We start from the raw sequence: 72089 nt of genomic DNA, 5'->3' as shown, positions 1-72089 counted from the left end.
AAAGTTCTACATGTCTTATTTGTGTTAGTTTGTTATAAATAACATTAACAATTCCAGTGGCAATAAATTATGTTATGTTATTTAGATTCAAAAAAACCAAAAAATTAGTTAAATGTAATAATAACAAACATAAGTTTCTACTATTTTATTCTCCAACCTAAATTTTTCCATCTTAAGCACATTCTTAGATTTGGTTTAGAGATCATTACATAATAGCACTACATAATAATAAAAGATGATTTTTAGTGACAAAAACACCGTGCATAATGAGAATATGGGGTAAAATTGCTTTCATGTGCTTGAGGATTCAGATAACTTTATCAAAAAGATATGTAATTTGTATCTCCAAAATCACAGCAAATGCTAAAATTAAGTGATAGAAAAAAAACATGGTTCAAAGGTGCCTGATTTATATAATCATACATCCTGTAACATTGTTATGAATCAGGTCACTAGAAGGCGAATACAGACGCTCATGAAATCAATGTTACAAAATTAAAAAAGAAAGAGTTAATTTCTAAGTATTAACCATAAAACAAGCCAGAGGCATGCTCAAAAATATATGATAAAAAACAAATATAAAGTATTGATAATCTTCTTCAATTACTGAAAAATAATAAACTTATATTTCAAGTACTATAAAATAGATATAAATATTTAAGTAGCATTGTACCTTATGTTTGGGCTTCATTTTTATTTTATGATGTTATACAGAATATAAAACAATATGATCAAATGCTAGACCCCAAATTATTTAGCCATCATAAAGTTTAATTAAAGTTTCCATTTTTTTCAAACATCACTTCTTGTAAAATCAAGAAGAGCATTGGGTAAATTATTTGATTTATTTAGGGGAAGGTTAAAGCTGATGCTATCTTTCTTTCAAGTGACTTCTCAAATTTTTCTTTTAAGTGGTGCTTTTAAGCAACCAAACTTTCTCCATGGATCATTCATTTAGTTTTCATTTGACAAAAATTATCAAGTGCATCCTTGTACCCTAAGTACAAAGGATTCTGTCTTCATGGAAGTTATACTCTAGAAAGGGAGATAAAAACTATAAACATAAATATATACTATATAACTACATCATTACATATAGTAAGTTACAATATGGTTATTGCTATGGCAAAAAGAAAATATAGAGCAGGGTAACGGGGATTGGAGGTGTCAGACATAGAGGTGGCATGCAGTATGCTGATTCAGGTAGATTTCATTGGAGGAAGTAAAGGAGAGGGCCTTGAGGATACACAGGCTAAGCTTTTCTGGGGCAAAGAACTGTCAATCAGAGGCTCTAAGTAAGGAGCCTGTTAGGAGCAAGCAAGAGCAAGCAGGCTAGTATTGCTGAAGTAGGTTGGGAAAGGGGAAAGGAATGTGTGAGAAAGACAGGAACAAGAGCATGGTAAAGACTGACTTTCACTATGAGTAAAATGAGGAGCAATTGCAGGCTTTTCAGCAGAAAGTTACATTTAAAAATATTACTCTGAATGTTTTATTGAAAATAAAATTTAGAGATCAAAGGGCCTACATAGGGGGCTGTTGCAATTAGTCCCCAAAATGCTATTGATGATTCAGATTGAACTATCTCTGTTTCTCACTATATCTCTGTTTCTGACCCTCTGAAAGAGAAATATGCATACACTTCTATATATATATACATTATGAAAAATGTCAGATAGTAAAAAGTTAAGTGGAAGTACTCCCATGTAGCTGTCACTCAGCTCAATTATCAAGTCATACATAATCTTGTTTATTTATACCCCATCAACTTTCAACCTCCTTCCCAATTCTTGAGTTACTTTGAAGCAACTTTATATATTTTAAAGGTACACCCTCCAGAGCTTACAACAGACTGAATGTAAGGTATGGGAGAAAAGAGAATAGTTCCAGGAATACCAAAGGATTTTGTCCAGAACAACTGGGAGGATGGAGTAGTCATCAATTAAAACGGAGCAAGGTCAAAGATGGAAGTTTGGGGTGGGGAGAGGGAGTGTCATCAGAAATTTCTGGATATATTTATTTCGAGCTACCTATTTGGCATCTAGGTATATATACTCAGACCCTTCCCTTACATGAACTAAATACCTAAAGTCATTATTAGAAAGTCTGGCTGTGGATTTTTGACAAAGAGATGTTTGTGAAACTGTTGCCCTTATTCCTCACCTTTTGTTCACTCTTTTCCTTAATACTTGACCAAAAAAAGGGGGCTGAGACGTGGTCATATTGCCTAGTATAAAGGATTATTCAAGAAGTACTACTAGGTTGGTTGGTAGGGTGGAAGCTATTTATGAAATGATTAGACTTTATACAACACGTGGTAGGGTCACTTTTAACTTCTATGTGGTTCGAAAAACTATAGGAGGTTCTGCTGTAGGGATCCCCAGGAATACACTGATGATTTACAGAGTCTGTAACACAAAAATGAGGAGCTGCTTATTTTTTATTACCTTTATGATTTCCGTAATGTCTGATAAATTCAGCACTCTTAAAATGAGCTAGAAAATTCTAAAGAAAGACCCGTAGATTTGGCACCAACTGAGAAACTCCAGATAGCAGATGTTTATTATATTATTGAAACTAAATCAATTTAATAGACTGTTACATGGGCTGTGAAAACAATGAGGCTGGGTCTGAATTTCAGTTCTGCCACTTTCTAGTGGTATAATCTTAAATAAATAATTTAACTTTTCAACTTCTTTTTTTCTTAGTTCTAAAATGGTAAGAGAAACACCAAACTTTTAGGTTTTTTGTGAGGATTAAATATGTTATCAGTATTAACAACTACACTGAGCGTGGTGGCTCACAGCTGTAATCCCAGCACTTTGGGAGGCTGAGTTGTGCGGATCACGAGGTCAGGAGTTCAAGGCCAGCCTGGCCAACATGGTGAAACCCCATCTCTATTAGAAATACAAAAACTATCCAGGTATGGTGGCATGTGCCTGTAATCCCAGCTACTCAGGAGGCTGAGGCAGGAGAATTGCTTGACCCTGGGAGGCAGAGGTTGCAGTGAGCCGAGATTGAGCCACTGCACTCCAGCCTGGCAATAGAGCAAGACTCTTTATTGGAAAAACAACAACAACAACAACAACAATTACAAAATATTCTGCATAGATAAATGTTAACTGGTTTTACAACATAAGTAAAATGGATTTCTAATAATGAAGCCATTTTCTCCTCCTTTTGTAGTATAGAGAATGGTAACTTTAACTAGGTATAATAATAAAACACCAGATATCTTTGTTCTAATACATATAATCTAATAACTTTAGACAGCACAGATATATTAAATCACAAACCAAGGAGACTCAAATGAGAATCATTTCCTTTGGGCATGCTTAAGCATTTCTTTCATCTTTCCAAAGCTTAAGAATGAGAAACAACTTGAGAGATTTGCAGAAAAATGGCAAGAATTAGGCCCAATCACTTATTCATCACAAAATTCTAGAAAACACAGTGTAGGGAAGAGCCTTCTCTTGCTCAGGGAACCGATTAAATGACCTAGTAATTGTGTGGTTCTTTCCTTCTATAACTTCTGTGAATACAAATGAACTATTCAGGTGGAATTTCCAAAATAGGTAACTGCAGCAAACTTATCAGTAACTAAACATTTTTGCATAGCTCCCATCCACAAATTTCATCAGTGTATAATGTATATCAGCTGGTAGATTTTGTAATTTAGATTTTGAAAGAGCTTTTGCCTAATTTCATCTAAAAACTGTCCTGAAACTCTAAAGGTGACTTTGTTCCATTTTTCTCTGTTTGATGGTACAGAAAAGGCAAATGTTTTTTTAAAATAAGAAGGAGGCCCTCTGCTTTTAAATTTTATATGTAGGAAATTTTGTGTCCAAAGGTAATAATTCTATGAGGACAGAAGTCACTTAAGTATTTTTAGCAGAGAAGTATGGACAATTAGCTTTATTTTTTGCTTATTCCACCTCTAATAATATAATAGGCATTAAAAGAAAATTTGCTATGCTAACTTCACTATTTCCAGAGGAAAGTTCAGAGGCAAAGCAATATACTGTATATATATTACATATGTATGTATATTAGTTATTTGCCTTTTAGGAATGTTGTTTTACATTGTATATTGCTTATAATATCCCCTCTTGAGACTTGATCATTTTTTGGCTTCTCAGCATCTAAATACCCTTGTTATTTTGTGGGAGAAGTACTTTATTGTACAGCTTGTTATTGAGATATAGTACTCTGCTATCAACTACTGAAAACGAAGAAGGGATACCCAGTGAGAATTTTCTCATGGCAGGCAAGGTGAAGGCCCATGATCTAGAGGCAAGATAATCTGAAATCCCATACAGGAATTTGGGTCTGGAGTGACCGATCTGGGTATGAAGGAGTGGTTGGGTTTCACGCATGGAAACACGTGGTGGTGACGTGATGATGCCACTTGTGCTACAGCAGAGACTTTGGAGTACTTTAGCACTGGTGGTAACATTGGAACCTTGTCTGTATTGTTTCTGCTGCCTTACATCCAAACTAATTTTATGTAAGAATAAGTGCTACAAACAGCATTATATCCTAAAAATCAACTGCGAGTACGTGATGTGAGTGTAACTTAAATAGTCAGCGATTGATCTCTAAAAATGTATTTTTGAGGTGAGATTTAGATGGCAAGATGATGTAAGACATGAAAATGATTTAGGGTTGACTGATCAAATGGAAGACATGGTAACTACAAAGACTCTAAGAAGCAAATCAGGTTGCTGTCATTTAGGGACAAAAAAAAAAAAAAAGGCCAATCCATAATAAGAGTGAAGCAGAATGGTATGAGAGCTTATTTGTTGTGTGATATGAGGAAAATTTTTGTATTAACAATAGTCTGACCTTGCATGATGGCTGCCACCTGTAACCCCAGAACTCTGGGAGGCCTGGGGTGGGCAGGTCACTGGAACTCAGGAGTTCGAGACTAGCCTGGTCAACATGGCAGAACCTTATCTCTCCAAAAAATACAAAAATTAACTGGGTGTGGTGGCACCGCCTGTGTTCCCAGCTACTTGGGAGGCTGAGGTGGGAGGATTGCTTGAGTCCTTGAGGCAGGGGTTGCAGTGAACCGAGATTACATCACTTCACTCCAGCCTGGGTAATGGAGTGAGACTTTGTCTCAAAAAAAAAAAAAAAAAAAAAAGAAAAGAAACAGAAACCAAAAAAAACCAAACAAACAAAAAGAAACCAACCAAACAAAAAAAAAACCACCAGGACAATATCTATTCGCCATCTTGGAAAGATAAGGTGAGAACTTCAGAGTGTTTTGGAGAAAGGCAAAGAACAAACAGCCGAACACTTCTGCATAAGGAATAAACAAGAATTTGGAAGAAAGGTGAAGAAGAGCAGAGAAGAGAGGAGAAAGTGAGGACCGAGAGACATTATAGAATGCTGGAACCAAGTTGATGGAAAAACCTGGGGTGTTTTGAAAAATCGAAAGATTTAATGTTTAATTTTCAACTTCCTGTTCTAATTGGTGCCATATACCTATTACACCTTAGTTTCCATTAAAACTGTGTTACATACAGTTGCCTGTGTTGAATGCTATTTTGATGTGATGTGGGCCTGGAGATAACAAAAAACCAGCTGTAGGATATAAAACAGAGGCTAGATATAAAACAGAAATAGAAGTGAGGTAAGATACAGAAAACGTAGTTCCAGACAATGTTGCCTATACCTTAAGAAGCAGGTGAAAATACCTTCTGCTACTGCCATCTCACCCTCCACCCCACAAAATACCTCTGTTTGTCCTAGAAATAGTGAGAATTAAAATTTGTCAAATCAGAGGATCCCTACTCATTTGCTAGTAAAGGCTGTCATTGGCATAGTAGACATGCAGAAATCTAAAAAGAAAAATATTCCAAATAAATTTGAAGATCAGAAAAGTGCATTTAAACAAAAAATCTTGGAGAGATACTAAAACCTTATGAAATTACATGAGAATCAAAATCTCTTTGTTTACATATCTTTGCATTCAGTTGACTGCAAAAGATAAAATCAACTCTATGGTTATAGAAAATAATACTGTTGCTGTGCATCAGCCTCAGGATAAGCAACAAAAATACAGAGTCCAGACCTGGCTGGTATTTTTCATGAAAATGAACATACTGGTTCCTCATTTTAAAATCAATTTGCTTGTTCTTAGGTGCTAGGAGCAGATAAAAACAATGCTGTCAACTCCACACTATTTTGAAGGTGACATCTGCAAATGCAGGTTTCATTCTTCCATTGTCTGAGCCACTTTAATCATTCACATTTGCAGCTGTCTGAAAGGACCATTCATTCGCATCCTTTTCCTGGGGGCAGAGAAATGGAACTGGCTATTCATTCAGACCACTTAGAAAAATCCAAACCGTGTATTCTGAGATACTCAGCCTATCTTTTTGGAGTTGCAGCTGTCTTCTAGCACTGATCCTTTTATCATTCAGAGAAAGAAAAAGAAATGGCTCTATTTATTGCTCAGTAAAATATGTATTTTCTTGAATTTGCTGCAATTATATTTCTAAAATTGAATGCATTGAACTTGTATCACTCTGGGGCTAAGAAATAATAAGGCATGTGCTTGATTACTGGAAAGGCTTGTTCTTGTCCATATCTCATAATTTTTAAATTTATTCAAGAGCCATCACTGCTATTTTCATCAAAATCTCTCCCCCTTTGGTATTCCTGACACTGTAAGGTCAGCACAGTGGTTGTGAAGAGACTTTATTGCGCCTTTTGAGAGCTAACTACATTGCTGGATTCCTTTCTTTTTACTATGGAGCAAATATCTGGTAAATGTAACGGCAATTTCAAAATGAACAAAAAACAAATAAAAATATATGGATATTTTAGACAGATTTTTGACTTAGCAGAGCAAACAGCTATATCACTGATTATAAAACTATTATCAGGTCAGAGGCACTAGACATATCATAATCTTATCCTGAGCACCAATGACAAACTGTCTTTCAGACTCAATGGCTTCGAGAACTCTATGTGACATAGTATGATATTTTATTTTCTTGGGTGCTTGAAGTCTTTAGGACAGAAGATTGAAAGCGTACCAACAGGGACAGCATGAGAGGCTTTTAAAGCAGTCTCATTGGGTTGCGGGTTACTCGAGAGCACACTTTTATTGGCTCCTGAAGGAAGGTAGCTCACAATTTACTAAACAGCCATATATATGCATGTCATTGTAATCTTAAATTACATGACTATTTGTTTATTTATTTACTTATTTTTAGTCAGCTAGATGTTTACTACTGGCAGAACACCTGAGACAACAGACATTACCAAAAACAACTGTCATGAGGGATCATTATAAGAAAAAGCATCATGCCAGTTGTCATCAAGAACCTGAAATAGATTATTATTTTTCAGAGGTAACATTATAGGTTGCTTACTCTTCAACTATGTTAGAGAATTAAATATTTAAAATGGTTAATAATTTTGTTCAATAATTACTGAATGCTATTCTAACCACTTCATTGAATAGCCTGAATTCAGTGGATGCATAAATATGAAATAATTTTTCTCCTATTACTATTTTCAGCCATGATGTCTCAGGCAAATCTCATAATTTTCCATTGACTTTCAGTCCTGTCTACTTCACTCTGTTTGGAAACTCCAATATTATTTCCAAGATACTGATTATTTCTTCCCATTTCTCAGCCCTCCCCAAACTTCAGCTTGAACATCATGACGTAGTAAGTTACTAAGCACGTCTTCAGTAAGGAACATTTGCTCCTCAGCAAGGGGGAACTCGCCCTGCTCTACAATCTCCTGAGACTGGCTCCTCTTGTGGACCACTGAACCACAGTAATTAGTAGGAACTTCTATGCCTTTCTTCAGTTATGATAAGAAGTGGGCTATGATTTTTTTTTTTCATTTCCTTTTTCTAAGTTTTTCTCCTCTCTGGTGCTTTGGGATTTACTTAATTGGAGCTGTTTTTGCCCTTGATTCATTCTGCTACTGCTCCAGCGTCACCCAGCCCCTTGATAGCAGGCATCAAACCCTGTAAAGTGCATACCTTTGCTCTTTATGATGCATTTCATGATCTCTTCATTGTACAGGTTCATGTAGAATGTCTCAATTCTTTCACACACTTTGAGATCCCACCCTTGCCAATTTACCCCAAACTGTCTTCCTGCTAGGATCCCTTTTCATGGATGAAGTATTAACAAGATAGCTAAAGTCTGACTATGCTGCATGGTATCTGCTTGGCTCATATGAAACGTATACATCCATTTCATGCCAAACTGTGGGAATGCAGGCTGTTCTACTGTGTGCTCCCTCTACTTCCGGATTTTCTCCAATTCTCTTCTATTACTATTAATATGAGTATCAAAGGAGATAAGAGAGACTGCTACATAATTACACCATTTTTTAGGGACAGATATAAACAGCCTTTTTGTATCTAAACAGCATTTTTTAGGGACTGATAATCTAGACTGCTTGTAATCAACATGTTCCTGTAAAGAATTATCTTTGAGCTCTCTTGATTTGGCTTGGTATTCCCAAAAGACAACAACAACAAAAAGTTGTTGAAAGTTTCCCCTGTTGTTCTTCTCTATGCACTTATATAGCCTAAGAATTAGTCAGGACTTGGGGTGACTATTGGGGTAACACAGCCTCACAAGACTTAAAACAATTTTCTCCCCAGCTTTGAATTCAAATAGTCATAAAGCAAAACAAAATGTCATATCACGTGCATCCAATGTTTAAAATAATAATTTGCATTATTTCTTTAGTTAAGTAACCAGATAAAATAAGTAAAACAGAGTTGGCTTCATGGAGAGGTAAAGTGTTAAATATATGTATTCTATGTACAAAATTTCTGCTGAAAAAATTTCTTTACACGTACAAACCTTTCTTACTAAACTTTTATCCAATATATGTCCATGATCCCAGAAGTTTGCCTAAAGTTAGATTACAGGAAGGCACAGAGAATCTGATATGAGATTAGAGAGAAGAAAGGATAAGAAGACTAGAAAGCACAAGTACAGGCAAACAACAATGGTTTTTCTTTGGTGGACACCAAAGTTAGACATGAGCAAATTCACCAGTGCAAAGCATTTATTAAGGACGCTCACAGAGGTGCTGCACTCACATCCTTGCCATGGACAACAAGTGAAAAGGGGTGTTCTGCCTAAGTGTGTTTGCAGTGGACAGGTCAGGGTATGGAGTTTATATGAGTTTAAGAAATTTGGCTCAGAGCCAGGGCCAGTTTATTTCAGTGTTTCGGGCAACAACCTAGTGCCTGGGAATGTTCAAGGCCTTTGTTTGGATTCAGGCCTGCTGGGAAAAACCTGTAGTTGACTGGGTTACAGAGCAGCTAAGGCAATCAGTGATTTTACAGGCAGGACACAGAAAGAAAGCAGGGAAACTGGGGAGCCCTACAGAAGCTATGGATACCAGCAGTTCTGGTGTTTTTTCTACCAATTTTTATTCACTCAGGAAAGAATTGCATTTTTCTATCTGCTATGTGTACAGAAACAGTGTAAGGTAATATAATATAATAAATTATAATTAGAATTCAATATAGTGTCCAAAATAAATTAATATAAATTAAAACCCTCTAATTTGGGACTTAAATATTGCCTCGCTCTATTACCCTAAGCGAGCAAACCTCTTAACCTTAACCTTGGTTTCCTCAAACTGGGGGCTAACAATTATTTACCTACCTCATAAGAGTATGAGGATTAATTAGTTAATGTTTACAAAGTGCTTTAAAGAGGAAAGGAGCTGAATAAGTATTGCTTTTAATAGTACAGACTCTTAATTTGATTTTAGTGTTTGAGAACAATGTGGTTCTAATTCTGCAGCTGCCACACAGCCATAGTTGCTATGTCTTTAGAAGGAATTTATAACGCATTCTTAATTTCTAGAAGAATAGCACCTTATAAGGAAACTATTACAATACTAAAATAATATAAATGAACTACTATATTCATAAGAACACTGGCAACACAGACCTACAGCCAGGTAACCTAAGCCCAGAGAGCCTTCTCCACACAAACGTTGGATAGAAGGTGGAGGCATTGGTACACAATTTCTATATAAAATGATGGCATTTATTGAGCTCTTACTGCCTCCCAGGCCCGGTTCTAACTGCTTTATGGGGATTATCTCATTTGCTCCTGACAACAACCGTACGAAGTAGGTACTCTATTTGTCCCATTCTATATTTGGGATATTAAGGTAGAGAAAAGTTAAGTAACTTGACCTAGAATCCATAGCTTCTGATGGATAGAGACAGGAATTGTTCAAAGTCTAAAGTCTTTGTGATTAAATATTGAGATTTATTGCCTCCTATGAATTAACATAGAAATTTAAAGAACATTTGTCCTTAGTCACATTTCCCAAGACCCCTTGACAGGAATACTGAGAGGCCCTTTCATGTCCACATTTACTAGGCAAGCCCCCATCTGTATGACTGTTCCTTCCATCTTCAACCACTTTTCTATCTCAAGATAACTGTAAGCATGCTATAGGACTAAAGTTCCTTGGCTATGTCGGGATTAACCTAGGAGTCAGGGTCAGAGGAAAGAAACTCTACCTAGTACAGCCAGACTTTTACTGTCTCTGTGCCATCTCCCAAGATGCTCATCATACTCTATCTTGGGTTACAGTGTGGATTTAAGACGTTACCACTAAGTCCAAGGCTCTTCCAGTATCTATTTCTCCGAGCGCTTTAATTCAGTATTCTTACTATCTAACAGTCCTGCACTGCTTACCACTTCTTCATTCAAACTCTTGATCTCCTAATTTCTGAACCCTAAAATTTCTGGTGTATTGCAAGTTTCAGAACTGAACAAAACCAGTTTGGGAGACTTGGCCACAATTCACAGTTGTTCTCTTTGAGAAGTCATCTTCATGATCTAAACTAACAATTTCAAAGTCTATTTTCGCTAAGCTATCCAAAAGGATTTATCAATAAAGGCCCAGGAAGCCTTACTAATCCAGGCTTATGTGATCATGGCCTCTACTAGGTAAGAGTAACTTATTCGTTACACAGTACTTTCATGGCAGTAGTTGGGACTCTCAGGAAAGAAATGGGATCCATGAAATTGGCACATGGCCACGGCCAACTGCAAAAACTAAGAGAATATGTCCTAAACAACACCAGAATTTTTTTTAATTATAGACTGGGGTGATTATTCATTAGAAATACACAGAGAATATTTATTTAACATGTGTAATTAAATTAGATGATATCTATTCCCTTCTAGTTTTAAAACTCTATGAGTCCAATGTTTATCTATGCTTATAGGAATTTAAGACCATATAAATTTCTGAATTACTTAATGGTATAAGTCTACTGTGTCATGTGTCATACCACCGTGTAGATATGCTGTAAAATATTGATGTGATGATTACTCATTAACAACTTGTGGTGAAAAAATGGTATGTGAAGTGGGTTCTGATTTTTACTCTGCTGTCAACCTACCAATGTTACCTTAGGTAAAAATTTGACATATTTAGACAATGGTTTTTACATCTATATACACGGTGGGTGGAAAAACATACCAATTAGTATTTAAGAGTGTCAGGCCTCTGAGCCCAAGCCAAGCCATCGCATTCCCTGTGACTTGCACGTATATGCCCAGATGGCCTGAAGTAACTGAAGAATCACAAAAGAAGTGACTATGCCCTGCCACGCCTTAACTGATGACATTCCACCACAAAAGAAGTGTAAATGGCTGGTCCTTGCCTTAAGTGATGACATTACCTTGTGAAAGTCCTTTTCCTGGCTCAAAAAGCACCCCCACCGAGCACCTTGCGACCCCCACTCCTGCCCGCCAGAGAACAAACCCCCTTTGACTGTAATTTTTCTTTACCTACCTAAATCCTATAAAACGGCCCCACCCTTATCTCCCTTCTCTGACTCTTTTCAGACTCAGCCTGCCTGCACCCAGGTGAAATAAACATTCATGTTGCTCACACAAAGCGTGTTTGGTGGTCTCTTCACACAGACGCACATGAAATTTGGTGTCATGACTCGGATTGGAGGACCTCCCTTGGAAGATCAATCCCCTGTCCTCCTGCTGTTTGCTCCCTGAGAAAGATCCACCTATGACCTCAGGTCCTCAGACAGACCAGCCCAAGAAACATCTCACCAATTTCAAATTGGGTAAGCGGCCTCTTCTTACTCTCTTCTCCAACCTCTCTCGCTATCCCTCAACCTCTTTCTCCTTTCCGCTCTTCAATCTCTCCCTTCTCTTAATTTCCATTCCTTTCATTTTCTGGTAGAGACAAAGGAGACACGTTTTATCCGTGGACCCAAAACTCCGGCGCCGGTCACGGACTGGGAAGGCAGCCTTCCCTTGGTGTTTAATCATTGCAGGGACGCCGCTCTGATTATTCACCCATGTTTCAGAGGTGTCAGACCATGCAGGGACGCCTGCCTTTGTCCTTCACCCTTAGCAGCAAGTCCCACTTTTCTGGGGAAGGGGCAAGTACCCCTCAACCCCTTCTCTCCTTGTCTCTACCCCTTCTCTGCTTTCCTGGGGCAGGGATAAGTACCCCTCAACCCCTTCTCCTTCACCCTGAGCTGCAAGTCCCGCTTTTCTAGAGGAGGGGCAAGTAACCAAACCTCGTATCTCTGTGCCCCAATCCCTTCTTTCCGTGCCCCAACCTCTTATATCTCTGCACCCCAATCCCTTATTTCCACACCCCAACCTTTTATCTCTGCACCCCAATCCCTTAATTCCACGTCCCGACCTCTTATCTCTGCGCACAAACCCCTTTCCCGCTTTTCTGGAGGGTAAGAACCTCCGAACTCCTTCCCTCCATGTCTCTACTCTCTTTTCTCTAGGTTTGCCTCCTTCACTATGGGCAACCTTCCACCCTCCATTCCTCCTTCTCCCTTAGCCTGTGTTCTCAAGAACTTAAAACCTCTTCAATTCACGCCTGACCTAAAACCTAAACGCCTTATTTTCTTCTGCAACACGGCTTGGCCCCAATACAAACTTGACAATGGCTCTAAATGGCCAGAAAATGGCACTTTCGATTTCTCCATCCTACAAGACCTAAATAATTTTTGTTGAAAAATCGGCAAATGGTCTGAGGTGCCTGCCGTCCAGGCATTCTTTTACACATCAGTCCCTTTTTAGTCTCTGTGCCCAATGCAACTCATCCCAAATCTTCCTTCTTTCCCTCCTGCCTGTCCCCTCAGTCCCAACCCCAACCATTGCTGAGTCTTTCTAATCTTCCTTTTTCTACAGACCCATCTGACCTCTCCCCTCCTCACCAGGCCGAGCTAGGTCCCAATTCTTCCTCAGCCTCCGCTCCTCCACCCTATAATCCTTTTATCACCTCCCCTCCTCACACCCGGTCCAGCTTACAGTTTTGTTCCGCAACTAGCCCTCCCCCACCTGCCCAGCAATTTCCTCTTAAAAAGGTGGCTGGAGCTAAAGGCATAGTCAAGGTTAATACTCCTTTTTCTTTATCCGACCTCTCCCAAATCAGTTAGCGTTTAGACTCTTTTTCATCAAATAAAAAATCCAGCCCAGTTCATGACTCCTTTGGCAGCAACCCTGAGACGCTTTACAGCCCTAGACCCTAAAAGGTCAAAAGGCCATCTTATTCTCAATATACATTTTATTATCCAATCTGCTCCCGACATTAAATAGAACTCCAAAAATTAAATTCCGGCCCCCAAACTCCACAACAAGACTTAATTAACCTCTCCTTCAAAATGTACGGTAATAGAAAAAAGTTGCAATTCCTTGCCTCCACTGTGAGACAAACCCCAGCCACATCTCCAGCACACAAGAACTTCCGGACGCCTGAACCGCAGCAGCCAGGCGTTCCTCCAGAACCTCCTCCCCCAGGAGCTTCACTACAAGTGCCAGAAATCTGGCCACCAGGCCAAGGAATGCCTGCAGCCCACGATTCCTCCTAAGCCACGTCCCATCTGTGTGGGACCCCACTGAAAATCGGACAGTTCAACTCACCTGGCAGCCACTCCCAGAGCCTCTAGGACTCTGGCCCAAGGCTCTCTGACTCCTTCCCAGATCTTCTCCACTTAGCAGCTGAAGACTGACACAGCCCAATCGCCTTGGAAGCCTACGGGACCATCACAGACACTCTGGGTAATTTCCACAGTGGAGGGTAAGTCCGTCCCCTTCTTCATCAATACGGAGGCTACTCACTCCACATTACCTTCTTTTCAAGGGCCTGTTTCCCTTGCTTCCATAACTGTTGTGGGTATTGACAGCCAGGCTTCTAAACCTCTTAAAACTCCCCAACCACTCCTTTTTAGTTATCCCCACCTGCCCAGTTCCCTTATTAGGCCGAGACACTTTAACTAAATTATCTGCTTCCCTGACTATTCCTGGGCTACAGCCACATCTCATTGCCACCTTTTCCCCCAGTTCAAAGCCTCCTTCACATCCTCCTCTTGTATCCCCCCACCTTAACCCACAAGTATAAGATACCTCTACTCCCTCCTTGGCGACCGATCATGCACACCTTACCATCTCATTAAAACCTAATCACCTTCACCCCACTCTATGCCAGTATCCCATCCCACAGCACGCTTTAAAAAGATTAAAGCCTGTTATCATTCGCCTGCTACAGCATGGCCTTTTAAAGCCTATAAACTCTCCTTACAATTCCCCCATTTTACCTGTCCTAAAACCGGAGAAGTCTTACAGATTAGTTCAGGATCTGCGCCTTATCAACCAAATTGTTTTGCCTATCCATCCTGTGGTGCCCAACCCGTACACTCTTTTGTCCTCAATACCTTCCTCCACAACTCACTATTCCGTTCTCAATCTTAAAGATGCTTTTCTCACTATTCCCCTGCACGCCTTGTCCCAGCCTCTCTTTGCTTTCACTTAGACTGACCCTGACACCCATTAGGCTCAGCAAATTACCTGGGCTGTACTGCTGCAAGGTTTCACAGACAGCTCCCATTACTTCAGTCAAGCCCAAATTTCATCCTCATCTGTTACCTATCAGCATAATTCTCATAAAAACACACGTGCTCTCCCTGCTGATGGTGTCCAATTAATCTCCCAAACCTCAATCCCTTACAAAACAACAACTCCTTTCCTTCCTAGGCATGGTTAGTGCGGTCAGAATTCTTACACAAGAGCCAGGACAGCACCCTGTAGCCTTTCTGTCCAAACAACTTGACCTTACTGTTCTAGCCTAGCCCTCATGTCTGCGTGCAGTGGCTGCTGCTGTTTTAATATTTTCAGAGGCCCTAAAAATCACAAACTATGCTCAACTCACTCTCTACACCTCTCATTATTTCCAAAATCTATTTTCTTCCTCACACCTGACGCATATACTTTCTGCTCCCCCGGCTCCTTCAGCTGTACTCACTCTTTGTTAAGTCCCACAATTACCATTGTTCCTGGCCCGGACTTCAATCCGGCCTCCCACATTATTCCTGATACCACACCTGACCCCCATGACTGTATCTCTCTGATCCACCTGACATTCACCCCATTTCCCCACATTTCCTTCTTTCCTGTTTCTCACCCTGATCACACTTGGTTTATTGATGGCAGTTCCACCAGGGGTAATCGCCACACATCAGCAAAGGCAGCCTATGCTATAGTACAAGCCACTAGCCCGCCTCTTAGAACCTCTCATTTCCTTTCCATCGTGGAAATCTATCCTCAAAAAAATAACTTCTCAGTGTTCCATCTGCTATTCTACTACTCCTCAGGGATTATTCAGGCCCCCTCCCTTCCCTACACATCAAGCTTGAAGATTTGCCCCCACCAGGACTGGCAAATTAGCTTTACTCAACATGCCCCGAGTCAGAAAACTAAAATACCTCTTAGTCTAGGTAGACACTTTCACTAGATAAGTAGAGGCCTTTCCTACAGGGTCTGAGAAGGCCACCGCAGTCATTTCTTCCCTTTTGTCAGACATAATTCCTCAGTTTAGACTTCCCACCTCTATACAGTCTGATAACAGACCAGCAATGAAACCTTTACATACCTTACAGTTCTCCATCTTCAGGAAAAGTAGAATGGACTAAAGGTCTTTTAAAAACACACCTCACCAAGCTCAGCCACCAACTTAAAAAGGACTGGAAAATACTTTTACCACTTTCACTTCTCAGAATTCAGGCCTGTCCTCGGAATGCTACAAGGTACGGCCCATTTGAGCTCTTTTTTATTAGGCCCCAGTCTCATTCCAGACACTGGACCAACTTAGACTGTGCCCCCAAAAAACTTGTCATCCCTACTATTTTCTATCTAGTCATACTCCTATTCTCTTGTTTACACTGCCGGTTTACACTGTTTCTCCAACCATCACAGCTGATATCTCCTCGTGCTATCCCCAAACTGTCACTCTTAGCTCTTGAAGTAAATAAATAATCTTTGCTGGCAGGACTATGCTGAATCTCCTTAGGCACTCTCTAATCTGATGTCCTAGATCCTCCCAATTCTTAGACCTTTTATACCTGTTTTTCTCCTTCTCTTATTCCATTTAGTTTTTCAATTCAAACAAAACCCTATCCAGGCCATCACCAATAATTCTACATGACAAATGTTTCTTCTAACAACCCCACAATATCACCCCTTACCACAAAATCTTCCTTCAGCTTAATCTCTCCCACTCTAGGTTCCCACGCCGCCCCTAATCCCGCATGAAGCAGCCCTGAGAAACATCGCCCATTCTCTCTCTCCATACCACCCCCCAAAAATTTTCGCTGCCCCAAGACTTCAACACTATTTTGTTTTATTTTTCTTATTAATATTATAAGGCAGGAATTTCAGGCCTCTGAGCCCAAGCCAAGCCATCGCGTCCCCTGTGACTTGCACCTATACGCCCAGATGGCCTGAAGTAACTGAAGAATCACAAAAGAAGTGACTATGCCCTGCCACGCCTTAACTGATGACATTCCACCACAAAAGAAGTGTAAATGGCTGGTCCTTGCCTTAAGTGATGACATTACCTTGTGAAAGTCCTTTTCCTGGCTCATCCTGGCTCAGAAAGCTTCCCCACTGAGCACCTTGCGACCTCCACTCCTGCCCACCAGAGAACAAGCCCCCTTTGACCCCCACTGAGCACCTTGTGACCCCCACTCCTGCCTGCCAGAGAACAAACCCCCTTTGACTGTAATTTTCCTTTACCTGCCCAAATCCTATAAAACGGCCCCACCCTTATCTCCCTTCGCTGACTCTCTTTTCAGACTCAGTCCGCCTGCACCCAGGTGAAATAAACAGCCATGTTGCCCACACAAAGCCTGTTTCGTGGTCTCTTCACAGGGACGCACATGAAAAAGAGGACTTATTAGGGAGACTTTCGAGGTGAAGATGTTAGTAAAATTTTAGCAATTACTTCATGAACAAAACATCATGGACCTGGAAAAAGAATGGAAGACATGGAATAAAGGAAGATTTCACCTTTTTCATTTGCAAGTGGCATGGCCTTTAGGTCCCTAAGAAGACCTGCTGAAAACCTCTGATCCAGAGCACTTTCATATTTTACAGTTGAAGAAACCAATAACTAGAGAGTTTAAAACACTTGCTAACAGTACTGTAGTTATGACAATACTGGGTCATGACTAGAAACAAGGTCATTTATCATCATAATTACACGTTTCTTTTCCCGTATGCCTTTATCCTTTTCTACACCACCCCCTCATCATAAAACAGCTCATATGAATTACATACAGATTTGCCACATAACATTACAGGATGCTACATTTAGAAGGGAACCGAGGGGTACTTTTACTTTATAGATGAGAAAAGTAACGTAAAATTTACACAAAATATAATGTTCTTTTTAAGATACAGCAAATATTTGAGTCCCAGGTGTCAGTCTGAGTCCAATGATCTTTTCACATACCACCAAAGTAGCCTTATGGAGAAGAATACTCAATGTTTGAAAAAAATCTGATATTACAAATCCTATAAGGTATGGCTGGTATCTCAGTTGATGATAAACAAACATGCTATTTATGAACTGTTTGTTAATGATGCTGCCTCACTGGCTGTGAGATAACCAGACAACTATAAAATAGCCAGAAAATATCCTAGAGAATGGCATGCCTTTGCACACTCTACATGAGGAAACCAAACTGGAAAACTAATATAGAGCAAATAGAAGCTAGAGACACAAGTAAAATCTACCTTGTTTCATTCTCACTGCTAAATAGTTACAGTGAGATAAAAAGTACATTCTTATCTTTGAATTATATATCTTCCAATGAAAAGCTAATAATCACAGGCAGGCTTTAAACAATGGGATACACATACATTTTAGAAGAAAAATAAAAATTATTTTTTACTCACTTCCACACATATGGAGCAGTTCAATATTACACTGTCATACTTGATTATTGATATTGCAGTTTCTTGATTTTGCAATACTCTGTGTAACTCAATAAAGAATCTTTTGTGTGTTCTATATGTAACCTCTTTTCAATGCCAGTATAAATGACTCCTTTTCATTACTATCATTACCTTGCATTATGGGGGTATTATTCTTGTAGGCTGTTGTTTCCCATGTCTGTTTTAATGAAGGTCTGTCAGTGAACTGGGAATTGAGTGTTTCTGCCTATCAGTTCACACAGCCAAAGAGAAAATGCTGAAGAAAATGCTAAAGCATTGGCAGCAGAATTTTGGTGAGGGTCACTTAGCTTTGTGTGCTACAAGCAGCTTACAACAAACCTTATAATTTCCTTTTTCTTCTTCTAATCCTGCTCTACTCCTCTTAATCATCTAATTGTATCTACAGTAGTACTATGCACAAGTTACATGGGTTGAAATAATGCAACAACAGGTGGGCCATAAAATTGAGAAGATGATCCAAATGATAGCTTTATTTACCAATTATGTTATTATTACAGTTTATTGTTACCTAACAATTCAGAATGCACACACACAAACATCATGGCAAGTTGAAACATGGCTTCATGGCTTTCCCAAGAGACATACAACTTATATCAAACTAGAAATAACGTGCTTACTATTTGATGTCTGTATTTTTTTTTTTCCTGGCTGTTGTTAGATGTCATCTTAAGACAAATTATTTTAATGGTTGTTTTTAGGGGTGTGAGAAGGAAAGCGGAAACTATATCTTCTGTTCATGATGCTGTTTGAACAACAAGAATCAGGACTCAGGATGTTTAAATAAATTACATAAGAGTTTAATAGCTGATGAATATACTTAGTGACCATGGTTGCCCAAGAAATGAGCAAACAACAAAATGCTGGGTACAAGATGAGAGGAAAGGGAAAGGTATGTCAAGGTGGGTGCTTATGTCATTTCTTTGATCTGAAGGAATTTTAAGCCAAAATAAATCTAAAATGAAAACACTTTCAAATGAAAAGCTTTGCCTCATTAGTCAAATCAGATATCTAAATTGAGGAAAGACAAATCCTGTCAGATTTTGGACTTGTTAAATGTCTGGAAGTATTTTCAAAAGAAAGATGTTTCTAAAATTCAATAAACTGTCACTCAGTCTTAACCTTAATTTAAAAAATATCTGAGGAACATAGATATAAAACTTATGCCCAGGCTCTTAGATTATTTTAGAGTCATCCAATTAAAACTTTTCTTTTCTGGGGTATTTTCAAGGAGATGGCTCTAAAAAGTTTCAAATTCGATTAAATAAACTCAGCAAATTTAGCTGTTTTATTTTTAAATTTCCTACTCATGGCTACATTGGTCATCATGTATTCAACCGTTTCTTTTCCCTTTTTCCTTGTGAATATTTACCTGAAAGTACCAACTGACACATGGTACAAACATTTTAATACATGTTACAAAGCCAAATGAAGGGTGTTATAAGACATATTTGTTTGGAATAATAGATGTTAAACAATGTTAAAAATTACATTGATCTTGCTAAAATACAAAATAGCAAATTTTTAATAATCTCCGATGTTGAAAGAAATCTAATTTGGAAGGTGCTATGCTTTTTTCCATAAGAATACATGATAAGCGAGGTATGTTTTCACGTTGCAAGAAAATTTAACACCTAAGTGCCAACGGTATTCTTGATTCCTTCTACATTAACCCATTGTTTTTACTGAATAAGGCTATGTAATCCCTCTTTGTTCTTCTGGAATATAGCATTCTAAGTTTTATGGTGTTCAAAATAGCTTTTAATGCTGACATGTAGACTTTCCTGGGATCATAATTAAAGTCTGAGTGCACCTTTCAGTCCATTTAGTGTACGTTCCCCTAGGGACTTGGCATCTTGCTTTCAGTCTGTCTTAGCTTTTATGATTTATGCTTTTATCTAATTTTTGCATACCCATGGAAAATTGGTAATGCTTCAGTAAGAGCTGCTGGCCAACCTCATTTTGAACCATCAGTTTTGGAATATCCTTTTGAGACTTACTTGGACACATATTCAAGACCATGAAGACCTGAAAGCCAAGGTAAGGAAATGGCACATGATTTGGTAAGATTACAACAACTGGTCTGTACTATGCAGGGAGTTTCTTTTTTTATCGTAATACAGATTTACATTTTTAAATAGGAAAATTCACACTGTTGAAAAGTTAAGATTTACACAGTTCAAAAATTAAATTACATAATGAAGCTTCCTCCCTCAATCCTTGTCCCATCAACCCATTTTAAGACCTCCTAATCACAAGTAGCCCTTATTTTGGATACTCTGACTATGCCTCCAAAGTTTTAAAACAATTAAAAAAAAATACATTTCCTTTCTTCCCCCTTTGCCTTTTTAACCTAAGTAATTGCACATATAAACTCTGTTATGCAACTTAATAATATAACTTGAAAATTTTCGTATATTGCATATACAGACTTTCTCATTCTTCTTTTACATTAATTAAACTTATTTAAATCAGTTCTCTATTGATATTCATTTAAAAATTGTCAATAGCTTGCTATTACAAAAATGCTTTAAATCACTCTACACTTGATATACATAATTTTGTGGAGATACTACTATGTTTGAAGTATATATTCTCAGAAATTGAATTTCTGCAGCAAAGGAAATATGGATTTGTAATTTTGATAAATACTCCTGAACTTTGTTCCATAAGTGTTGTGCTAATATATATAATTACCAGCATTTTTTGAGGCTTCCTGTTTCCCATACCCATGCCAACAGAATTGTTATTAAACTCTCAAGTCTTTACTGAGCTATTATGTATTTGGACTTTGCAATTCACTTATTTAGTATCTTTTCACATTTAAAATTTCTTGTATCTCCAGACTGCAAGGGAGGTGGGGTCATTTCAATCACCTCTGGAGGTGTCATCCACAGGTGGTGGATGTGGCAGCTGGACCTCCCTAGACCTTTCAGAGAAACAGATGGCTTAGCCACTCCCTATCACTTCCCCACCCAAAAATAAATAAATAAATAAAATAAAATGTATCTCCTTTACAATGAACTGTTTGTTCATCTTTTGCCCATAATTTCTGCTGGGTTGGTCATTGTCATATCAACTTACAGAATCACATATTAAGGAGGTGGCTGAGCTGGTACCTAAACTGAAAACCAATTACCCTTTACTCTTCCTTGTTCTTTTCTAAAGCAGAAAGAGTCTCTCCCCATAGCCACCATAGCTAGGAATGTGCTGGGTCACACCTGAAGCCAGCACATCTCTGAGTTTCATTTAAGCCCATGGCAAGTATTGCCTGGGTATTTCACTGCTGATTATTCAGGGCACAATGGCTCTTTAGTCAGCAGGGGGTAAATCCCACTAGGACTGCTTTCCCTTCATGGCAGTAGGTTCTCTTTTGGCCCAGGGTGTGTGAAGAAATGTCATCAGGAGCTAGGCCCTGGAATGGGAGCCTCAGGGAATCTGCCCAGTCCCTATCCTACTATGGTTGAGTTGGTATCCAAGTTGCAAGACAAAGTCTTCCTTACTCTTTTTTCTCTTCTTCTCAAACAGAAAGGACGAGTCACCTGGAGCTGTGAGTTGCACTGTCTGGGGTTGGGGGAGGGGTGGTGCAAGCACTCCTTTGATCATCCTGGCTAAGGATGGGGGACATGAGACACTAGGTCACATGTCCCCAAGTCCACTGGCTCCAAGCTCAACACAGCACTAGACTGTTCCCAAGAATTGCAGTCCTTGTGGGCTTGACTACCCTTCAAGTTTATTGACTTTAGCCTATGGTGGTGAGGGTTGCTGGAACTCAGATTCCAACCACTGGGATGAGCAATCTGCCTCTGGCTAGGGCTGATCTAAAAGTTCTCTCTGTGGATGCTGGCTAAGTTCTGCCTGGTGTTACTTTCCACTCTGACAGGGCAGCATTAAGTTCCAATACAAACTCCCACAATTATGACCCTCTCTTTCCCACAAGCACATAGATTCTTTCTCCATGCCATGCTGCAGCTTTTAGGAGATGATGATGGGGTGGCATTGGCAATTCAATACTGTCTTTCCTACTTCTTCAGCACCTCCTTCTGTGATATGCAGTTAAAACTAGGTACTTTCATCACTCACCTGAATTTTGGTTCTTCTGAAGGTGCATGTTTGTGCAGATAGTTGTTCACCTGGTGTTCTTGCAGGGAGGGCAATCAGTAAAAGTTCTATTCAGCCATCTTGCTCTGCCACTGCCACAATTTCCCACACATTTTCACAGAGCACAATAAACACAAAAAAAGGAAGCGGTGTACCCTTATGTGAAAACGAGGAGAATATTAAGTTCTTTCTTAAATTCTCCTTGTTTTATACCCCACTTGTGGGTGCCAGAAAGATCAACAAAGACACGGTTGAGCATGCCATTAGAAATTTACAAATAGTTAATAGAATGTTTTGGTTTGGAAAAGGACTTTGTTTAATAAGTGAGAATAGCTGGCAAAAGGAAAGGTGTTGTGAACAACAGGGGCTCCAACATATGCAAAAATATTTTATTGGTGTATGTCCCAGTTCTTTACAGTAATTTTCGTTACTGCAGTGGATGACAGAATGACAGAATAGGACCCATAGGTTTGGTAGACAAGACGACCATGCATGTTTGATGGGACTCATCATTCCAGATACTATTTCTTAATTATGGTCACTTTATGTGGGCATAAACCTGTATAAATAAAGATTAGTTCATGAGCAAGTTAATGTATGTGGATGTGTCATTAGTAATAAGGTCCTGATAGCTTAATGTCATCATCATAGGATTAGCCTATTATTGGTAGCCCATGAATCTGTGTGTCTATCTCAGTGCACTGTATGGTCAAGAACACCATTTGGTATTTGGATCATTGTGCATAGTATCCAATTCTATGGTCCAGTGGTAATTTGAAGTAATTATGATGAATGGCTGTGGTAGTCTACTGGATTGATCCAATTTGAAGACAGGCTGTTTTCAATGGTAATCCTTATTGTCTTTGGAAGTATCAGGTCCTTTAGGCAAGGCCCCCTGTGAGCCAGAAATTTGCTTGGAGTAATAGGCAAGGTTATTTCTATGTCTAATAAGTGAGCAGTTATCTGTTTATAAATGTGGCTAAGGTGTTGAGGGTCATTTGAGCCCTTAATTAAAGATTTCACTCTGGGATGAGAAGATCGACTGGAAAATCATAATTTGTTTTTCCATTTCTATTAAGAGCAAGTTGTAAAATATTTATAGTCACTGATCTGTAGTGGGATGATATCTTCAAATACAAAAGCCTAGAAGATGCTGAGTACTGACGGAATATTTTGGCACACTCCCAATTAGCTTTAATTCTATGAGGTCTAAAGAATATAGAGGACACTAGGATTGAACTTAATTTATTGTCTGTACTTCTTGCAAGGCTTCATGCTATAAGAACTTCCACTTAAATTTGAACATATGTCTATTGACTTGTTATAGAGGTTGTTATAAAGTTCCTGGGAGTAGAATGTGCTGTCTTCAATACCCAAAGTGACTAATCAGGTGTTGGGCCTCCTATGTTGTTATTAACAGTTTGCCTTTAATGTTCTTTGGGGGTAGTCTGGATAGCTCCCAAGGTGAACACTTGAGTGGTGGGGTCATAGATTTTGCCCTAGCAAAGTCCATTTATCTTTAGTCAGTGTGTTTACATGGCATTCAGTACAATGTTGTAAGCAGTTTTCTCAGCAGAGATCGTTATCAAAAAGTCATCTTAGTACAGATTGTACATCCACCAAAAGTTTATATTTCTACTAGGTAGAGTTAGTCTAACTCATTAATGTTCTGTAGTACAAGCAAATTGATTTTGATTTTCTTTCCACAGGCATATAAAAAATAAAAGCCCAAGCCTCTGTTCTAAGTGCCAGTGGCGGCAGCACATTCAGTCACTACATAAACATCACGGGAAAGTTAACAACAGTACAAATGTCTGATCTAAGCCTCTAGAGTCTACAATTAAGCTCCAAGCACTAATGATTTTCACTACGCAGTTAGGGATGTTAAATGTAAAGAAGACATTGAGTAACACACCTGTCTGAACTAGCTACCCTCTGAGAAGACCGAGTATTTTTTTCTTATAGTCTGAATTATTGTTTCAATTGTACAATTTGGGCAAGCTTCCCAGATATAGACTATTCTTGTACATGAATTTGACTTCTGTTGAATCCAAAGAGTGACTATCTACTTAACCTGTTCATCCATCCATGATAGGCAGATTGTAAAATGGCTATTGAGATTCCCAAAACCCACTGTACCCCCACTCTCTCCAAGTTATTCAGCCAAATATCAATCCATGTACCAAATCTGAAGGGATTTTGAAGAGATAATTATAGTCCCAAATCAGTTGACCTTAAAACAGGGAGATAATCTTGGTGGGCCTGACCTAACCACATGAGCTTTTAGTTCCCTTTATCTGTTCATAGAGCAAGTCAGAGATTTGAAGCATGAGGAAAATTCTAAACAAGGGAGATTTCTTGTTTACTTGAAAGTTGAATGCGGCCATGTGGGAAGGGACTGAGGTGCTCACTATGAACTAAGACCAATACTTGGCTGACAGTAAGAAGAGAAAGGGACTCTTTTTCTTCTATGCCTCGAAAGATCTGAATTCTTCCAATAGTTTGAGAGAGTTTGGAAAAGGATTCAGAGCTCCAGATGAGAACATAACCTATAGACAATGTGATTGCAATATTGTAAAATTCTAAGCAGAGAACACAATCAGTATACCTGGGCTTTTGACTTACATAGCTAGGGAGTCTTTTAAGTTTCTATATTTATGGTAGTTTTATGCAGCAATAGACAACTCGATGGTCTACAGCTAAGCTCCATATAGCACCCAGATGCTCTAAGCATCCTTACCAAAGCAAAAAGAACAGAATACTAAAGAAAACACACTCAAAAAACAAACAGCAAGCATAGCTGAGGAAGAATAAAAACAAAATAGTAGCCAAGCAAACTCCACTATTAAACAAGTTGATGAAAATTTGTAATTTTTACCTGTGAGGCGAATGTAGGAACAGATTCCAGACCAAGTCTTTATCCATGTTTTTTTCTATCTTCTTGGTGTTCTGAAGTTCAATATGAGTTTTGGTAATTGGCTCATCTACTCTGTTGCTATTTAGAATAACCACTGTATCTTAGCTAGTGCCAGTTGTCTTTATTATTTTATCAGTTGCCCAGTCTTCAGAAATAAAGCATATATGTATTAGCGTACCCCCAAAGAAATTACCCTCCTACTTTCAAGCTACCAGGTATATCACCACCTGGGATTTTCTTTTTGTGGCATATCCCTAGGTCCTTTAGATAATCTACTCGTTTATGGGTTATAAGTTATAGCTATACATTTTATAAGGTTATAACTTTAGAGTCCAGTACATTTGAATTTTAAAGATTAAGTCATTTTTAAAAAACAATTTTGGATGTCTTTGTTTGCAATTCTTTTCTAAACCTCCACACATAGTTTTAATTTTCTCCAATGTTGACATATTACTATTGTCTTTTCAGGGTATGATTTAATTTTCAAAAGGTTGTTTTTTAATATAAAATAGCTTGTATTATTGAGGTGTTACTATGTGCCAAATAATTTGCTCAGTACTTGACATTCTTCAAACTCTCATAATTTTTACCACAATCTGGAGGTAAATGCTACTGTCACATACTTCATTTTATAAGTTCACAACTGAGATAAACAGAGAGATTAAACAATTTTTTGCAAAGCTAGTGATAAAATAAAACTAAGCCTTAAGCTACTGTCTGTCCAATATAAAACTCCAGAATCTTCATTCATTCTGCGTGCCATCTCTTAGAGAGAAATTCTTTAGGAACTGTCTCAAAGTGTCTTGAGAGATTAAAACTTTGCAAGTGCAAGTTCTGCATAACTACTACAGAGAATACAATATATTCCTGTAGGTAAATATTTTGGTGTATTTGTTAAGATATTGATTTAAATCATTTAAAAAGATATTTATTTTTCTTTTAGCCTTTAAAAGCTAAAATAAGATTTAATATTTCAAAATTAATAAAACAAGAGGTAAAGAGATCAGATCTGGTGGGCTTGGGGGATAGTTGGAGATGTATCTATTTCTTCTCTTGTTTACTGGGTTATTAGTCATGATAGTTTTATAACAGCACTATAATAGAAAAAGATACTTTAAAAAATCACCAGTATTGAGGGCTAAATCTAATTTAAAAGATTAACTGCAATATATTTTAGAAGGAAATACCAGCATTTATCAAAAGGTTTAAAGGATATCACATATTTAGAAAGTATCTATAATTTTAAGCAATGCATTTGGTAAGTTTAACTCTAAAACCAAAGAAAACGGTATCTGCTGTAAGCTAAATAAGAATGTTCTATTGGTGGAGGCACATCATCCCTGCAACCCCCAACAAAGGACAGTAAGTTAATAACTATCTACACAGAAGAAAATAGTCCTCATAAAAAATAAAAATCAGATAAGCACCCATAGTACCTGGTTTAAAATTCGCTGAAGGAGGCACTGAAGATATAGAAAATATAGTCCTGAGTCACCAATACCATGTGTTCCCCAACCCCTGGCAGCAGCTACATGGTGTGGAGAGCATTCCTGGGTGCTGGGGGAGAGAGAACACAACAACTGCGAGAGATCAAATTCAGTGCTTTTCTTTTTTTTTTTTTTTTTTTGAGTGCTTGATGATCATTTATTGAAAATTACAGTAGTTGAGACAAATATTGAAAATAATAATTTTATAAGGTAATAAAAGCCAATTTTTAATTTATATTTAATCTTCTTTAAATGAATAAAAATAGGTTTATTTGTTATTTATTTATTTATTTTTATTTTATTTTAAATTAAGGGGTATATATGCAGGATGAGCAGGTTTGTTATATAGGTAAACATGTGCCATGGTAGTTTGCTAAATAGATCATTTCACCACCTAAGTATTAAGCCCAGAATCCATTAGCTACTCTTCTTGATGCTCTCCCTCCTTCCCCCTTCACCCTCTGACAGGCCCAGTGTGTGTTGTTCCCCTTGTGTCCATGTATTCTCATCATTCAGCTCCTACTTATCAGTGAGAACACGTGATATTTGGTTTTCTGTTCCTGCATTAGTTTCCTGAGAATGATGACCTCCAGTTCCATCCTTGTCCCTGCAAAGGACACAATCACACTTACTGATTTGTGGATGTTATATCAACCTTGCATCCTGGGGCCGAAGCCTACTTGATTGTAGTAGCTAAGCTTTTTGGTGTGCTGCTGGATCCAGTTTGCCAGTATTTTATTGAGGATTTTTATATCGATGTTTATCAAGGACATTGGCCTGCCATTTTCTTTTCTTTCTTTCCTTTTTTTTTTTTTTTTTTTTGTATCTCTGCCAGGTATCAGGTTGGTGCTGGCCTCACAGAATGAGTTAGGGAGGATTTTTGGAATTGTTTCAGTATAAATGGTACCAGCTCTTCTTTGTACCTCTGGTAGAATTCAGCTGTGAATCTGTCTGGTCCTGGGCTTTTTTTTTTTTTATTTTTTTTTGGCTGGTAGTCTATTTATTACTGCCTCAATATCAGAACTTGTTATTGCTCTATTCAAGGATTCAGTTTCTTCCTGGTTCAGACTTGGAAGGATGTATGTGTCCAGGTACTTATCCATTTCTTCTATGTTTCCTAGTTTATTTGCATAGAGTGTTTGTAGTATTCTCTGATGGTTGTATTTCTGTGGGGTCAGTGATGATATACCTCTTATCATTTCTAACTGTGTTTATTTGAATCTTCTCTCTTTTCTTTTTTATTAGTCTAGCTATATATCTATCTAGTTGATTAATTATTTTGAAAAACCAGCTCCTGGATTCTGGGTTGGAAATTTTTTTCTTTAAGAATGTTAAATATACGTGCCTAGTCTCTTCTAGCTTGTAGGGTTTCCACTGAGAGGTTCACTGTTAGTCTGATGGGCTTCCCTTTCTAGGTGACCTGGCCTTTTTCTCTGGCTGCCCTTAAGGATTTTTTTTTTTCTATTTTGGAGAATCTAATGATTATGTGCCTTGGGGATAATCTTCTCATGGATTATCTTACTGGAGTTCTCTGCATTTTCTGAATTTGAATGTTGGTCTGTCTTGCAGGGTTGAGGAATTTTTTCCTGGATGACAACGTGAAGTATAATTTCCAACTTGGTTCCATTCTCCTGTTTCTTTTAGGTACCCCAACCAATCATAGATTCGATCCTTTACATAATTCTATATTTCTCAGTGGTTTTGTTCATTCCTTTTCATTCATTTTTTTTCTTTTCCTGTCTGCTTGTCTTATTTCAGAAAGATAGTCTTCAAGCTCTGTGATTCTTTCCTCTGCTTGTTCTATTCTGCTATTAATACTTGTGATTGCATTGTGAAATTTTTGTAGTGCGTTTTTTAGCTTGAACAGGTTAGTTATGCTCCTCTCTAAACTGGCTATTTTGGCTGTCAGCTCCTGTATTGTTTTATTGTGATTCTTAGCTTCTTTGCATTGGGATATAACATGCTCCTCTAGCTCAGTGAAGTTCATTATTACCCCCATTCTGGTCTACTTCTGTCATTTTAGCCATCTCAGTCTCAGCCCATTTCTGAGCCCTTGCTGGAGAGGTGTTTCAGTCATTTGGAGGAAAAGGGGCACTCTGGCTGTTTGACTTTTCAGCGTTTTTTGTGTTGATTCTTTCTTACCTTTGTGCTGTTCTTGTAGGTCAGAAAGAAAAGCCAGGCCAAACTCAGCTGACGCCCATGGAGGGAGGATTTAAAACAGCCCTAGACAGAGAGGAATTGCTGATTCCAGCAGTCTATACTTGAGTGCCTACAAACCTCACCACCTAGTGCCAGAGTGCTCTGGATCTCTAAGGAAACTTGAAAGGAAGTCTAAGCCATAAAGACTGCAATTTGTAGGTGAGTCCTAGGGGCAAACTAGGCCCAGAGACAGTGGACTGGCTGGGGGCACGCAACATACTGAAATACCAGCTACGGGAGCCAAGAGTCTCCTTCCTTCCACTTGAAGAAAGGAGAAGGAAGAGTGGGGAGAACTTTGTCTCACAGCTTGGATACCATTTCAGCCACTGCAGGATAAGGCACTAGTCAGAGTCATTAGGCTGCCATTCTAGGCCTTAGCTCCCAGATAACATCTCTAGAATAACTCTGAACCAGAAGGGAACCTGCTGCCTTGAAGAAAGGACCCAGTTTTGTCAGCACTCATCACCTGCTAACTGAAGAGCCCTTGGGCCCTGAGTAAACCAACAGTGAAACCCAGCTACTACATCATGGTCCTGAGGTAAGCCTCTGAGAACTTCTGGCTTCAGGCAAGACTCAGCACGTTACCAAGTTTGGTGGCTATGGTGCAAAACTTCTGCTTTAGAAAAGCAGAGAAAAAAAAAGGGGGGGACTTTTTCTTGCACCTTAGGTAGCAATACTGCTACAGGTGGGTAGGGCACCAAGCAGGCTCTTGGGGTTCCCGATTCCAGACTTGAAACTTGGACAACACATCTGGACCTGCCTTCGGCCAGAGGGGAACCCACTGCCCTGAAAGGTGAGTCCCAGGCCACGCAGCATTCACCAGAAGCTGACTAAAGAGGGCGGCTGTAAGCTAACGTTGGTGGTAGGCTGGCAGTACTCCTCATGGCCATGGGTGGTGGTGGCTACAGAGTGAGGCTTGTCTGCCTTTAGAAAGTGGAGGGAAGAGTGGGAAGGACTGTGCCTTGGGGTTTGAGTGGCAACACAGTGGAATATCAGGTAGACTACTAAGATTTTTGACTTTAGTTTCTGACTCCTGAGTGACACTTCTAGACCCATTCAGGGCCTGAGGCACATCACCTCCCTGAAGGGAAGGACACAGGCCTGGCTGGCTTTGCCACCTGCTGATTGTAGAACCTCAGGGCCTTGAGTGAACACAGGTAGTAGCTAGGGAGTGGTTCCAGCAGGATTTGTTAAAATATTGGTATAGATCTTTTTAAAAGATATTCATTTTTATAGTTTGTAAAAGCTATAAGAAAGCTTGCATTTCAAAATTAATAAAAGAAGTACAGAGATTGGATATGGTGGACTTGGGGGGATAGCACAGATGTATCTATTTTTCTTCTTGTTTATTGGCATGTACCTATTTGTCCTCTTGTTTATTGAGTTATTATACCCAGTATTGTGCTGGCTTCAGGTCTGACCCATTGCAGTCATAGTGGTGGTTACAGGGGTGCTTGTCACACTCTACCCTCAGCATTAGGTGGCTCCGAGCAGAAAGACTCTTTTTGTTTCAGAGAAAGTAAGAGAAGAGAGCAAGAGTCTCTGTCTGGTAATCTAGAAAATTCTTCCATGTCTTGTCCAAGACCATCAAGGTGGTATCTTTACAAGTCTGCACAAAGCACAGCATTATGGGGTTTCAGGTACTCCCTAAAACAGAAACATCTTAGATAACAATACACAGGACCTTTCAAGTATCTGGATAACTTCTCTGACCACAATGGAATAAAACTAAAAATTAATAAAAAAGAGGAATTTTACTTACTTTACAAATATGTGGAAATTAAACAATATATTCCAGAATGACCAGTGGGTCAATTAAGAAATTAAGAAGAAAATTGAAAAATTTCTCCAAACAGATGATAATCAAAACACAACATACTAAACCTATGTGATACACCAAAAGCAGCACTCAGAGGGAAGTTTATAGTTATAAGTGCCTACGTCAAAAAAGAGGAAAACATTTAAATTTTAAAAAATGGATCTTAAAGAACAGAAAGGCAAGAGCAAACCAAACCCAAAATTAGAATAAGAAAAGAAAGATTAGAACAGAAATAAAATTAAAATGAACAATAAAATCAGTGAAAAAAAGATCAAGAAAATGTCTTTGAAACAAAAGATCAATGAAACAAAAAGGTGTTTTTTTGAAAAGCTAAACCAAATTGACAAGCCTTTAACCAGATTAACTAAGAAAAAAAGAAGATACAAATAAATAAAAGCAGAAATAAAAAAGAGACATTAGAACTGATACTGCAGAAATTCAAAGGATCATTAGTGGCTACTAAGAGCAACTATATGCCAATAAATTGGAAAACCTAGAAGAAATGAACAAATTCTTAGATAAACACAAACATCCACGGTTAAACCAGAAAGAAATCCAAAACCTGAACAAACCAATCACGAGGAGATTAAAGTCTTAATAAAAATTCTTCCATTAAAGAAAAATCAGGGACTAGGTGGCTTCAGTGCTGAATTCTAGCAAACATTTAAAGCCAAACTAATACCAATCCTACTCAAACTGTTCTGAAAATTACAGAAGAGACTACTTCCAAACTCATTCTACAAGTTCAGTATTCTCTTCGTATTAAAACTAGACAAGGATACATAAAAAATACAGGCCAAATATCTCTGATGACTATGCAGAAATTCTCAACAAAATACTAGTAAACAGAACTCAACAACGCATTGGAAAGGTCACTTATTATCACGAAGTGGGATTTATCCTTGTGATTCAAGAATACTTCAACATGTGCAACTCAATCAACATGATACACCATATCAACATAATGAGGAATAAAAACCTTATCATCATTTTGCTTGATGATAAAAAAGCATTTGGTAAAATTCAACATCCCTTCATAATAAAAATCCTCAAAAATCTGGGTACAGAAGGAATATACCCACAACTAGTATCATGAAAGTAATTTAAGGCAGAACCACAGCTAGCATTATATTGAATGGGGAAAAACTGAAAGCCTTTCTTCTAAGATCCATAACATGGCGTTGCCCACTTTCACCACCACTGTTATTCAAACTAGTATGACAATTCTAGCTAGAGAAATTAAACAAGGGAAAGAAATAAATGGCATCCCAGTTGGATGGAAAGGAAGAAATTAAATAATCCTTGTTTGCAGATGCTATGATCTTATAAACAAACTTAGTAAAATTGCAAGGTACAAAAAATTAGTAGTATTTCTATATACTATAGAAATACTATATTCTATATACTATATATTCTATATACTATATATATATACTATATATATATATATATATATATATATAATCCTTGTTTGCAGATGCTATGATCTTATAAACAAACTTAGTAAAATTGCAAGGTACAAAAAATTAGTAGTATTTCTATATACCAACAGCAAACAATCTGAAAAAGCAATCAAGAATGTAATCCCACTTACAATAGCTACAAATAAAATAAAATACCTCGGAATTAACGACCAAAAATGTGGAAAGATGTCTACAATGAAAACTATAAAACACTGGTGAAAGAAATTGAAGACGACACAAAAAATGGAAAGATATTCCATGTTTGTAGATTGGAAGAATCAATATTGTTAATGTATCCATACCACCTAAAGCAGTCTACAGATTTAGTGCAATCCCTATCAAAATACCAATGATATTCTTCACGGAAATAGAAAAAATTTATGTGAAACCACAAAAGAGCCAGAATAGCCAAAGGTGTCTTAAGCAAAAAGTGCAAAACTGGAGGAGTTGCATTACCTGCCTTCAAATTATACTGAAGAGCTATAGTAACCAAAAGGTCATTTTACTGTCATAAAAGCAGACCCATAGACCAATGGAACCCAATGGAGAACCCAGAAGCAAATCCACACACCTACAGTGAACTCATTTTCCGCGAAAGTGCCAAGAACATACACTGGGGAAAAGACAGTCTGTTTCATAACTGGTGCTGGGAAAACTGTGTATCTATAGGCAGAAGAATGAAACTAGACCCCCTATCTCTCACCATGTACAAAAATAAAATCAAAATGGATTAAATAATTAAATATAAGACCTCAAAGTACGGAACCACTACAAAAAAAAAATAGGAAAAATCTCCAGGATGTTGGTGGTCTGGGCAGTTTTCTTGACCAATACCCCACAAGCACTGGCAACCAAAGCAAAAATGGACAAATGGGATCACATCAAGTTAAAAAGCTTCTGCACAGCAAAGGATACAATCAAAAAAGTAAAGAGACAACACAGACAATGGGAGAAAATATTTGCAAACTACTCCTCTGACAAGGAATTAATAACCAGAATATATAAGGAGCTCAAACAACTATCAGAAAAAAAATTAATAATTTGATAAAAAATGGGCAAAATATATGAATACAAATTTCTCAAAGAAAACATACAAATTGCAAACAGGCGTATGAAAAGGTGCCAACATCATTGATCGTCATCAAAATTCAAATCAGATTACAATAAGATACCATCTCACCTCAGTTAATGAGATCCAGTCATTTGCAAAAACACAGATGGAAATTGACATCATTATGTTAAGTGAAATAAGCCAGGCACAGAAAGACAAACATAACATGTTCTCACTTATTTGTTGAATCTAAAAATCAAACAATTGAACTAACGGATGTAGAGAGTAAGAGGATGGTTACCAGAGACTAGGAATGACACTAGAGCTTTGAGGAGAGGTGAGGGTGGTTAGTGGGTACAAAAAAATAGAAAGGATAAATAAGTCCAACTACTTTTGGCACGATAGGGTGAGCATAGTTAATAATAACTTACTTGTATATTATTAAATAACTTAATGTAATTGGATTGTTTGTAACTCAAAGGGTAAGTGCTAGAAAGGATAGATATAAAAACCGATGTTCTATTACAAACAATTATTTTGTCTAATAATTAAGGTCAAGGGAAGCAATAAAATTTAGACTGGATGCATATTAAGTAGAGTGATAATAGTTAATTGATACAGCTGTCAAGATAAGTTATTTTAGTCTTATTGTTATAATATTAAATACATTTAGCTAGTAATGGGCATATATTTTTATTTTGGAATAACATAAAGATTGATATAATATAAAAGTGTATACAAAAATACTTCATTAGAATTCTATTCTGACTGGTGAATTCTTAAATAATCACTGTTCTTATTTAAAATCCATCTTTATGATAATTCTAGGCACAAGATTTTGTATGATTATCTTTATTCTAAAAGTGCCTGAGGGTATAGTGGGTGGCTAAGCAGAAATAGAACTATCAGGTGAAAATAGAATGACACATTTTTTAGATCATGTTGGAGTACCTAAATTTTGAATAGAAGAATAACGTACTGAATATTCAATAGAAATAGTGTTACAGTAAAATTAAGTGATAGTTTTAGTCACACAGAAGGTAACTTGTTGTCAAGCTCAGATTTTGTTTGCAGCGTGCGGTTATCTGGATAACCTACAAACAGGGTTGCACTTTGGGAGGTCAGGCTGGTTTAAATCCTCCCTCCATGGGCGTCAGCTGAGTTTGGCCTGGTTTTTCTTTCTGGCCTACGAGAACAGCACAAAGGTGAGAAGGAATCAACACAAAAAACGCTGAAAAGTCAAACAGCCAGAGTGCCACTTTTCCTCCGAATGACTGAAACACCTCTCTAGCAAGGGCTCAGAAATGGGCTGAGACTGAGATGGCTAAAATGACAGAAGTAGACCAGAATGGGGGTAATAATGAACTTCACTGAGCTAGAGGAACATGTTATAACCCAACCCAAAGAAGCTAAGAATGACGGTAAAACAATACAGGAATTAAGTATAATATATCACAGTCTATGGTAATTTGGGCTTTTTCAAAATAAATATTGTTTAGCTGATACAGGGTCATTTAAACAATTGCAGGCATATAATTCACATGTCTGTGGTCTAAAATGAAAAATGAAATTAGAGGATAATATTTTATTGAACATTTATAAATATTGTATAAACAAAAATAACGAGTCTGTCTCCTGTGAAGTTGTAGCTTGCATCTCTACCTTTTGAACTATGAATAGTCATTGTTACATAGTGGTATCTGAAATCTTTCGAAAGTGAGAGGAAAAAAAGCCCTTATTTGTTTCTTTTGAATTTCCTTTTCTAATGAGTTGGTAATGTCTGCAGTGCCCACTGCTGCTGTAAACCTAATAGAATTCTCAATTCATTTAGCTACTGTCTGAATAGTCAGACAATGCCTGGTGGGAGTGATGATTAAAAAATAACAACAGAGGCAGAATAGATGAGGAAAAACCAAATCTATGATAGGAACTTTGCGCTGTTGGGCTGTCCTTTCAGTTCAGCAAACACAATGCTTCAATTATACAACATTTTTGTTGAGTGATTGGTAGCCATACTAGAGAAGCAGCAAAGATGAAGGAATTTGGTAAGCAAACTTCCTTCTGATCATGTGCCCAGAGTATCAACTACAGGAGGTGCAGTCCTAAGAATGAGTAATATGAACTATGTTTCTCAAGCTGTTAGGTGTTATTTATGAGGGGAAAAAAATAAGGTAATTATGTCTTGCATACTGATAAGAGTGGGATAGTAAAGGAGGGGAGTCATCAGTATAATGCACAATTATTTTATGACTTTCTGATTACTAATTCCATTGATTTTATAATCATTTGAGAAAAATAAATTCAGAGTGGCCTCTGAGCCAGCCTCTGCAATTTGGGATACATCTCAGACTCAGAAACAAATAAATAACAGATACTATTCATTATTTCCCATGATACATTGACATTAGATTCACAATTTAAAATGTACATATGTTTGTGTGTGTATATATATCTATATATCTTTATCTGTATCTATCTATCTATTTATCTAGCTAGCTAGCTAGATAGCTATATCTATTACAGATAGAAGAAAAGGTTTTCAGTTTGAGGCTGATTCCTTTATTCCACAAAGGTGAAAAATCTAGAGTAACTAGCATTGTTGTTGAAAGTCACTGAAAAATATACAGCTTTTCTTCCCAAGAGGAAGAAGAAAAATAAGGTTTTAAGATTAAAACAATCTGATTTTCAAAATTATAGAGAACAAATAATAATTTCTGACTAAATGCACTAGTGTGAGACTGTCAACATCTTTTCCTGAACATAGGCATACAAATTTATATATTTTATAAACAGCATTTTTCTTCTTTGTCTTAATCCTCATATAACTACTGCCTCATTGTAGTACTATACCAATAAACTTTAACACAGCGATGTAATTGCATTTACCTTTCTGTCCTTGGTAAATTCATAGTGACATAATAAACATTTAAAATTTCTGTAATAACAAAGTTTGACTCCAATTGCTTCAGTTCAATTTCAAACCTTCTCACGGAGTAAAGGATAATCATATAAGAAATATAAAAACAATGCCACTTTATTTTTATTTAATCAGAGTTTACAATTATGTTCTGGGGACAAAAATGAACAAACACACACACACACATACACACACACTTTTTTATATGACAGAAGCAGGTCTGTTCATCTAAAAACAAGACAAATGGTTTCTGTAAGAACAAGGCATCATGTGAAAAGAAAGCTCTCAGAACAACTCCTCCCTCCATTTCAAGTTCCTTTCTGAGCCTCTACTTGCAGATGAGCTTGGATAGAAAATCAACTATTTGCCTCTTTCAAAGTTGGCAGGTAAACTTAAGCAGGGAAAGAAAGATGCCGACAGGTAACAGCATATGCGTCACTCAGGGCTGCTTACACATCAGAAATGATTTGTATCAATCTGTTCCCAAACTGTATGGCCCTTTAAGTGCAATTCCATCAAAAAAGAAAAACAAGATAAAGAGAAAATATCTTTGAGCTTTGTTTTCAGTGACACATGTAAGATATAAGAAAGGAAGATTCTAAGGCACTTGCTCTTGAGTACTTGTTTGAAAGGTTTTCACTAAAACAAAAGTGGGGAGGCTCTGCATAGTGGCTGATGACCATTGGGAGTGAGAGGAGTCTTTTGAGGAAAATGAAATCCAACTGCTGTGATAAATGGAAATTTTGTAGTACCTTAACTGTAGGGAAGTTAGTGGACATTCATCAAGCTAGGTTAATGGTTAATGAATGGAAAATGGTTTAATGTAATTTCCTAAATGGCAAGCTATAGTAGGTACAGATTTGCATAAATTGCAAAACGCATTAAAAGGATCTTTCTTTGGCCACATACATATTTTTTTCTCATGACTTCTTTTGAATCCCTTAGAAAATTACCAGCTGCAAAATTATATCTATTCAATGTGGACCCTGGAAACTACTTGGGAAGAACAGTAGAATTAAATGGACTTCTGCTCTCTAGTCAGATGGGGCAGTACCTTTGTTTCCTCACATTTAATTTGCCTATTTGGCACAAGGTCAAAAGCATAATATGTTTGAGAAAAATATCTTAGAAATGCTAGGAAAAAAGCAATACTTTAGCATAAAGTCTGATAGGGTGTAGAAGTAGGGTAGAGATGTGGTGTGGTATCCTATTTTACACTAGGTATTCACTAATCTAAGAGAGCTGTGTGGTGAGATGAGGGGGAGTGCCAAGCAGTAATGAATAGAGATCTTGATTGACATGCAGCTCCACATACATACACACTGCTGGGATTAAAACCAACAGCTTAACAGAGGGGTTTAAAAGTAGAAATGGGCATTATTTTATTAACTTCCTGAGAAAAATGATCACATTCAAACTAGCAAGAAGATAAGATATTCATCATCTACTGATGTTAACATCTACCAATGATAAATATTTTATAAATCGGTAGTTCTGAAGAGTACATAAAAGTTATTTATAAAATCACATGTTTTATAGTATTTCTATATATGTCTGAAAATATACCAAATCAATAGAGAATGTCTTATTTATTTATATATCAGACAAATATTGCTTCCAGTAATAAAGGTAGCACAGTAAAGGCAATTGGGGCTTTAGAAATGTGAGGCTATTAGAAGAGCAAATTTTTTTCTCAATTTTTCATTTACCCATTGTTTCCTTAGTACCTAAAAAGAGCCTGGTACAGGACTTTTTCTTTTTGAGGGTCAACTTGAATTAATTACTAAATTAGTCAATAACTCTACATGTATCTGAAATAAATATTGCCATTACTTTAATCTTTCATTTAATATCCTATTTCTTTTCAATTTCTACTCAGGTGAGGATTTGTGATTTGTACCAAATGCAGTTTCATGTAAATATAATATCCTTCTATGATTGGGTTTTGTTGGTGGTGCCATTACTCTTATAAGGTTCCAAAGGCAGAGATATTAGTTTACTTTTTCCTGGATCCATAGTTGATAATAGACTGTGTCATATACAGCAGTATAAATAAGTGTTCATTGAATGAATATGTTGAGGGTGATAAGTATGGAATTCTGGTTTCAAAATAGTATGTATTCTTTTAGAGTTTACATATTGTATATTAACAAACACAGTGCTTAATAACTTGAGCTTTGATGTCAAAGTGACACTCAGGTTTTCACCACTTATGAGATAGGCAATACCAAGCAAGCTAGTTGAAGTCTTTCTATGCCTTCATTTCTTCATCTTAATATAGGAATTATACAGTAAGTTCTTGCTTATTATAATTGATAGATTCTAGGCTAACCTTTAAGTGAAATGATGTACTGTATGCTGTAGACACTTAACTCTTGTTTATATCAATTAGCCTGCAGTAAAATTGGTTTCATTTTGCAGTACAGTTGCAGTTTCCAAGAAGCTATAGGCAACATTGAGGACTTACTGTAAAAATATCTATCCAAAATGTTGTTATACAGAAATAAGTAAGGTTATGGTTCATGTTGTGCGTGCAAAATGACTTAGCATCTTCAATTAGCACCTGAAAGGATCCTGAACCTGTGTTTAGATGAACCTGGCATCAAATCTTTGATGAACCTGGCAACAAATCTTTGGCTTTACTTCTTACAACCTACATTACTTTAGAAAGGTTATTAAACTCCTCTGAGCTTGTTTGGAATAGTCAGTATTACCAATGATGAAGGAAACGCCCCGTTGTATTTTAGGCATAGAGTACATCGTAGCTACTATGGTGAGTGCTTGTGTTTCCTTTACTTTTCATTTTGGCCATCTTTCATGGCAGTATTTTTGCCTGTTTGTTCTCCCTGTCTTCTCAGGATGAGAAAACCTCAGGAGAGTATTTCAGATTCTCATCTCAAAGGTGACATTTGTGTTAGAGGTGTAACACATTTGTCATTCAAACTTCTGCACTTTGTTCAATGCCGAGGTTTTTTCTTTTTTTTTTCTTTTATTAAAGTCGAAGGTGTTGAACATGCTTAGGAATGGAATTGGAAGGCCTACTGAGGAATGCTAATTTAGTGTATCACGGAACTGAGTACCTTAAACTATAATTCCTGACCAAAAAAACCAAACAAACAAACAAAATCAAGCAAAAACACTCCACAGTGTCTCATATTGCTGAGCTATATCCCTGGTTGTCATATATACTGCATATCACAATATTAATATAAATACATGAGCTGATTAATTTGTTTGCATAGTCTTTACATCTAGAATATGCTAAAGGAACAAAATACTATCATAAACTTGCCTGCTTAATCAATTGATAGATGAATATGTTGGTGGGTGGTTGAAAACATGTTCCCTACATTTATCGTATCTTCTTTTAGACCCAAAGTTACTACCAGGATCATGGCAGGACTCGTGTCTCCATGAGAGTGTCATATAGTTACGCTTTGTATCCACCCAAATCTCATCTTAAATTGTAATCCACCTAATCCCCACGAGTCCAGGGAGAGACTAGGTGGAGGTAATTGAATCATGTGGGTAGTTTTCCCCATGCTATTCTCGTTATAGTGAGTGAGGTCTCACGAGATCCGAAGGTTTTTTTTTGTTTTTTTTTTTTTTTTTTTTTAGACGGAGTCTCGCTCTGTCGACCAGGGTGGAGTGCAGTAGCGCGATCTCGGCTCACTGCAAGCTCCGCCTCCCGGGTTCACGCCATTCTCCTGTCTCGGCGCGATCTCAGCTCACTGCAAGCTTCGCCTCCCGCGTTCACGCCATTTTCCTGCCTCAGCCTCCGGAGTAGCGGGGCCGAGGCGGGTGGATCTGAAGGTTTTCTAAGTGGCTTTTCCCCTTTCACTCAGCATTTGTTCGTCCTGCCGCCTTGTGAAGAAGATGCCTTTCTTCCCCTTCACCTTCTGCCATCATGGTAAGTTTTCTGAGGCCTCCCCAGCCATGCAGAACTGTGAGTCAATTGAATCTCTTTCCTTTATAAATTACCCAGTCTCCAGTGTATCTTTACAGCAGTATGAGAACCAACTAATACAGAGTGATATCTGATGTTTTTATTATGAACCAAGAATTTCAGAAATACCAGGTACAAGAGTCAGGGTGTTGCCTGAGAAGACCGTGAAAGATACACTTACACTCTGCCTCCAAGTTATGTCTGGCCCCAGTGAGCATTCAAATATCCACGCCATGATTTTCATGGAGAGAATGATTAGACACTGCTATACTAGCTTTTCAAAATCTCAAGCCCTTCCTCTGTACAATGATTTCTAGACTAGTGAACCTTTCAAAACCCTAGAACATCAAAGAAGCAGCCTGAGTAATACAGAAATGAATGTTAAAATGAAGACGAAAGGAAAAAAAAGGCGATGAGGGGCCATACAGAAGGACACAGAGATGAGTGTAAGCAACATTTGACATTGGTGACCAAAGGTAAGAGCATTAAGTTTTAGGTCTTATCCTGAAAGCCAGCAAATAAATACAAATTAGCTTTAGGATGTATGTGAAGAATACTGCAGAGAAGAAGGATTATTAGAAAATATGATTAAAATTTGGAACAATCTGACTTCCCCGCTTCACAGAACAAGTTGCAGAGTACCATTTCACAGTTTTGTTTAAGGTTACAGGCCTATTTTACTGGGAAGGATGTAACTACAACTGTTATTTTACTACCTATGCTCTTAGTGAAGTAGGGGAAGGGAAATAAATGGACAAGATATTCACAGAGTGGTCACCATGGTCTGACTATTCAAGATACACTTCAATAGGCTTTGTCACTTCTGAAATGTATGAAGCTTTCCTTTTGACCATGGTCAATTTCTAGTAACCCTGTTGACAGCAATCTTCTTTGAAACAATTCACTCAGCCTCAGAGCTAGAAAGTTAGGTTATCTTTAAGCAAAGTTTATTGAGATGACTTGTAATTCGGTGCTCTATTTCTCTAACTGCTTTGAAACCAAAGACGTAGACGGTGGTTTCAGATTACTTTTTTAAGGACTCCCACCAAAATTTCTAGTTTATTTCTTGACTCCCTTATTCCTTCTAGTATATGGCCATCATACATAAATAAATGAGAAAAACAATAGTCTTGTTAGGAAGAATCATTTGATCTTATTTTGTGAGAAGATTATTTACCTGACTCATTTTTTTTTAATTGCTTGATATTTATTTCCATTAAAGAGAAGCACAGCTACGCTGTAACCACAACTTATTAAACATTCAGTGTAAATGTACCAGGCATGGCTTTTAACATTACCTTTCAGCTTTCAGGAAAGGAAACATATTATGCTCCCACATACTTGTTTAGAAATCATCATATTATCCTAATTTTAAATTCTCTTTAGCGTTATTCATTTTCTGGAAAGACTGCTGATATTATATCACTTTTGTATTGTGCTCTACATCTTAAAATTTTTCTTCATATATTTTGCCTGATTTCAGTCTTATAATGGCCTGCTGAAGTAAACAGCACAGTCATTGTCATCCGCATTATAGATAAAGAGGACAAATTTAAGGGTTAGCTGAGTTTTCCAAAAATCACATAACCAATGAGATCTGAGATGGAATATTCAAACTTAGGCCTTTGATTTTATGTTTTACTCTTCTTAGACACATTATTCTAAAAAAAAAAAAGGAGATGAAACAGATGCTTGTTTTTTTTGTTGTTATTGATGGTTTTTTAAAAACATATTCTGATGGTTTATTTTTAACCTGTAGTCACCATCTTGGTAGGTATCATTTCTGGTTATTGCGTCAAGTATCCTTATTGCAGCGTGTCCTTTGATTTTATGTTTATTTTTCTCCAGAAGGAGAGATTATTCATAAAATGTGGTTAATGCTCACTTGTAGCTGAAAGGCAAAGGTTATAAATCAAATAACAATAGGGTGCAAAATCATGTCACATTGAGAATAATAAGGGATGAGCTTAATTATTGCAGAATTACCCACTTCAGCAATAAATTGGAAAGATTATAGCAAGAACCAATTTCCTGCTCTCATGAATAAATTGCTTCTTTGAATAGCTTTTTTGGTGCCTAGAAAGGAGAATGGAATCATGCAGTTAGTTTCCTGGTGTGTAACATTGAATAGTTGATGATAGCTGTTTTCGCCATGATCATGGAAGTAAAAGTTTGTTTCCACAGTGAAGTATTGTTCCCTTAAGGAGGAAGATGAGTCATCCTCTTATGATGAACAATGGATTTAAAGATGAAACTGCCTGCACTCAAAGAAATAGTTAACAACAGTATGAAGGGCAATTGGAACAACTTTGCAATGTAAAATCAGCCTCAAGCTATTTAACAACAGTGGAGTAGAGATGCAGATGGTTTATATGCTATATTTATTAATGATTTTGCAGACGAAATAGGTATTAAGTTGGCAAAGTTTGTCTGTTATACTAAGTTGTCTCTGAGAGTGAATACTTGAGAGGATTGTGAGAAATTCCAGATGCAGTATTAGATGTTATGCTTTTGGGAAGTATTACTTAGATTAACCTGAAATAGTGTGTGTTGTTAAAAAAAATAGCCTCAGTTATGTATTTAAACATTTCTAATCTTATGACAGTTCAGTCAGTCCTTCTGGGGGCTAGAGTGAAATACGTGTTTACAGGGTGACAATAATGGAAAACAAAAGTACTTTTGGGGAATTTCATAATCCAGATGACAGCTGTCATGATCCTACAATCTCATTTCACAAAAGGAGTGTCCTTCTTTGAGTGTAATTATTTCAGCAAGGGAAAACCAGAGTAGCTGTTTCAAGTGAGGAGGAATAAATGATGCTAAAAGATGGCAAGTCAAATATAAACCATTTACAAATATATTTATTTGGTGATAGTAAGCATGCTTGAGATACTATGTTCAAAGCTATGAAAAAGAAAGTGAGAAATCAAATTTATCTTTTTACCCTATTGTCCTTAATGTTTGATCAAATAAATATTTAATTAAAGCTAAAATTAAATTGTTCAATCTTAATAAAACATTATGGATTCTATACCATAGAATAAAAATTTGGGATTTAAGATTTCTCATCCCAGAATGAAAAACCACATTTTATTTTTAAAGGACATTTGTTTAGATGACCACTCCTATTTGAAAATTTCAGTTAAATATTATTTTAACAAAGATCTTTCTTATACACACAGAATTACAATTAGTACATAACCTTACTATATTTTCATTTGCCAGTACTCTCTTGGTGCTAGAAAGTTTTGTCTGATAGATTGCTTTTTTTTTTTTTTTTTTTTTTAATTGAGACGGAGTCTTGCTCTGTCACCCAGGCTGGAGTGCATTGGTGCGATCTCCGCTCACTGCAACGCCCACCTACTGGGTTCAAGTAATTCTCCTGCCTCAGCCTCCTGGGTAGTTGGGACTACAGGCGTGTGCCACCACGCTTGGCTAATTTTTGTATTTTCAGTAGAGATGGGGTTTCACCATGTTGGCCAGGCTGGTCTCGAACTCCTGACCTCAGGTGACCCGCCTGCCTTGACCTCCCAAAGTGCTTGGATTACAGGCGTGGGCCACCACCCCAGCCTGATAGATTACTATTTAACTGTGTATAAAGACTCAGGTTATGATAAATTATATAAGCAATATTGGGAATATAGTGTGTTTTAGACTCTGTGCCTAGTTCTGGGAATACAAGACCAGCTCCTTGCCCTGTTAGAAATCTTTAGACACAAGATACTGAATCATATTTCAATGCAATACAATAAGGGTTCCAAAAGACACAGTTTTAGGATGCTTTGGAAATACAGAGAAGGCGGCACTTAAGGTAAAGATAAGTTAAAAGAAAATTTTTGGAGAGGATAACAGTGAAGTTAAAAGTTGAAAGATGAGTAAGATATTTGAAGTTAAAGTGGACAAATCTATTATTTGTGAACCTCGTGAAGTGAAAAATATGTGATACGTATTATATAACTAAATCAGATTTCAGAGTACATATTTTAGAGTATAAAATGTGCTTCTGTGTGTTCATGTTTGTGTATTTGTAGATTTCTGAAGTGTTGGGGGGGGACTGTGGACAAGGGTGTGGTAGAGGTAGGCTTCTAGATATAGTCTTATCATTTACAGAGGGAAAAAATAGTTTAGACCTTTTATGATAAATGTACTGTCTTCTTAACACACTGTGTATATTTGAATCTGGAGAGACTTAATAGGCTTGCTCTATCTGATCTTGACTGCTGTGAAATGTTCTTAGACCTGAAATGTGGAAAATATCAAAAAGCCTCTTTGGCTCATTTCAGGATGAAGGTCACATCCATATTAATTGCCCTGATAATGAAACGTTCCTGGAGGCCACCTGTCAGAACATCTGGAGCTCTTGTTGTTACTGCTTCCAACAAGGCACCATTTCCATCCCTACGCTGACTTCAAAGACCCATCTTCAAGGTTGATGGTAAGGACTTGGGAAGGGATGCAGCAGAGATTTACTGGCCCAGGTTCAGGGCTGTTTTAGAATACTAAAATTTCCTTTTGTCAGTTTCAAAATCTAGCAAAAGAGAGATCATTTAAATTTGATATTTTCCAAAATGAATTTTGGACAGATAATTATTGGAAAAAGAATGCAATTTGATTTTCCAGGTTTCCCTCAGGTTTAGGGTTGAATGTGAATCAAAGTTACCTGTTTTCAATATCAATGAAATAAAAAAAAATCATTTAAGGGGCACCACTGTGTATGTGATGATTAATTTTAGTCATCAACTCAACTGGATTAAGGGATATCTAGATAGCTGGCAAAGCCTTATTTCAAGGTATATTTATGAGGGTTGATATGGTTTGGCTCTGTGTCCCCACCTAAATATGACCTCAAATTGTAATAATCTCTACATGCCATGGGAGGGACCTGGTTGGAGGTGATTAAATCATGGGGACAGGGTTTTCCTGTGCTGTTCTTGTGATAGTAAATAATCCTCATGAGATTTGATGGTTATATAAAGGGGAGTTCCCATGCACATGCTCTCTTGTTTGCACCATGTAAGGTGTGACTTTGTTTTTCCTTCGTCTTCTGCCATGATTGTGAGGCCCCCAATCATGTGAAACTGTGAGTCTATTAAACCTCTTTCCTTTATAAATTACGCAGTCTTGGGTATGTCTTTATCAGCAGTGTGAAAACGAACTAACACAGTAAATTTGTAACCAGTTGTGGGCTGTTGCTGTAAAGATACTCAAAAGATATCCAAGTGACTTTGGAAATGAGTAACAGGCAGCGGTTGAAATAGTTTGGAGAGCTCAGAAGAAGACAGGAAGATGTAGGAAAGTCTGGAAATTCCTAGAGATTTAGAGGACTACGAAGACAGGAAGATGTGGGAAAGTTTGGAACTTCCTAGACACTTGTTGAATGGTTTTCACCAAAATTCTAATACTAGTGATATGGACAATAAAGTGCAGGCTGAGGTGGTCTCAGATGGAGATGAGGAACTTGTTGGGAACTAGAGCAAAGGTGACTCTTGTTATATTTGAGCAAAGAGACTGGCAGCATTTTGCCCCTGCCCTAGAGATCTGTGGAACTTTGAACTTGAGAGAGATGATTTAGGGCATTTGGTGGAAGAAATTTCTAAGCAGCAAAGCATTCAAGATGTGACTTGGTGCTGTTAAAAGCATTCAGTTTTACATATTCACAAAAAGATGTGCTTTAGAATTGGAATTTGTGTTTAAAAGGGAAGCAGAGCATAAAAGTTTGGAAAATTTGCAGCCTGACAATGTGAGAGAAAATAAAAACCCATTTTCTGAGGAGAAATTCAAGCCAGCAGAAGTTTACGTAAGTAACGAGTTAATATCTATTGCCAAGACAATGGGGAAAATGTCCCCAGTGCATGTCAGAGACCTTCCTGGCAGCCTCTCCCACCATAGGCTCAGAGGTCTGGGAGAGAAAAATGGTTTCCTGGGCTGGATCCAGGGGCCCCTGCTGTGTGTAGCCTCAGGACTTGGTGCCTCGTGTCCCAGCTGCTCCAGCTGTGGCTAAAAGCGGCCAAAGTACAGCTCAGGCCATGGTTTCAGAGGATGTAAGCCCTTGGCAGCTTCTGCCTGTTGCTGAGCCTACAGGTGCACAGAAGTCAATAATTGAGGTTTGGGAACCTCTGCCTAGATTTCAGAGGATGTATGGACTAGCATGGATGTCCAGGCAGACGTCTGCTGCAGGGGTATGGAGAACCTCTGCCAGGGTAGAGCAGAAAGGAAATGTGGGGTCAGAGCCCCAACACAGAGTTCCCACTGGGGCACTGCCTGTTGGAGCTGTGAGAAGAGGGCCAACCGTCCTTCAGATGCCAGAATGGTAGATACACTGACAGTTTGCACTGTGCATCTGGAAAAGCCACAGGCACTCAGTGTCAGCCCATGAAAGCAGCTGGGAAGGGGGGTGTATGCTCCAAAGCCACCAGGGTGTCACTGCCCAAGGCCGTGGGAGGCTACCTCTTGTGTCAGCATGATCTGGATGTGAGACATGGAGTCAAAGGAGATCATTTCAGAGCTTTAAGATTTGGCTGCTCCATTGAATTTCAGACTTGCTTAGGGTCTGTAACCCTTTGTTTTGACCAATTTATCCTATTTGGAACAGGTGTATTTACCTAATGCCTGCACCCCCATTGTATCTAGGAAGTAACTAACTTGCTTTTGATTTTATAAGCTCATAGGCAGAAGGGATTTGCCTTGTCTCAGATGAGACTTTGGACTTGTACTGTTGGGTTAATGATGAAATGAGCTAAGACTTTGGGGGACTGTTGGAAGGTATGATTGATCTTTATATGTGAGGATATGAGATTTGGGAGGGGCCAGCAGCAGAATGATATGGCTTGGTTCTGTGTCCTGAGACAAATACCACCTTGAATTTTAATAATTCCCACACGTCATGGGAGGGACCTGTTGGGAGGTAATTGAATTATAGGGATGAGTTTCTCCCGTGTTGATTTCGTGATACTGAATAAATCTCATGAGATCTGATGGTTTTATAAAGGGGAGTTCCCCTGCACATGCTCTCTTGACTGCCACCATGTAAGATGTGACTTTGCTCTACCTTAGCCATTCACCACCATTGTGAGGCCTCCCAAGCCATGTGGAACTGTGAGTCCATTAAAGTTCTTTCCCTTATAAATTACCCAGTCTTGAGTATGTCTTCATTAGTAGCATGAAAATAAACTAATGCAAGGTCATTTCTGGAAAAGATTGGCATTTGATTCAGTGGTATGAGTAAGAAAAAATTGCCCTAACCCAATGTGGATGGGTACCATCCAATTCTTGAGGACCCAGACAGAACCAAAGACAGAAGAGAGATAAATTTACTTTATCTTTCTTCTGAAGCTAGGACATCCATCTTCTTCTGTCCTTGAACAACAGGACTCCAGATTCTCTGGCCTTCAGCTTCAGACTCAGTTACACTCTCAGCTTCTCTGGTTCCCAGGCTTTCAGATTTGAACTGAGCTATGCCTCCACCTTCCCTAGTTCTCAAGCTTGTGGATGGCATGTGGTGAGACTTCTCAGCTCCATAATCATGTAAGCCAATTTCCATAACATATTTCCCCTCATCTGTCTATCTATTTACATATATTCTATTGACTCTGTTTCTCAGGAATACCCTAACTAATACGGGATATCTGGGTTCAGTTTGGATATTGTAACCACAATCTTTCATTAAATCACAAGGAACAAAATAAATAATACATTTAAGGGGGTTGTTGGGGAATACAGAGCCCCAGACAGAACTCAAACTCAGACTCAGCAAAAGGAAGTATTTAATAAAGTCAGTAAAAGACCTGAATCTCTCAGGATGAGGTCACATCTCACTGAGCTGAGTTTGTAGGGGACAACAGCTTAAGGTACTTACAGAGAAGCTGTTCTTTCTTTTTCTCCTTCAAGGCCACTGGTGGTATGTCGTTTTCACTGGAAGTAACCCAAGGGGGTTAATTCACTCCCTACATGGCTACAACTGTTATAATTTTTAATTATTGTGAAAATTACCTCTTTCAAACTCATTGTTAAAGCATGTGATGTAAGGAAGAAATAGTATTTGATGAAATAAGTTTAGGAAACAAGGGGTATTCAGTTAAGAAGGGTTTTTTTTTGTTTTTGCTCCATGGATTCTCATAGTTCATGATGTGTTAATATTAAATGCAAACAAAAAAAGATGTAGTTTAAAAATTCCTGATTTTATTTTCCCACCTTACTCACTTTTCTTTCTTTCCTTTTTTCTTCTTAATCTGTCAAAGTATTTAATAGAACACACTTTGAGAAATGCTGACTTAGGCTTTGACATTCAAACAGATTCTTCTCATATGGCTTTTAGTACTACTAGCATTCTGCTGGAGAGAGCCACATCTATACTGTACGTCTATCACTGCCCAAAACCAGTCTTGACCCCTCAAAGTCTAACTCTATCTTGGCTCAAATTTTATCATTTTCATAACCTTAAATCAACACTCTGCTTGTGGTCTGCCCTCACCCAATGTAGATGGGCATCATCCAGGCCTTCTACTTACATTATGTTGAGTGAGGAAGAGACAATAAATGAATAGAAAGTAACAGCATCTTAAATGGTGATCAATGTTACAGAGAGAAATAGAGAGGATAAGAGGTTAAAAAATAAGTGGTGAATTAACCGATGCTACTTTTTAACTTGTGCCAGTGGAGGTTGGTGCAAAAATAATTGCAGTTTTGGACTGTGAAGTTTAAATCATTATAACTAGGCTCAAAGAGATCTTTATTAATCAAAATCGGAATCAATATAATGAACACATTTTTGCCAATAAGAAATAAGTTTATTCATTCCTATAGCATAAATATCTGTGCTCTGGGATTTAACAAACTCTTGGAAAGCATTTTCTGCATCCTACTGATTGTGGGATCATTTTCCCTGCAAAAAGTTGTCAAGATGGTTGAAGTGGTAGTTGGTTGGCGAGAAGTCAGGTGAATATGGCGGATAGGGCAAAATTTGTAGCCCAATTTGTTCAACTTTTGAAGTGTTGGTTGTTCAACATGTAGTCGGGTATTGCCATGGAGAAGTATTGGGCCCTTTCTGTTGACCAATTTGGCTGCAGGCTTTGAAGTTTTTGGTGCATCTCATTGGTTTGCTGAGCATACTTCTCAGAAGTAATGGTTTCACTGTGATTCAGAAAATGGTAGTGGATCAGAGTGGTAGTAGACCAAACAATGACTATGACCTTTTTTTTTGGTGGAAGTTTGGCTTTGGGAAGTGCTTTCAAGCTTCTCAGTCCAACCACGGAGCTGGTCATTGGCGGTTTTCATATAAAATTCACTTTTCCTTGCACGTTCACAATCTGATCAAGGAACAGTTCTTTGTTGTTGTGTAGAATAAGTGACTTTTAAAAAATTTTCAGTCAGCTTATGAGGCCCCACTTATTGAGATTTTTCATCTTTACAATTTGCTTCAAATGCTGAATGACCATAGAGTCATTCAGCATTTGAATGTAGAGTGTACATTGAGTTCTTCCGCAACTTCTTCTATAGTGAGAGGATCAGTGTCAATGATTGCTCTCAATTGGTTGTTGCCAACTTCCGATGGCCAGCCACTGTGCTCCTCACCTTCAAGGATCTCCTCTCCTTTGCAAAACTTCTTGAACCACCACTGCACTGTACATTTGTTAGCAGTTCCTGGGCCAAATGCATTGTTGATGTTGCGAGTTGTCTCCACTGCTTTATGACCAGTTTTAAATAAGAAAATTGTTCAAATTTGCTGTTTGTCTAACATCATTTCCATATTCTAAAATAAACATAAAATAAACAGCAAGTAATAAGTCATTAACAAAAAACATAAAGTGAGAAATGCCCTTTAAAATGATGTGTAACACAGCCACGTTTGTCTAAGAAAGCATTCCACTATCAAATGGCAAATTTCAACATTGCAAAAACCACAATTACTTTTGCACTCACCATGTAAGGTAAAGAACCAAAAATAGCTTCTCCAATCAGGTGATATTTGGACAGAGATTTGCAGAGGTGCATGAGTGAGTTGATGACAACAAATGGCAGAAGATTAGATGGGCCTCATTATAACTTTGGCTGGAACGTTAGTTTTATCCAAGGACACCATTAGGCTCTATTTGAGAATCTCTGGCAGCACAGATACACAGTTAGTCTCATAATTCAACTTTACTTACATGGGAAGATGTACATACATTCTTCCCCTTTTAAAAATAATCTAAAGATTTGGTGGTGCAAACTTGGAGTCCCAGCTACTCAGTAGGCTGAGGTGGGAAGATCACTTGAGCACATGAATTCAAGGCTGTACTGAGCGATGATTGTCCCACTGTACTCCAGCCTGGGCAACAGAGAAAGACACCATCTCTTAAATAAATCTAAGCCATTAACCAAAGGCTAGTTGCCACCATTCTGATTTTTTTTTCAAGGGAGTTCCACATCTACCTTGAACTATTCATAAAAAGAAAAATTGATAAGCTTTTATTTTACTTTTCTAAGCACTCATATACCTGAGTAAAGTTACATTCTAGTTGTATGATTTCTATTACCTGTAAATATTTCTGCTCTGAATCAGAATAATCTATTTTGCTGAAATGAAATATGCATTCTGAAATAAAATTTACTCTCCCTTTATTTTTCTTCTGAAGAGAACCAGAGTCTACATGTCTGTTATGACTAATTTATCTTATTTTGGAACTTCTCATATTTTAAAGTAATAATAATAATAGTAGTAGTAGTAATAGCTAAGTTTACTTTTCAGGTCCCATTACAATTTTATATACAAATTTTATCAAATTAACATCTGCAATAAACTCACAGCATTTTTTGAGCAACTAGTATGTGCTGTTGGCTGTCTGAGATGCTGAGGATACAGAGAAAGTTGATCTGGAACATTATTTTCATGGCGTTTTATCTCCTGTAGTAGACAGACAATAGCCAAAACACGTGAGGAGGTGTTGATTTATCTCTTCCATGGGTGAAAAGACAGGCAAAATGGAACTTGGGTTTGCCTTACTCTAAAGCCCATCATTTCCATAGCTATGCTATTTCTGTATCATTAAAAGAGAAATAGGAAACGTCATCAATAAGCTGAGAGTTCAGTAAAGTATTGGTTCAGATTTTGCAGCCAACGGCTTGATACCAAGTTCTAGAATAAATATTTCTCATGTTGTAAAATCAGTGTTTCTCCAACTTAATCTTGGAAGAAAATCACTTGGGGTGCTGGTTTGAAATAAAGGGTTATCAGACCCATCTTCAGACAGTAGGTCTGTGGTAACCTGCCTTTGTCACAAGTTTTGAGGTGATTCTGATGCAGATAGCTTCTGGGTCAAATTTTGTGAAATTCATTTGATAGTAGTAAGGTCTGGGAAATGCTAGTACAGGCAGTAATTAAGCTAATGAGTTCATCAGATAAGACAGACATGAATAAGGCCACAGAAGTACAGGATCAAAAAGATCGCCTAATGAGTTAGAGACATTGAAAAGGTAAGGGTGTAACCTTGGCCTTCCCTCCATCCACCCTCCAATTCAGTGCTGATAGATTCGTGTCTCTTGGTCCATGTCTGATGCCCCATAATAAGGCCCAGACCCTATGAGCGCCACTGGATTTTCTCACTCTAGGGAAGCCACCATTTCCTCCTCCTCAGAGATACGGTTATCAGGAGCCTTGAACAAGTTTCTCCTTAGAACTAGACAAGAGTTTTAATGATAATGACTAAAGATTAATTTTAAATCAAGTATGAAGTATCCTCCTATTTTGGTTATTCAATTCTATTTATCATCTAAGGGTTGATATTTTAAAACATAGCAAGCTTTGAAGAAGGTGGCATGCACAAAAATTAACAGAAACTTTCAAGATTTTAAGAAAAAGTATAAATATAATATTTTGAATTCAACAGGGAAGTCATCCATAAAACTAAATGTATTATTTAGTATATTAGATTGAGCACAAATACTTTTCCTATTTGCTTATATATTGTTCTTTGTTTACTTCATTTTAAGTGGAAAGAATCAGAAGAAAGTAGCGTTGAAAAGAACTTGAAATTCTTGTGCACTTTTAAAGCCTCTCTCACAAGTAAATAGTAACTTATTTATAACTTCAAGGTTTTATGATATCAAGCCATAGCAAATTCTTTGTATAAAAATTGAAATGAGACATAATTACCCTGTTTTTAGGAGGTGAGTAGACTTTTAAATTTAAGTAGTTTTTTTTATTGGTGATTTGTCCTTGGATAGTTTGAGGGAAAGGATAACCACATCACTTTTTCCTGTCTCTTGAGAGGGACAGGTTTCTAAAACCTGATTTATTTCGAAGATCTTTGTCATGCTTCTATTGTAGCAAACTATTGAGAACTTCTTTTTAAGACATTAGAGAAAAGTGTTGAAGATGAATCTACTGACAGTCCAAATGCTCACCGAGGTCACCTTTTTCATAACCAATGTTTGAAGAGTCTGATCTATCAACAATTTAATCTAAGTAAATGAATTCTGCTAGTGAATTAATGTGATTTTAACTGGGATTCACTCATTTTCAATAATGTTGCTGCTTTTGTTGTCTAATAATTTAATGTCTCAAATTATGAGAGTTTCAAACTTTGGCAGGCCAGCAGGTGTTTGGGGGGGACATCTCATTTCATTTATTTCAAAGTTAGAAAATGAATCTAAATATGCCAGCCTGGTTATTTCCTGTGGGCTTAACAGAATCTTAAGCAGTATGTTTTCTGCAATTTAAAGGGTAAGAATAATTGTTAATCATTCTTGCTTCTCCTGTTCTTTAAAAAAAATTCAAATACTGTTCATACTCCCTGATGATTAAATGTTTAATATCTTTCTCTCTCCCTCTATCTCCCAATTACGACCTCCTTGGAGATTTTGTCACTGTGCTTAACTTATAGATGCATAATAAACGTTTGATGAATACATGAGTCAATGCATGTGTAAATTAATAGAAAGTTTAGTTTGAAATTATAAAGAATATATTTCTCCATGGAAAGAAGGAAGCAAGGAGGGGAAACACACAGTGAAGATATCATTCTTGGGTGTAGCTGCACAATCAGAAGACAGGGTGAAAGCATGCTTAATCACTTCCCTTGTTTTCATAACATGTTAAGTAGCAGGGTAGAAAACCCACTGCATGTTGAGGCCAGGGTTGCAGCTGAAGGTCTTCCACTTAACCATTTGACCTCGTGCACGGCACTTTGATTACTTTAATTTTGATTCCTCATTTAAAAAAATAGATCTTTGTATGAAGCCACTTCCATGGACTCAGATGATCCTGAAAGGCACAAACCATTCCGTTTGAACCGTTCAACCCCTTTTTTCCAGATAGCCAGCTGCCCTGTATATCTTGTGCCCTGAAAAAAGGGTAATGATTTTATTTTAAAACTTTGAGGATGTATTTCCTGAGTATCTGTCTAGAAGCCCTGCAATTCACTCAGGCTTAACTTACAAAGTGGCAGATCTCTCCCTTTAGGCAAACACATCGGCTGCTCTGTTTACAAAACCAGTGAAGGCATATTCCTCTTTCTCTTTTAAAGTTTATTCATGCCTCCATGTGCTCAAGGAGGCATGACTAAGCTGCATGGCATGAGGACGTCTCCGGAAGTGGAAGTCTTTTAATAGCTATAGAGCCTGGTTCTAGCAAAACAGATTGATTAAAGTGGCACAGCTCTTATAATTTATTTCGTGCATACAAAGGTAAGTTTTACATGTTAAAAATGGAACCTTCCCTCTATCAGGCAGCATCCAGGCACATTTTCACATTATTTAGCTGCATAAAGTATTGAACCGAGACTGCGAAGCTGTGGGTTGGGTTTACGTCCCTGACTTATTTTTTCGACCTTGACTTCACCCATGGCTGACTATGAGGGAAATAAAGCATGACAAAAACTCTATATGCTTAATAATTATCAAGTAGGTACCACTTCCACCTTCATCTAAAAAAAAAAAAAGTAAAAAAACCTCCTGCAGTTTCTGAACTCATTTTACTGCTCTAATAGCTTTCACTCTGACTTCAGCTTCAACAGCCAAAAGGGTAATATTTTTAAAACATCTATTTTATCGTTCTTAAAACTCTGTGATTACTCTGACACTGCATTGCCTGTGGGAATAACTCCTAACTTCATAGTACGGCTTTCAAAGCCCTTTACAAATCTTGCCTCAGCCTATCTTGAAGCTGAACAAACATGGGCAGAGCAGGGTCCCTGTCTGCCTACCTTATCTCTCACCCCTCTGCTCCTCTCTCAGCGACACTCAGCACTCATTACATTGGTCTATTCTCTATCCAGGAAGCCCATCAAGCACTTTTCTCTGTAGTCTTTCTGTTGATGCTTTTCCTTCAATTCAGAATGTCCTTCTCTCTTTTTTTTAAACCTCATTTTCTACAGGACTACCCAGAAAAACTCTTCCCTGTAAGTTTCTCTAACATTTCTCTTGTTATGCAGAGATACATGCTGTCTTACTCAAATATACACCACCATAAAGGTTTGTATAAAACTACATCATTACATTTACCTCAGATATAAAACTTCTTTTGTTTGTTTTTAATAGACTTGAGACAACTTGAGAGACAATTATGATTCCAGCAAAAATACTAATTCCATTGGTACTTTTCAGTTTGAAGTAACCATAATATTAATACTAATATCACCTTTATTGAAAGTTCACTATATACTTGACACTGTGCTAATGATTTGTTTTAGTATGTTTTTTTTTTTTCTTCTTTGAGACAGAGTTTTGCTCCTGTCACCAGGCTGGAGTGCAATGGCACGGTCTTGGCTCACTGCAACCTCTGCCTCCCAGGTTCCAGTGATTCTCCTGCATCAGTCTCCCATGTAGCTGGGATTACAGGCACCCAACACCATGCCTGGCTAATTTTTGTATTTTTAGTAGAGATGAGGTTTCGCCATGTTGGCCAGGTTGGTCTTGAACTCCTGACCTCAGGTGATCCACCTGCCTCAACCTCCCAAAGTGCTGGGATTACAGGTGTGAGCCACCACGCCTGGCCTGTTTTAGTGTTATTTAAATCTATTTTTCTTATCTAAACATAAGTATTGTCTCAATTTGCAAATGAGGACAATGAAGCTAATAGAAGACAAATTGCTTGAATAAGGTCTCAGAACTAATACATAGCATATCCTGGGTTTGAATTCAAGGTTTTTTGGTTTTAATGTATACAACTAAAAGTCCTTCTAGGTTCCTCTTTATCTGAGTCTATTTATGCTGCTATAACCGAATTCCTAAGACTGAGCAATTTATAAAGAACAGAAATTTATTTCTCACAGCTCTGTAGCTGAGAAGTCCAAGACCAAGGAACCAGCAGGTTTGGTGTCTGCTAAGGGCCTGGTCTCTGCTTCCAAGTTGGTGCCTTAGAGGGTAAATTCTCTGGAGGGTAGAAACGCTGTTCTTCACATGGCAGAAAAGCAAAAGAGAGTGCGCCCACTCCCACAAGCTCTCTTAGTACCGGTAGCACATTTTTCATGATGGCGAAGCCGTTATGATCTAAACACCCTGCATTAAGCCCTGTTTTCCATTACTGTTGCATTGGGGATTAAGTTTCAGCATGAGTTTTGGAGGGAACAAAAACATCCAAGACAAAGCACTCTCTATTCTTCACTCTCTATATCTAATCTATTGGCAAGTCTTTTTGACATTACCTTTCTAATAGAGTACCAAATACATGTAGTTTTTTCCCTTTCCCCATATTGGTTCTACCTACCATCATTGTTTTGTTTTCACTATTGTATAATCTCCTCACTGATAGAGCTTTAGATCTTTTCTTCTTACCTGCATACATAATTTTTTACTCATTCATAGAATCTTTTTAAAAAATACACATGTTCCCATGTCATCCCCTGCTTAAAGCCTTTCAGTAATTTCCTATTGAGTTTGGCATAAAATTCAAGCCTTGCTATGGCTTGTATAATCTGGCTTCAGCCTTCCTCGTGTCATAGGTGAACGCTGAAAGAGTCAAATCCTTGAGCCTAAATTCAGAATAGAAGCAATGGTCATGTACTCACTAAAGGTCACGCACAAACCATGTGTTCCCAGAAAACCCACGTGCTCACATAACTTTGGGACTTTCATAGCTGTGTCCGATTTATGCGACCTGAAACAATGGCTGGAAAATATCGTTTAGCCTCCTGGACTAGACAATAGACTGTGGCCTGCTTTGACCAATCACAACCAAACAAATTTGCATTCCTCATTTTCATAGTGAGGGCTGTATCTCCCTGGTTTGCAAATTGTCTACTCAAATAAAATCTCTCCATTTTAAAAAAGAAAATTATTTTCAGTAGATTCATTGACACATATTAGCTCACTCTTACACAGAACTCTCCAGTTGCACATGCCTTCTGCTTACTTCTGAAATTCTCCAACACTGCTCTTAGTTTGGTCATTTGCACTTGCTGTGCCTTCTGCTTGCAAAGTTTATCATGCAGATAACTTCATAGCTAGAGTTTACTTGTTATTTATATCTCATAGAAGATTCTCAGGCCTAAAATAAAGAGTCCACAGCTGTCAGAGGCATTTGAACCAGAGTGACTCCATCTTGAATGGGGGCTGGGTAAAATAAGGCTGGAACCTGCTGGACTGCATTTGCAGGAGGTTAGGCATTCTAAGTCACCGGATGAGATAGGAGGTCAGCACAAAATAGAGGTCATAAAAACCTTGCTGATAAAACGGTTTGGAGAAAAGAAGCTGCCAAACCAAGATGGCAACAAAACTGACCTCTGGTCATCCTCGCTGCTCATTATAAGCTAATTATAATGCATTATCATGCTAAGAAACACTCCCACCAGCACCGTGACAGCTTACAAATGCCAAGGAAATGTCAGGAAGTTACCCTATATGGTCTAAAAAGGGGATCCTCCCTCAGTTCCAGGAATTGCCCACCAGTTTCCCGGAAAGCTCTTGAGTAATTCACCACTTGTTTAGCATATAACGAAGAAATAACAGTAAAAATGGGCAACCAGCAGCCCTCGGGGCTGCTCTGCCTATGGAGTAGCCATTCTTTCTTTCTTTATTTTCTTAATGAACTTACTTTCACTTTAGTCTCTGGATTTGCCTCTAATTATTTCTTGCATGAGATCTAAGAACCGTCTTGTTATGTCTGGACCAGGGCCTCTTTTGAGTAACACAGTCTCCATTACTTTCTGTCATGTTACTATTTTGTTATTTTCCTGACAGTAACCACTTTTTAAAACCATCTGTTATTTTTGTACTGTTTCCCTTATAAAAATAAAATCTCAGGATGACAGAGACTTCGTCAGTATACTTAAACTGTAACACAAACCTAGTCAGTGTGCATATTTCAAATTATTTTATGTCATTGATAAGTAGAATTATAGGAAAGTACATGATTGATTTCCACTTGTAACTTTCAAGCTAATTATCATTCCTCTGACTTGGACTTATGAAACATTTTATTTAAGTCAGTGGCATGCTATATTGGAAAGTCTGTTGTAATCAAAATAACCTGGTCTAAAATTCTGGCTCCACTCTTTACAGGGCTTGTGTCATTGGTTTCTTAGATGACTCAGTATATTCATCAGAAGACTTGGTAAAACATAGTAATAGTACTTACTAAATGACTGCCACACTGCCTGGCACTCAATATTTCATATTTTTATGTGCAAATATCACAAGAGAGATTCAAAGAAGTACCAAAGACTGGTCTTAGAAGTATCTAGATAGATCACAGTGAGAAGTGTTAAGCAGTGATGTGGTGAATGAAAGACTCCTTTGATGTACTAAGAGTAGAAAAGATTTTCCAGATTAGGACAGTTTGTGTAGAGTAGTAACTTAAAGAAACTTGTGAGAAAGGTTGCAAAATTTTAAAAAGATACTGTTTATTCTCATGCCTAATGTATCTTCAATTTGGAATTTGCTAATATTCTTTATCCTACAAAATAATCTACACGTCTGACAAAGGTCTAATATCCAGAATTTACAAAGAAAAACAAATTTACAAGAAAAAAACAACTCCATCAAAAAGTGGGCAAAAGATGTGAACAGACGCTTCTCAAAAGAAGACATTTATGTGGCAAACAAACATAAACAAAAAGCTCAACATCACTGATCATTACAGAAATGCAAATCAAAACCACTATGAGATGCCATCTCCTGCCAGTCAGAATGGCAATTATTAAAAAGTCAAGAAACAATAGATGCTGGAAGGCTGTGGAGAAATAGGAACACTTTTACACTGTTAGTGGGAATGTAAATTAGTTCAAACTTTGTGGAAGACAGCATGGCGATTCCTCAAGGATCTAGAACCGGAAATACCATTTGAGCCGTCAGTCCCATTACTGGGTATATACCAAAGGAATTTAAATCATTCTATTATAAAGATACATGCACACATATGTTTATTGCAGCACTATTCACAATAGCAAAGACATGGAACCAAATCAAATACCCATCAATAAGAGACTGAATAAGGAAAATGTGGTACATATACACCATGGAATACTATGCAGCCATAAAAAGGAATGAAATCATGTCCTTTGCAGGGACATGGAAGAAGGTAGAAGCCATCATCCTCAGCAAACAAACACAAGAACAGAAAACCAAACACCACATGTTCTTATTCATAAGTGGGATTTGAACAAGGAGAACACATGGGCACAGGGAGGGGAACAATAGGCACTGGGGCCTGTCGGTGCGAGGGTGGAGAGAGGGAGGGCATCAGGACAAATAGCCAATGCATATGGGACTTAAAATCTAGGTGATGGTTTCATAGGTGCAGCAAACCACCATGGCACACATATACCTGTGTAAAAAACCTGCACATTCTGCACATGTTTTGCAGAACTTAAAAAAAAAAAATTGAATTTTACCATATATTATTTTTCGTCTGCATTCTGTGTTATTAGCATCTTAATGTGTCCCCGATTTTAATTATAAATATTATTAGTGAATTATAAACTATTAAAAGATTATTAATACATACAATCACATGATACTAACCATGTGTAAAAAATGACTTAACAGTTGCTAAGGGTAACGTAAATTTTGAATATGCAAATCCAACTCTGGATCTCTTGAAAAAATATTCAGATTCAATTGCAGTTAATTCTTTGTTACCTTGGATATCAATTTATACAGTACCTATGGCTACTGTCTCAAGCCTTGATTCAAAACAGGTGCTAATAAACACGTTATGAATTGTTTGTATTTTTAAGAAAGATTATTAATCAACAGGATCTTTTGTTTCATATCCTTATTTCCTCTTTTTTCCAATAAAGATACACTGGTATTATTTGCAGTGTAAAAAATAATAATAATTGGATTAAATTTTTGCCATCAGATTGGCTGAGAAAAAGGGAGTAACAAGATTATTGAGACCCTCTGAGCCTCTAATACTGTGCTAGATGCATCCACACGTTATTTTAATTCACCTTTTATGGCTGTCATGACATGAATGCATTCATAATTTAACAAAACTTAATGAGTATGTGGTTTCAGAGACAGGGACCCATAAAAGGCTTTCAGGCTTTTTTTTTTTTTTTTTTTTTTTTTTTGGTCTTCCTGAGTTTATCTTTGCAATCCAGGCAATATCCATATCCAATTTCATACATTTTCTTAGAGAATCCTTTTGCAGAGTACTATTAGCATAGAAAAAATAAGAAATTGACCCTGAGACAAGTGGTTGTTCTAATGGATATCAGAGACATGCAAGTATTTGAGTTAAAGTCAGCTAGAAAAGAATATTGGAGGGAATGTGGACAAATGTAATCAAGATAGCTGGAGGTAATAATGGATTTGCCTCTGTCTTCAGTCAGGTCACTGTATCAGAGGCTCAGTATCCTGACTTAGCTAAAATAAAGGTCTAATAGGTAGGATAATGGCCACATTGCTGCAAAAATAATCCACATAGTGTTTGCAGAGCAATATAATTTTATTTCTTATTTTTATTGCAAAATATTGTTACAGAAGGAATTCAGGGTCTTGGTAATTTTGTACCTTTTTTCTCCACCATCTAGAGAATTTTCCATGTCTACATGATGGAAGCTACTTTAATACCATCTGTGCTCTAGACTGTATGAAAGGGGTAAATGGAGTCCTGGCCAAACTGGACTTTCTTGAGCATCTGAGATGTCTTGTACACTGATTATTTCTTTTTTCATTCCATTGGAGAGGACTTAGTCACTTTACCATAGCAAGTTGCAAAAGAGACTAGGAATTGTTAGACTGACTAGTTGTGGCCATATGCCCCACTAAAATTTAATTATTATGGAAAAAGGGGCTAATAGATTTGGGATGGCAACCGGCAGTCTGCAACAAAAGACTTGATAATATTTCTCTCATTGACTTATAAATGCACATAATTTCCAGCAGGTACCAAGAACTAATGCTTAAATATTTCTCACTTTTTTGGAGGCATTGGCTGCCTAAAGTTGCTTGTGGGGCATATAGGAAATTTCTCTATGAATCAAGTGTTTAAAATTCTCTTTTATTTTAGTAACAATTATGTCACTGAGAAGGACTTGGCCTCTTCTGCATTTCTTCATCCAAGATCACATTTTAACATTGTACTACTCCTGATGCGTAGTGTGTCCTAGTGGTTCTCTAGTATCTGCAGCTCTGTGGCCAATTCTCCCGACTCCATCTGGCATGTGTTGGTCACTATTCCCCACCCAATTCCCAATTGCCTGCATGGTTAAGTTACAATTGGTGAATGACGTTCATTTGGCCAATTGTTTTTAAAGAGCCTGACCTGTGGGTTCCCTCTGGAAGGACAAAATTGTGCCCTTGTCAAAGGGTATTAATTATAGTAGAAAACAAATAATCTAAAGCCTTCAATCTGGATTCATTCTAAAGTGGCAAAGCCTACTTATAATTCTACGTAAGTAATATGGCATAATACTAGTATAAAATTATAGACATATCAATTACAGAAATGGCTTTTGCATATATATATATAGTCTTTATGAACATGCAGGGACATGCCATTGTCATTGTTCTCTATCATGCTTCATTTTTAACTTAATCACACATATTCCAGCACTATTAAGTAAACTCATTTTTACTCTAAGGGCTACAGTATTTCACTGCATAGAAGCACCACCATTTATATAATTAGTCCTCTTTTTATAGGCTTCTACATTGTTTCCAGATATTTGCTATTATTAGTAGGGTTACCATTTATATTTTTGTGCATAAATATTCCTCTACATGGGCAAATATGCTTGCAGGAGAGATTCTTAGAAGAGTTGTCCAAACGTTTCATTTTACTCTCTGATTCTTTTATTGTTCATTTAAAATTTAGGAGGAGTTATATAAAATATAAAGAGACATAAATACAATATTATATATCCAAAACTATCTATCTATCTATCTATCTATCTATCTATCTATCTATCTATCTATCTACTTTCTAATCTATCATGTATCTGTCATCTATCTATCTGTTTCTACTCACATCTATTTTATTCCTCTATCTTTACCCTCTACATTCTGGTCTAGGACAGAGTGCTTTCACTATTCTGCCCTTTGGTAGACCATTGTTTGTAGCTGACTGCTCCAAGGAAGATTGTTTCTCTTTGAAGGAATCGTTTAATGCAGTCACCTGTTTCTGAAACATGTAGCTCTCTGTGAGTTTATCAGCTTGCCTCAGGCTCTAGCCTCACTCTTCAAGCTTGGCTATGACAGTGAAGTCTTATTTTTGTTATGTGCATTTCCCATGCCATTCTTGTTTTTTAAATATGAGAGAGAGTGAAAACAGGTCCGTTGTACTTTTTTCAATAAGATCCTATCAACTTTTATCTAAAAAAACAAAACAAAATGTAGTTTTCAGCAGTTATTCAGATTTTTAACTTTTTTATGTATATGCTGGTCATTTCCTTGGGAACTTGACAATCAGATTTTATAGTGATTTTTAGAGATAGAAATCCAGTTTTTAATTCCTCTAGTGATTTTCTTTAAGTTATTGAAGTGAATGTGTTGAAGACAACATTATTTCTGTAGGTACCAAAGTTAAAAACAAAATAACAACTTGTATTGTATATTCATCTGGATACATATACATTTCCCTAGATTTCCTGTCTCATAATTCTCATATTTTGTGTTTATAAATCCACATTTTTATATTAAAAGCATTAGAGGGTTGGATTTTTTCTTAGCTTCCTCAGAGTTTCTAGAAATACCAAGTTTTCTAAGTATTGAATAATTTGTCTTAACAAAGTAATGTTATTATTAGTGTCAACATCTTTATCCTCCCTCTTCACCTCTTCATCATCATCACCCTATTTTAGATCTCTTTTTCTATTTTCTTCCTTGGCTACTGAGCATTCTTAGGTTGGATTTACATTCTCTGTTGTTATTTATCACCTTCTTTCTTATACTTTTATTTTCTTCCTTGTCTTTTTGTTTCTTCTGTCTTAATTTTGATAGAGATTCTTGTTTGCCCATCAACTCTCTAATTTTCTTTCTAATGCTATTCTGCATCTTATATGTAAACTGCATATTGCATTAAAATACATATTATGTTAAATTACACTATTGCATTTTAGGTTTGTTGAATTATTTTCTACTTTTCTATGATCTTCCATTGCATATTTATTTCAATATTCTTCTATCTTCAAACTACCAATGCTTTTTTGTAAAACCTATTTTTTCCAGCATTATTTTTCCAGGATAGTTAATTGGACTCTTACAAAATTGCATTTTTTGGATGAAAGATTATGAAGAAATACTCTTTTGCACAGAGATTTCCCAGTAGTGTTATTTTATCTTTTTTGCTTCAGTGTTCTTCTTCCTTGGAACACCATTTATTCTCTTAATTTATCTTCAAATTTGGAGATATATTTATAAGTCCAGTCAATGTCCATTTGTATCTGTTACATCCTGTTACTTACTCATACTCTGGTGTGAAGGCCATGTTCATTACTACAGCCTCTGCCATCTCTCATGATTTCCCAACACTTGGGCATGCCTTGAGTGTGAATCTGATGGACCTGGGGTGAAAAACCGCCCGTTCATGTTCTCTGTCTCATCTAGGAAATAGAGCACAAGAACAAATACAGTACCCTGTAGGTAAAGCTTAAGCACTTACCTTGAATTTCATAAAACACTTTCTTTACACTGCTGAGAATCTCAGAATACAGCACAGCCCTGCTTCATCATCTGTGTAATGATTTTATACCAAACGACAATTTTACTCTCTAAAGGGAAGGAGAAAGAGAACTGAAGATGGGGACAAGTGAGGATGGGCAGAACTCTCTCTTTAATGGACTTGAAATGTTGTGTCTCCTTTGAAGGAATGATTGATTTTCATCGGGCCTACGCTACTCCACCTTGGCTAGAGGTTCCTGTTTTCCAAATACCCAGTGCTTCTCCCAGTCTTAGCATTTAAAATATTGTGAATCTTCTTGTCTCTTCTGCTGGCAGCATATTCTTTGATGGCACAAAAGAGTATCTTTTAAAGTATATGCAGAGACACCTAGCAAAGATCCCAGCACAAAGTTTGCTAAACAATTTCTTTACTAAATGCTTCCAGGGAGGTAAATGGCAAAGTACTCAGGATAAATAGATGTCAGCCTTCTTATAGAAATCCCAAAAATGGAGAATTTATATTTTTTCATCTCTGATTTTGAAAACTGAAAAATATTTCTTTTTTAATTTTCAAATTGTATAACTTAGACCTGTCTGCAAGGTATTATTACAACATATATTAATACTTATTTATCTTTGCTTCTGAAGGCTTATCTGAAAATCATGCTGCTTAGAATGAGAAGTGTGGTTAATGTCTGACTTCCTACAGGGTAAGCCAAGCCTACTTAGAAGAAGTAAGATAAAAATAAACAGATTTAATAGATACTATTCTTGATTGGAAAATTAAAGTAAATACTAATAAAATCAGCCAGTGCTGTCAAAACTGGAAAAGAATTTTTGTGTACAAATAAGAGAGGAAGTAGAAAGCTCTAAAAAGGATAAAAAGTATGTGATGTTCAAGAATGTATTTACTCATCACTGTCTAATTTGCCAAGGAAGGGGAGGAAATAAGAGTTTTAAATTTGCAAGTTTCAACTTGGCAATTCGCAATGTGAATTTTGACGAAATATGTTCTGAAAGCAGAACAAATTAATTTTTCGAAGTTTGTATTTTTGTCTGTGTAACACAGATCCTAACCTTGCCCAGCTATAGAAGATCCAAAGCAAATAGGGCTTTCAGAAACCTTTATTTTTCTAAAGGCTATAGCATCATCTTGTATATGATTTAATAAATTTTAGAAAATAAACAGAATTCTTAACACAATTCTGATTCAACTGAAACATTTATATTAGATATTACTAAAACAGTTTACTGTTGCTTCCATCCCTAAATCAATGTCCCAACAACATTAAGTAGATGTTGTTTGAAAATGACAATAATGATTTCTTATTTTTTTAATTTTTAAATATTCATTTATTCATTCATTCAGTAGATAATTATTGGGTCACCAGTGTGAATATTACTAGTGGATATTTCATTTGTGTCATAACTTTATCAGCTTTGCATTAAATGATCATAATTTTATTTGTTATTTTATTATAAATTGACAATTTGTAATTGTATATATTAATGGGGTACAAAGTGGTATTGTGACTTATTACTACCATATGGAATAATTAAGACAATCTAATTAACACATCCATTATCTCAAATTCTTATAATTTTAAAACAAAATTTTAAATTTATTTTAGATTCAGGGGGTACAGGTTTGTTAACTGGGTATATATCAAGTGATTTTGAGGTTTGGGGTATGAATTATCTCATACTCAGTTAGTGAGCATAGTACCCAATAGTTTTTTAATCCTTAGCCCCCTCCGTCCCTCTATTCTCCAGTAGTCCCCTGAATTTATTGTTGCCATCTTTATCTCCATGAAGTAACCATTGTTTAGCTCCCACTTATAAGTGAGAACATGTGATATTTGATTTTCTGTTCTGGCATGAATCCACTTAGGATAATGGCATGATTTCATTAGTTTTTATGGCTGTGTACTGTAGCATGATTTCATTAGTTTTTATAGCTGTGTAGTATTCCATGGTGTATGTGCATATAAGGGCATGATTTCATTAGTTTTTATGGCCGTATAGTATTTTATGGTGTATATACACCACATTTTCTTTATCCAATCCACCATTGATTCCATATCTTTGCTACTGTGAATAGTATTGCAACAAACATACCTATGCATGTGCCTTTTTGTAAAATAATTTATTTTTTTGGATATATATCCAGAATTGGAATTGCTGGTTCTAATGGTAGTTCTATTTTAAGTTCTTTGAGAACTCTCCAAACTGCTTTCCACAGTGGCTGGACTAATTTACATTTTCACGAAAACCATATAAGTGTTCTTTTTTTCTCCACAGCCTCATCTGTGTCTGTTGTTTTTTAACTTTTCAGTAATAACCATTCAAACTGGTGTGAGATGATATCTCATAGTTTCCATTTGCATTTCTCTGATGGTTAGTTTTGTTGAGCTTTCCTTCACGCTTTTTAGGCACTTCTGTGTCTTCTTTTGAGAAGATTCTGTTCATGCCTTTTGGTCATTTTTTAATGGGGTGACTTGTTTTCTGCTTGTACATTTGTTTAAGTCCCTTATAGATTCTGGATTTAGACCTTTGTCAGATGCATAGTTTTTGAATATTTTCTTCCAGTCTGTGGGCTGTCTGTTTACTGTGTTCATAGTTTCTTTTCTGGTGCCGAAGCTCTTTATTTTTTGTTTTTTTTTTTTTGTTTGTTTGTTTTTTTTGAGACAGAGTCTTGCTCTGTCCCCCAGGCTGGAGTGCAGTGGCGCGATCTCGGCTCACTGCAAGCTCCGCCCCCTGGGTTCACGCCATTCTCCTGCCTCAGCCTCCCGAGTAGCTGGGACTACAGGCGCCCGCCAACACGCCCGGCTAATTTTTTTGTATTTTTAGTAGAGACGGGGTTTCACCGTGTTAGCCAAGATGGTCTCGATCTCCTGACCTCGTGATCCGCCCGCCTCGGCCTCCCAAAGTGCTGGGATTACAGGCTTGAGCCACCGCGCCCGGCGAAGCTCTTTATTTTAATTAGGTCCCACTTGTCAATTTGGTTTTGTTGCAATTGCTTTTGAGGGCTTAGTTATAAATTCTTTCCCAAGGCCAATGTCCAGGATGGTGTTTCCTTCTTCTAGGATTCTTACAGTTTGAGGTCTTACATTTAAATCTTAATCCATCCTGTACTGTTTTTTTTTTTGTTTTGTTTTGTTTTTTTTGTTTTTTTTTTTGGATATTGTGAAAGGTAGGGGTTTATTTTTATCCTTCTGCATATGGCTAACCAGCTATCCCAATACTGTTCATTGAATAAGGAGTCCTTTACTACTGCTTATTTTTGCCGACTTTCTTAAAGATCAGATGGCTGTAGGTGTGCAGCTTTATTTCTGGGTTCTGTATTCTGATTTATGTGTCTGTATTTGTACTAGTACCATGCTGTTTTGGTTACTATAGTCTTATACTATAGCTTGAAGTCAGATAATGTGATGACTCTGGCTTTGTTCTTTTAGCTTAAGATAGCTACTTGGGATCCTTTTCAGTTCCATATGAATTTTATAATCGTTTTTTTCTAGTTCTGTGAAAAATGAAGTTAGTAGCTTGATAGGAATCGTGTTGAATCTGTAGATTGCTTTGGGCAGTATGACCATGTTATATTGATTCTTCCAATCCATGAGCATGGAATGTTTTTCCATTCGTTTGTATCATTTATAATGTCTTTGAGCAAGGTTTTGTAGATTTCCTTGTAGAGAACCTTTAACTTTTTGGTTTAGATGTATTCCTAGGTTTTTGTTTATTTGTTTGTTTTGAGGCTATTATAAATGAGATTGTGTTCTTGCTTTGGCTCTCAGCTTGAAAGTACTGATATATAGAAATGCTATGGATTTTTGTACACTAATTTTATATCCTGAAACTTTATTGAAGTTTATTAGTTCCAGGAACCTTTTGATGCAGTCTTTAGGGTTTTTTAGGTATAGACACATAGTATCAGTAAAGAGAGATAATTTGACTTCCTCTCTTGGATGCCTTTTATTTTTTTTCTCTTGCCTGATTGCTCTGGTTAGCACTTCTAGTACTATGTTGAATAGGAGTGGTGAGATTGGGCATCCTCGTCTTGCTCTGGCTTTCAAGGGGAATACTTCCAGTTTTTGCCTGCACAGTACAATGTTGGCTGGGGGTTTGTTATAGTTGGGTCATATTATTTCGAGGTATGTTCTTTCAATGCCTAATTTTTTGATGGTTTTTTATTATAAGGGGATGTTGGATTTTATCAAAAGCTTTTCTGCATCTGTTGAGATGATCATATAGTTCATGTTTTTAATTCTATTTATATGTTGAATCCCATTTATTTATTTGCATATTTTGAACAAACTTTGCATTCCAGGAATGAATTTTACTTGATCATGGTGAATTAACATTTTGATGGGCTGTTGGATTTGTTTTGTTAGTATTTTGTTGAGGATCTTCAAGTCTATGTTCATCAGGGATATTGGCCTGTACTTTTCTTTTTTTCATTGGCCTTTGCTAGGTTTTGATATTAGGGTGATGCTGGCTTTGTAGAATGAGTTAAGCAGGAGTCCCTCCTCCTCAGATTTTTGGAATAGTTTCAGTAGGATTGGTAACAGCTCTTCTTTGCATGTCTATTAGAATTCAGCTGTAAACCCATCTGGTCTGGGGCTTATTTCGTTTATGTTTTTGTTTTCTAATTACTTACTCTATTTTGGAACTTGATATTAGTCTGTTCAGGGTTTAGATATCTTCCTGATTAAATCTTGGGAGAATGTGTGTTTCCAGGAATTTATCCATTTCCTCTAGATTTTCTAGTTTGTGTGCATAGAGGTTTCGTAATACTCTTTGAGGATCTTTGTATTTCTGTGGGATTTGTTATAATGCCACCTTTGTCTTTTCTGATTATGGTTATTTGGATTATCTTTCTTTTTTTCTTTGTTAATCTAGCTAGTGGTCAACCTTTCTTTGATTCTTTGTATGGATTATTGAGTCTCAGTTTCAATCAGTTCTGCTCTGATTTTAGTTATTTACTTTCTCCTGCTAGATTTGTGGTTAGTGTTTTATTTTTGTATTTCCTCTAGGGGTCATATTAAATTGTTAATTTAAGTTATTTCTAACTTTTTGACATGGTCATTTAACATTATAATCTTTCCTCTTAACACTGCTCTGGCTGCATCACAGTGATTTTTGTATGTGGTGTCCGTTTTAATTTATTTCAAAGAATTTCTTTGATTTCTGCCTTGATTTTGTTGTTTACCCAAAAGTCACTCAGAAGCAAATTGTTTAATTTCTGTATAATTGTGTCATTTTGAGACATATTCTTGATATTGATTTCCATTTTTATTCCACCATGACCCGAGAACATGGTTGGTATAATTTTGATTTTTTAAAAATTTATTAAGAATTGCTTTATAGCTGAGCATGTGATCAATCCTGGAGCCAATTCTGTGTGCAGATGAGAATGACTTATATTCTGCAGTTGGTGGGTGGAGTAGTATCTGTTACATCCAGTTGGTCAAGTGTCAAATTTATGTCCAGAATTTCTTTGTTAGTTTTCTGCCCTGATTATCTGTTTTAACACTGTCAGTAGGGTGTTGAAATCCCCCACTATTATTGTGTGGCTGCCTATCTATTTTTCTAGGTCTGGAAATACTTGTTTTATGCGTCTGGGTGCTCCAGAGTTGGGTGTGTACATATTTAGGATAGTTAAGTCTTCTTGTTGAATTGAATTATTTATCATTATGTACTGCTCTTCTTTGTCCTTTATTATTGGTTTAAAGCCTGTTTTATATGATATAAGAATAGTGATCCCTGCTCTCTTTTGTGTTCTATTTGCATTATAGATCTTTCTTAAACCTCTTACTTTGAGCCAATGGGTGTTGTTACACATCAGATGGGTCTCTTGAAGCCAGCAGACAGCTGGGTCTTGTTGTTTGTTGTTTTGTTTGTTTGTTTGTTTTCTCTCCCAGCTTGCCATGGTGTGCCTTTTAACTGGACTTTCTAGACCATTTATACTCAAGGTTAATATTGATATATGAGATTTTGATCATATCATCAAGCTGTTAGCTGGTTGCTTAGTGTCTTTTATGTGGTTTCTTCATAAGGTCTGTGGGCAAAGTACTTAAGTATGTTTTTGTGGTAGCAGGCATCATTCTTTTATTTCCATGTTTAGAACCCCCTTAAGGATATCTTGCAAGATTGATCAAGTGGTAATGAATTTTTTTAGCACTTGCTTTTCTGCAAAAGATTGTATTTCTCTTTTGCTTATGAAACTTACTTTGGTGGGATATGAAATTCTTGGTTGAAATTTCTTTATTTTAATAATGCTGAAAATAGGCCACCAATCTCCCCTGTCTTGTACAGTTTCTGCTGAGAAGTCCACCTTTAGCTTGAGCGGGTTCCTTTTGTATGTAATCTGGCCTTTTTCTCTAGCCTCCTTTAAGAATTTTTTAGCATTGACCTTGGGCAGTCTGGTGACTACATGCCTTGGTGATGTTTGTTTTGCAGAGTATCTCACAAGCGTTCTCTGTATTTCTTATATCTGTTTATCTACCTCTCTAGCAAGATCAGGGACATTTTTTTGAATTATTCCCTCAAATATTATTTGTAAGTTGTTTTCTTTTTCTCTATCTCCCTCAGGAATGCCAATTATTTATATAGGTTTGGTCACTTTACATAATCTCATATTTCTTTAAAACTTTTTCATTTATTAAAATTGTTTTTCTTTATTTTCGTTTGAGTGGGTTACTTAGAAAGACTAGCTTTCAAGCTCTGATTTTTTTTTTTAATTCTGCTTGGTTCAGTCCTTTGATAAAGCTCTGCACAGGATGGGTGGGCTGGCTCCAGCTGCTGTTCCAGGCAAGGAGGTGCTCTGAATGCCTGGAGATCTACCTGGGCATGGAGCAGAGAGGGCCCCTTTGAACCAACACCTCTGCAAAGGAGGGGTTGGGTGACTCAGGCTGCAGAACTAGGCAAGCAGTTTTTCTGAATGCCTGGAGATCTGCCTGAGTGGTAAGCAGAGAGGCACCTAGTGCACCCAAATCTCTGCACAGGAAAGGTGCGGCTGTTCAGGCCGCTGATCCAGGTGAGTGGGTGCTCCACATGTCTGGAGATCTGCCTGGGCATGAAGTGGAGATGGCCTCACCGTACCATGATTTATGTCCAGAAATGGTGGTGTGGGTCAGGCTGCTGAACAAGGCAAGTGGGTGCTCCAAGTGTCTGGAGAATCTGCTTAGACATGAAGCAGAGAGACCTCCTTGCACAGGTTCTCTGCACAGGAATGGTGTGGGTATTCTGGCTGCTGGTCCCTGCACTGTGGTTTCAGGGAAGCCAGCTGGGGCACAAAGAAGTGACACATGCAGACCAGTTCCAAGTTACCAAGCTGGTCCTGGCTGCAACTCCCATCATATAGGAGATACTGTAGCTGTAGCAGCTCTTCTCCTGCCCCAGGCCAATGACAGGGGAAATTACAATTCCAGTTCCTGCTGCTGAGGCACTTTCCATAGTTCTGGCTGTGGAGGCCTCTATTCTACTCCAGGGCAGGTGCTCAATCTGTGCACAAAGACTAAAATGTCTGTGCTGTCATGCTGCAGACCAAAGAATGGTTGATTTTGTATGGACCTGGATTAAAAAATGGCATCCTTGGCTGGGCACAGTGGCTCACGCCTGTAATCTGAGGTCAGGAGATGGAGACCATCCTGGCTAACACAGTGAAACCCTGTCTCTATTAAAAAAAAAAATACAAAAAATTAGCCAGTCGTGGTGGCGGGCGTCTGTAGTCCCAGCTACTCGGGAGGCTGAGGCAGGAGAATGGCGTGAACCCAGGAGGTGGAGCTTGCAGTTAGCCAAGATCGTGCCACTGCACTCCAGCCTGGGCAACAGAGCAAGATTCTGTCTCAAAAAAAAAAAAAAAGAAAAGAAAGAAAAAAAATGGCATCCTTCTCTCTGTCCCAGTTCTGGGAAAACACCTGCAGTTTTTCCTGGTGTCTTTCCCTCACTGCATCTCCAAGCTTCTCCATGTTAACTCTAGGGCTTGCGAAAAACAAAGTGCTCTCCCTCAGTTTGGTTTGCTCTAATCCCTAGTGGAAAGGTGAGTCATAGAGGGAGGCTCTCTGTCTGTCTCATGTACTGGGGTTTTACTCACTTTTATCAGCAGGATGCCAACATGGGAGCTATTTGCCTGCCTTCTTCTCTTTGAGACCTAGAGTATCATTCATTATTACAGTGGATTCCCATTTTCCTCATTGAATTAAAGCTAACAGAGTTGATTTTTATGCACTGTGTAGCTATTTCTAAGTGGCTGAGGCATGCTAAAAACCTCTAATCTGCCATCTTGGAAAAAAACCCATAATGGTATCTAACATGAGTAGAAAGTCAATTTTTCAGTGGCTAATTAATCACTTTCAAATCGATAATAATCTGCAACCACGCTATTCTCCCATAATCTAAGAAAATCAGCCAGATGTAGCTTTAGTTGTACTAATTCCTCGATATTTGTTTGAATGATGTAACGCTGAAGTTTTCAGGAAAAAAAAAAATAAATGAATGTGATACCTAGCCTGCACTTGGAATGAATATTCATGAAGATGATTATACAATGCACACTTCCCATTTCAGAGGATCAGTGGTTTAACAAAGCCCGTCTAAAACATAAAAAATACAAAGTTGTGGATTTATCTGTTCTCCAGATTCTTATATTGCCATCACAATTTTTTTCTATTTATTTTGTTCTTTCCATTCATATTTTCAAGTGATAAATGTCCATGTTTTATATTTCATATTTGGTTTATCTATTTATTTTTTATTCATTTTACATGTAAAATGGAGTAAGTCTATAAAGTAATGCAGCAGATATTGAGTTTTGTATTGCTATTGGGCATATACTGCATAAGGAGGTTATCTGATCTC

This window comes from Symphalangus syndactylus, chromosome 12, assembly GCF_028878055.3.
Source record: "Symphalangus syndactylus isolate Jambi chromosome 12, NHGRI_mSymSyn1-v2.1_pri, whole genome shotgun sequence".
In the NCBI taxonomy this organism is placed as follows: Eukaryota; Metazoa; Chordata; class Mammalia; order Primates; family Hylobatidae; genus Symphalangus; species Symphalangus syndactylus.
This window is presented reverse-complemented; position numbering follows the sequence as displayed.